General features: G+C 35.8%; 6 protein-coding genes across 6 annotated transcripts in view; all 6 read right to left on the bottom strand.

Moving 5' to 3' along the window:
- LOC117322945 overlaps positions 1–11,233 on the bottom strand; it is a 13,788-nt gene extending 2,555 nt beyond the window's left edge. The window contains exons 1-10 of the mRNA XM_033877912.1: positions 10,749–11,233; positions 5,942–6,079; positions 5,145–5,167; positions 4,286–4,317; positions 3,936–3,993; positions 3,058–3,154; positions 2,066–2,177; positions 1,378–1,420; positions 735–805; positions 316–418 (exon numbers count right to left, since the gene is read on the bottom strand). Of these exons, the coding sequence (XP_033733803.1) occupies positions 316–418; positions 735–805; positions 1,378–1,420; positions 2,066–2,177; positions 3,058–3,154; positions 3,936–3,993; positions 4,286–4,317; positions 5,145–5,167; positions 5,942–6,079; positions 10,749–11,052 (981 nt within the window). The 5' untranslated portion in view covers positions 11,053–11,233. The remainder of the gene's footprint in view (positions 1–315; positions 419–734; positions 806–1,377; positions 1,421–2,065; positions 2,178–3,057; positions 3,155–3,935; positions 3,994–4,285; positions 4,318–5,144; positions 5,168–5,941; positions 6,080–10,748) is intronic.
- A 5,123-nt stretch (positions 11,234–16,356) lies between these two features.
- Positions 16,357–19,587, bottom strand: LOC117322944. Its single transcript, XM_033877911.1, has 2 exons — positions 19,037–19,587; positions 16,357–17,491 (listed from the first exon to the last, which is right to left on the bottom strand). Exons 1-2 carry the CDS (start codon positions 19,199–19,201, stop codon positions 17,168–17,170), a joined length of 489 nt encoding a protein of 162 aa, XP_033733802.1. The 5' UTR covers positions 19,202–19,587; the 3' UTR covers positions 16,357–17,167.
- A 5,036-nt stretch (positions 19,588–24,623) lies between these two features.
- LOC117322943 (transmembrane protein 179-like) lies at positions 24,624–28,687 on the bottom strand. Its single transcript, XM_033877910.1, has 5 exons — positions 28,515–28,687; positions 27,046–27,248; positions 26,334–26,468; positions 25,435–25,525; positions 24,624–24,875 (listed from the first exon to the last, which is right to left on the bottom strand). Exons 1-5 carry the CDS (start codon positions 28,611–28,613, stop codon positions 24,720–24,722), a joined length of 684 nt encoding a protein of 227 aa, XP_033733801.1. The 5' UTR covers positions 28,614–28,687; the 3' UTR covers positions 24,624–24,719.
- A 20,150-nt stretch (positions 28,688–48,837) lies between these two features.
- LOC117324564 lies at positions 48,838–50,893 on the bottom strand. Its single transcript, XM_033880482.1, has 2 exons — positions 50,822–50,893; positions 48,838–49,649 (listed from the first exon to the last, which is right to left on the bottom strand). The coding sequence occupies exon 2, from the start codon at positions 49,645–49,647 to the stop codon at positions 48,838–48,840; it is 810 nt and encodes a 269-aa protein (XP_033736373.1). The 5' UTR covers positions 49,648–49,649; positions 50,822–50,893.
- A 5,434-nt stretch (positions 50,894–56,327) lies between these two features.
- Positions 56,328–58,593, bottom strand: LOC117322942. Its single transcript, XM_033877909.1, has 2 exons — positions 58,545–58,593; positions 56,328–57,317 (listed from the first exon to the last, which is right to left on the bottom strand). Exon 2 carries the CDS (start codon positions 57,313–57,315, stop codon positions 56,476–56,478), a length of 840 nt encoding a protein of 279 aa, XP_033733800.1. The 5' UTR covers positions 57,316–57,317; positions 58,545–58,593; the 3' UTR covers positions 56,328–56,475.
- Positions 58,594–65,861: 7,268 nt separating this feature from the next.
- LOC117322941 lies at positions 65,862–67,945 on the bottom strand. Its single transcript, XM_033877907.1, has 2 exons — positions 67,898–67,945; positions 65,862–66,730 (listed from the first exon to the last, which is right to left on the bottom strand). Exon 2 carries the CDS (start codon positions 66,726–66,728, stop codon positions 65,985–65,987), a length of 744 nt encoding a protein of 247 aa, XP_033733798.1. The 5' UTR covers positions 66,729–66,730; positions 67,898–67,945; the 3' UTR covers positions 65,862–65,984.
- Between the last annotated feature and the right edge of the window lie 4,144 nt (positions 67,946–72,089).

Below are 72,089 nucleotides of genomic sequence, written 5' to 3'. Positions count from 1 at the left end.
CATTTTATACAACATTGTATCTCCTTCATTCAATAATTCTCTATACAAAATTTGATCAAGATTTATTTGGTCGTTCAGGATAAGTAGCGATTTCAAGAAAATGTTGTCGGACGATGGACAGACGCGGTACTAGGTTCCTAGCTTGGACCAGGTGAGCTAAAACCGATCATTCTCTATTAATTACTTCATGTACTTGCCAAGTCATATAACTACCTTATGTAATAAATACTTAACATAGCTAAGAATTTATTGGACGGGTATAAACATTAAGTAAAAGACTTATACAAAAAGATTAAATAAACACATTATGTTTACCTGTAATGCATCAAAAATGGCGAACAGCGTTTTATAGATGTGCCATCTTGGAAAAGAAAACACTTTGTTTTTCATGTCTCTTGAAAACATCACAAGGCCCCATCTGAAACCGGAATAAAAATCAGAACTTTGGCATAGAAAAAAATAGAAAAGAATATTCAAACTGAATCATCAAATGCGCAAACAGTCATTTGAGGTGAACATTACCACATATAGTTAGTTAATTAATTGAATTCGTTTTGACAGATTGTTAATCGACTTGGTTAATGGTTGACAGGGTATTTTGCGACTTGTTAGATGAAGGTTGAGGGTATTGTTATCGACTTGATTCATGGTTGACGGGATATTTTCCGACTTGTTAAATGGAGGTTGGGGTTATTGCCATCCTCTTGGTTCATGAAGGTTGACGGTGTGCTTACCGACTTGGCACATGGAGGTTGATGGCCCCCATAGGTTCCCATGTCCACCAATCTGTTTCAGCAGGATTCTCCTGTAGATTATTTAAAATACAATAAATACGAAGTGAAATGCTACGATCATCACATCTCTTAAAACACAAAACACCACTGGCCTTTAGAAGGATCAGAGATGGCACGATTGAGGTCTTCTAACTTTCGTACAATTTATAATGTTTGTGATGGTAAGGCAGCGTATTTTGAAACTGTGGAGCAATGTTCAACGTCCAAAATCAAGGGACAAGGGGCCACTCAAAAACAAACAAACAAACAAAAAACTAGTTACAGTGAACATCCGGAAAATAACTTCTTTTGTTTGCCCTGCGGGTAGTCAAAATATGGAGCAATTCTGCTAGGGGAAGTAATATCGGAACCAACAGCTATTTCGTTCAAAAATAGATTAGACAGACATAAGGGGGATCAAGAGCGTTTTTATAATTATAAAAAAGAAGAAAAAAAAAGAATATATGTAGAAATGAAACTGTTGCCGCAATTAATTTATTCAATTATCTACATGTATGTTGTATATATGATTTCGATGTAGAGTATCTCAATTGATCCCGACGGTAATAAACTCAAACGTCAATATAAAAGCAAATCACCTTACCAGTTCGTAAGTTCGGCGTATGACTTTCAAATGCTGATTCATCCTGAAAGAAGACAGGGAGGTTTTTTTTGTATTAGGCAGGCAAGAAATTGATATTGATTAAATAATACCTGGTTTATACTTAAACTAAGCAGTCCTATTGGAATTTCTTCAGTCACATCAGAGACTGAGAGTAACACATCCCATTCATTAGTGCTACTGACAACAGGATACGTTTGTGGGGTTCTCTACACAATGTTATAAAAAATATATTAATATTGATTCTTGATTCAGTAATTTTTTTCCATTCGTCATTTCAGGAAAAACGCAAATAAACACAATCAGCTCGAACGATATTTCATTTTGGAATGGTTGTCCAATACTATGTCTATCTGTTAAAAAATAAGATACATTTTTTTCTTTTGCTTGTTTAACAAGACATTTGAAAGAGTAAAGCTTATTAAAATCTTTTGAAATATTTATTATTCCGAAATGTATTTTAGACTGAACTATTTTGTAAAACTTCCCCCATGCACGGCTGTTACCTGTTGTCAGTGTAAGAGTTATTCCCCTTACCCAACAAAGACAGACCAAATTTGTCATCAATACTCTGCAACAAGATGCGTTCCTAAAATATATCTATTGTTTGAAAAATAAGTCACGTGTCAGTGTAATGTGACCTAAATAGCGTAGGTATATATCGCCTTACCTGGCAAACTGCAGGAATAATACTTCATTATCGAATGGCATAGACTGGTTTCTTGTAGACCGTTCTGCAAGGGATCTGAACGGTAACGCCCATTCTGTTGTCCAGAAACTACCTACAATTAATACAACGAGAATTTTAGAATTATTATACGTAATGTTTCACAAACGAAAGTCAAATTATATAGGTCATCAGCATAATGGTAGATTATGGTAGTTAACGCATAACGAGAAAAAAAACCTTTAAACAGGACCTTAACTACTGGTTCATTATAACCAGTGAAAATTAAATAAATAAATAAATAAATAAAAAAAAAAAAAAAAAAAAACAAGGATGAGCTTTATTTTTCAATAGCATATTCTAACCAAATGATCAACATAGCGAACTTTAATTTTCAAATTACAACTTTGTATTAAAGTAATTATTGTTATTGCGGCCGCATACTTTTGTAGTAGAGATGATGGTGTATTGTGGCTCCATACTTTTGTAGTAGAAGTAATGGTGTATTGTGGCTCCATACTTTTGTAGTAGAAGTAATGGTGTATTGTGGCCCCATACTTTTGTAGTAGAAGTAATGGTGTATTGCGGCCCCATACTTTTGTAGTAGTAGTGATGGTGTATTGCGGCCCCATACTTTTGTAGTATAGTAATGGTGTATTGTGGCCCCATACTTTTGTAGTAGAAGTAATGGTGTATTGCGGCCCCATACTTTTGTAGTAGAAGTGATGGTGTATTGCGGCCCCATACTTTTGTAGTAGAAGTAATGGTGTATTGTGGCTCCATACTTTTGTAGTAGAAGTAATGGTGTATTGTGGCTCCATACTTTTGTAGTAGAAGTGGTGGTGTATTGCGGCCCCATACTTTTGTAGTAGAGGTGGTGGTGTATTGCGGCCCCATGCTTTTGTAGTAAAGTAATTGTGTTTTGCGATCGTTTACCATTGTTTTTAACTGATCATTGTTCTATTGTGTCGTGCAGCCCTTTATTTACAACCTACCCGGATCTTCGGGGTCGTTGATCGTCCCATCATGCGTGACCCCTTTTTCCTCGTTACTATCCCACGCTTCATTAGCTATGCCCCCATCCATGTACGCCTGGTAGAGTCACAACGAGAAATAATTAATAATCATACTCATTTAAAATTCTTATATACCGACATGTCACAGCAATATGGCAGCCTTAGAGTGTTTCATAATTTATTATCCGTAGTTATTGGTCCTTTTGTAACTTGTCAATGTCTTCATTAACTCCCTGGGGAGCATGCAGCCGGAACTGCCATATTCGGCGATGACAGCTCACACACGACATTTCTTGCACTGCCCTATCACGTACTTATTTTCAGTGGAGTCGCCAGTAATCTTGTTGTGTAATCTTGGGAAATATCTGTTAGCGGCAAATAAGTGCCGATCACAAGCATGAGACATATATATATATATTGCAATAATAATATTGATTGATGTTACTATTATATTATATTATTGCTTTGTTCATTCTCCTGTGGCCAATTTAACATTTTGTATATATGTAAATATCCTGTATATCATATGTTTACACTGATGAGTCGTAAGACTCAAAGTAATAAATGAACTTGAACTTGAACTTGTTCAAGGATACATCGCAGAAGTAGCAACCCTTCAGTCACGTTAACATGCGTCCTACAACTAGACTGCCGAAATTCCCAAACAATAAGAAATGAAATGAAATATAACTTATTTAACTATCTCAAGCTGAACGGCAAGCAAATGGTGGCAATTTAAATCTTCAAAATCGCATCCCTTGCTTGGGGAGATGTTTAACATAAAAGCTATATATTAAGAAGCATTTGACGAGAAGTGCTTTTGGGCACGTGAAAGAGTGAGAGAAAAATATCATTACCTTTGAGAGGCTGATATCGAAGGTGGCATTTCGTACGTTTCCTTCAATTTGTTTATAACTGAAAAAAAAACAGTGTTGGAATCGATCATTGTACAGAGATACATATTCTCTGATTGGAATTTTATCTTGAAAGGTGATACATTTTAACATCTCGAATAGAGAAATTATGACGAAAAGATTTAGACTTTTGGTGATTGTGTACAATATTAAACACAATATCACAATACGCAAGCAGAAACAGCATATATGGTCAGAGTGAATTCCTGGCCAGATTTGAGTGTGTAAGCTATCAGAAAATGATAGATTCAAGTTATGTACAGATGAAAATATACGTAAATGCAAATACTTACTTGTGTAATGTTTCGTCAGGAGCGAAGAATAACTGCAACATAAATATTGTCAATATTTTATTACATGGTGAAATATCGAAAATTATTCATATTATAAAAATGATATTTTTCAATAGTGAAAATATATATTTTTCTAAATATCACCTTTTTTTAGTTGACCAATCAAAACACTGCTTACTAAAGACAATTGCTCAAATTAAAAGCTAACCCGATATATTTTGCAATAAAAATGTAATCAACGGCATATCTCAGTCTCTTCAGTAATACTAAATGTATTTCACTCGTATTTTCGTATATTTGGTAATACTAAATGTATTTCACTCGTATTTTCGTATATTTGGTATTACTAAATGTATTTCACTCGTATTTTCGTATATTTGGTAATATTAAATGTATTTCACTCGTATTTTCGTATATTTGGTAATACTAAATGTATTTCACTCGTATTTTCGTATATTTGGTAATACTAAATGTATTTCACTCGTATTTTCGTATATTTGGTAATACTAAATTTATTTCACTCGTATTTTCGTATATTTGGTAATACTAAATTTATTTCACTCGTATTTTCGTATATTTGGTAATATTAAATGTATTTCACTCGTATTTTCGTATATTTGGTAATACTAAATTTATTTCACTCGTATTTTCGTATATTTGGTAATACTAAATTTATTTCACTCGTATTTTCGTATATTTGGTAATATTAAATGTATTTCACTCGTATTTTCGTATATTTGGTAATACTAAATTTATTTCACTCGTATTTTCGTATATCTGGTAATACTTAATGAAGACGGAGGAGTAATCTGAGAACACACTGCCCTTCACTGAATGTGACTTTAGATATCATACTTACATCTATTGCATTTTCTCTGAATACTGAAAACAGAACCATGGAACATTGTTTATGTGATATATGTTATTATGGTAGATAGAACTGGCTATGTATCAATAAACCGAGTTGTGGTATTGAAAATTACTTACAAGAGGTCCAAAGGGCCTGTATCGCTCACCTTGATATGTCAATATCCTTTGATCTCCCAAAAATGCCTTAGAACAATTTTTATCAAAATCCATTCAATCGTTGAGGACTAGTATGGATTTTAAGGATTTACCCCCAATGTCTCCCACTTGGGCTTCACCACTCCAGCCCCCCAGATGACCCACATCCTTCTTTTATACGATTGAACCCCCTTTGGCCAATAATGCTCCAGACCAAATTTCATCAAAATCCATTCTATCGTCCAGGACAAGTAGCATTTTTAAGGACTTGCATAAATTTCCCATATTTGACCCCTTCCCTCATTTCATCGAGTCGTTTATTGAAAACTGGTCCCCCTTCCCCTATATATATTACAGACCATATTTGGTCAAGATCAATTAATTCATAACTCGTAGCGATTTTTAGGAAAAGTTGACAAACGAGACGGACGGACGAACGGACGCCGGGCCATGTCCGCTAACAGCAAGAATGATAAGTTATTAAGTTCTGAAAATATCGTACTTTATTATGTTTATTTATGATAAATCATACATTTAAAAGGATGGCTTCATTTAAAAAATTGAAAAGTAAAAGAATGTGTTTGAATATCATCACATCATCAAATGAACTTTAATCCATGTACATCCTTTCATCTAATTATGAGTACGTACGATGGGATTCGTCGTCTGTCATCGTTGCCCACATGTTATTTGCCTTCATGTGAAGAGCAACATACAGGTTGTTGTCATCCCATCTCAGCTTGAACCTTGTGTTGAGTCTGGGCTTTGGAAAGCTAGTACCACGGATATCTGAGATACAACAGAATAAAAAAAAACTGAGAAAGGGTTGAGTATTAAAAGGTTAATAACAGGGTTCCTCCAATATGGTTAGTTAAACCACACACAATCGGTATTCATCAAAAACGCATCAACATTTACCAAAAATATTTCTCACAAATTATATAAGGAACTTTTGCGGACTTCGTGTGTTTTGTTACATTACATTTAATACGACCTAGGACGAAATTAGGGTTCAGTGAGGTGTCTATAGATATAAATCACATTTTCTATACACTGAAACTGGTCGATATCAAAATACTGCCAGAAATGAGCGTTTGTATAAAGTTTGCCACTCTGGTGACATAGAAGATGAATATCACTTCCTCTTAACTTGTGCAAACTTTCAAGCCTTAAGATCAAGATGCATTAAGACATTACTGAAAAAAAATAAGTATTTAAGATGATCCAATTAATTAGTACAACAAACTTTAAAGATTTAACAATGTTCTGTAAATAAGTATATGATACCACACTATTAAGGAAAAAACTTGATATAAGGTTTAATTTTTCACAGATTTGTCCATTCTCTATAGATATTGTTACGTCGCTGCAATATTGCTGTAACGGCCAATTTATTGTATTGTATATATGTTATATGTACTGATGAGCTGTAAAGCTTAAAGTCAATAAAATGAATTGAATTTTCTGTGCCTGTACGAACATGTCTCATTCTGACACATATTCATGATATCCCTGTTAATTGTCATCATTAATTAATACGGAATCGTAAATCACAAAACCAGACTATATTTGCCACGTGTCCTAACATAAGCGGGCCTCCCAAACACGATCTCTGGCATCGCGAATCGCTTAACCATCATTGCTATTTCATCACAATACTTCAACAAATGGTTGAAATGATATCCTTTTAGATATTTCACAAATCGAATTAGGTCACGAGATTTTACATCTATTTGCATATTAACACATTTAAGGTATTCTTTGTTTTTTGTTTTTGTTTTTTTTTTCGGGATCGCCTCATCTGCAATGTTACGGAAACTACAGTTTGTTTACATAAAGTTTCATACGATGTATGTGTCAGGCGTGGAAAGTTGCAGATGAATTTATTTTCAGGAAAACTGAAATTATACTTCTATAGTAACATTCTTTTTGGTTTTAAAAATATGTGCATAAAATATTATTATTAAGGATTATTGATATTTTGACATAAAATGTGCCTTTTTTGTGTTTTGATGGTTGTTCATCTTTAAGGTCAAAAACACTTCTGGACAGTGTCGATCCAGAATTTTATTGATATTATAAATATTTCTTTTTTTCCCTTACTCAATTTTCTCAGTGTCTGTTTACATTGTAGTATTTAAGGAAGGTGTATGCTACCCACTGCTTGAAGTAACTATAATATCAAAATTACCTGTAATATTTTGATATTGCACAAATGAAATTAACTTCATCGGATTACAATAATACTGTTTTATAAAAAAAAGTTTATGGCAGATTTTAATAACTGGGATTCACATCAAGCAAAACCGTAAGATTTGTCAACCGAGATAAGTTCATTATGAATGCATGTATATATTTAATATTATGCCCTCAAGCGAGCATCATTTACACGCTTGAGAAAGTTTTGAAGTATTTAACATTTATAATCAATTAGTGTCCTGTGTCAGATTCAAGTATAAAAACACTAAACCATCATGTTTAGGGTTTGGCGTATCTCATAAATAACCAACACACACAAATGACAAAGAAAGACAATTTTGACTTGAGTCTTTTACGGGCCTCCAGCATTCGATCTGCTGTATCAGACAGTCAAGCCGAGAACTATGTAAAGTTATATCTACTTCAGATCAACCTCCTCCCCAAAATAATGGTTGGATGTCGTAAAACTTTATGATGACAGGATCATAGACACAAACTAAAATTAGTTCCAGTACGGACAACACACAAAATAAATTTGTTTTCCGTCTTCTGAGTTCCGGACTTCTTATCCAAATTATAAACATACACTTAAATGATTCTAAGATTCGAGATATAAACTACCCGTCATAAGTGTTATATATATACATATATGTATATGAATTATGTATTATATTTATAAACATATATAACCGGTAAGACATAATTTATATACATTTTATTCACGTATATTACATTTAATTACGATTAATTTGGTTTTAATTGCAATGTATATACATTCACAAAATCCTACCACCCACAATATTAAATAAAACCACTGTATTTATTGTGACATGTTTGTTTATCACAAAACAACTGGATTTGTTGTGGTATGTTTGTTTACTAAGTATTCCAAATAGCATTGTCGCTAAAAAAAATTGATTTATTGTGGCATTTTTTGTAGATCACTAACAACTGGATTAATATTATTTAAACATATGCTTATAAAATGTGGAGTTATTTTGAGTGTTAAAAAGGGTTGAGGGTTTTAACGAAAGTATAGGGCGGAAAAAATGAAAGAAAACAGTTTATGTTTCCTTTGCCACATCAATTTGGCATCTTAAATAGCGAAAAATAAAACCTGCTGAAAGTCTATTTCAGTATGATAAGACTCTATGTCATAACAACGTGGGAGTAGTCTGCTATATCTGTGGTAACTATGTGGGGTAGTCCCCTATATCTGTGGTAACTATGTGGGGTAGTCCCCTATATCTGTGGTAACTATGTTGGGTAGTCTCCTATATCTGTGATAACTATGTGGGATAGTCCCCTATATCTGTGGTAACTATAGTGGGTAGTTCCCTATATCTGTGGTAACTATGTGGGATAGTCCCCTATATCTGTGGTAACTATGTGGGATAGTCCCCTATATCTGTGATAACTATGTGGGATAGTCCCCTATATCTGTGGTAACTATGTGGGATAGTCCCCCATATCTGTGGTAACTATGTGGGATAGTCCCCTATATCTGTGGTAACTATGTGGGGTAGTCCCCTATATCTGTGGTAACTATGTGGGATAGTCCCCTATATCTGTGGTAACTATGTGGGGTAGTCTCCTATATCTGTGGTAACTATGTGGGGTAGTCTCCTGTATCTGTGGTAACTATGTGGGGGTAGTCTCCTATATCTGTGGTAACTATGTGGGGTAGTCCCCTATATCTGTGGTAACTATGTGGGGGTAGTCCCCTATATCTGTGGTAACTATGTGTGGTAGTCCCCTATATCTGTGGTAACTATGTGGGGGTAGTCCCCTATATCTGTGGTAACTATGTGGGGTAGTCCCCTATATCTGTGGTAACTATGTGGTGTAGTCCCCTATATCTGTGGTAACTGTGGGGCAGTCCCCTATATCTGTGGTAACTATGTGGGTTGGTCTCCTATATCTGTGGTAACTATGTGGGGTAGTCTCCTATATCTGTGGTAACTATGTGGGGGACTCCTATATCTGTGGTAACTATGTGTGGTAGTCCCCTATATATGTGGTAACTATGTGGGGTAGTTCCCTATATCTGTGGTAACTATGTGGGGTAGTTCCCTATATCTGTGGTAACTATGTGGGGTAGTCCCCTATATCTGTGGTAACTATGTGGGATAGTCTCCTATATCTGTGGTAACTATGTGGGGTAGTCCCCTATATCTGTGGTAACTATGTGGGGTAGTCCCCTATATCTGTGGTAACTATGTGGGGTAGTCTCCTATATCTGTGGTAACTATGTGGGGGTAGTCCCCTATATCTGTGGTAACTATGTGGGGTAGTCCCCTATATCTGTGGTAACTATGTGGGGTAGTCTCCTATATCTGTGGTAACTATGTGGGGTAGTCCCCTATATCTGTGGTAACTATGTGGGATAGTCTCCTATATCTGTGGTAACTATGTGGGATAGTCCCCTAATTGTGGTAACTATGTGGGGTAGTCCCCTATATCTGTGGTAACTATGTGGGGTAGTCCCCTATATCTGTGGTAACTATGTGTGGTAGTCCCCTTTATCTTTGGTAACTATGTGGAGTAGTCTTCGATATCTGTGGTAACTATGTGGGGTAGTCCCCTATATCTGTGGTAACTATGTGGGGTAGTCCCCTATATCTGTGGTAACTATGTGGGATAGTCCCCTATATATGTGGTAACTATGTGGGGTAGTCTCCTATATCTGTGGTAACTATGTGGGGTAGTCTCCTAGCTATATCTGTGGTAACTATGTGGGATAGTCCCCTATATCTGTGGTAACTATGTGGGGTAGTCTCCTATATATGTGATAACTATGTGTGGTAGTCCCTTATATCTGTGGTAACTATGTGTGGTAGTCTCCTATATCTGTGGTAACTATGTGGGGTAGTCTCCTATATCTGTGGTAACTATGTGGGGTAGTCCCCTTTATCTTTGGTAACTATGTGGGGTAGTCTTCGATATCTGTGGTAACTATATAGAAAATCTCCTTCAATTTGTCGCTTTGAATAACGTGTAATAGAATCCGCTTAATGATCCTACACCTTTTAGATGGTACTCTCCTATATGATGGAACTATAGGCGTGTATATCACAAAAACATTGTTACTTACTTACATTCATTAGATATAATCAAAATGATGTATTATCAAATCAAGGAGAACCTTCCTCAAATCATATTGTTTCAACAATAAATTGTTTTGTGTATTTGTCGTATTACTGACATTTCCGTACATTGATTAGCGATATTGATGTAGTTATTGTTGTTTAAAACTTACCATCAAATGTAGCAGACCAGGGCACTTCCTCCCAAGCAGGGTCATCAAGTTTCCCATCAATCGTGATGGTCTTCCCGTGTAGATACTGGGCTATATAGTTTTTAGGTAGAGGTATGCTACAGCCCCCGTCCGACACACACCCGTTAGGATAACATGAGTCGAGATAAATTGAACAATAACACAACCGACTGTACGATCTAGAATGATAGTACCAGCTAACCAAGTCATTTCCATAAACAGTCTGTAAAAATAATATGCTACCTAATGCAATAATGAAAATCCGGCTAAATTTCAAATCTTCCATTTTTTTTCTCTCGTTTTAACACAATGAATCCTCTTTCAAAGAAACAAAACAATCAGAATAATATCCCTCACTCAGTATAAGGAGCCACGCTTTGTTTGAATGCAAATTTTACCTGACAATGATATCCTCGGTTCAGTGAATACGAGCATATCATTAACGCAACTGACCGCTGTTGAGAATTTGTTAACAGGTCAAAGGTTAAGTATTACGTCACTGTGGTACGTGGTTAGATTTATGTTCACATTAGAGTTGATTTTTCATCAGAATCCTCTGAATACTCTAACACGACATTTACAGGTTTACAGTTCCAGTCCCATGAAGCCGACTACTGCTTAAAATCACGATCTGCTACAAGACAATTTGTCTTCTTTATTAGATTGTATAAAATTAAAGGAAAAAAACCGCTTCTCATAAAATTTGTACTTCTTTTGCAGGTGCCGTTTGGGAAATACATAATTAATCTATCTCGATGTGATTTTTTTTATAATTCTTAGGCAGCTGGTTCATGTGTTGTATTTGATCAGTGTGTCATTTGAGGTTGAATCATACGTTTTTTTTTTATCTAATTAAGGAAGTCTGACACCTCTACTTCAATTGATAATCATACTGAAAATTGACAGTGATCGTATTAATATGTTTATCATCGCATAAACTTCACAAGGTTGAATATTCCAAAGCAAATTTTAATATAGGCCAAGATGGTATCATAGGAATTGCGTCCTCTGTTTTATTTGATCAATACCAGCCCAACATATGTGGTCTATAGTATATTAATATGTATTATTTACTATTGAAAAAGCAGCATGGGAGATTAATTTTCTAAAACTAGGACTTTATTTTAATACAGAACGAAAGTGTTATCTAGATGGTCTAGTACTATTTATCCTAAATGGGCTAAACACATGAGTTTTATCGGTGATTTTTACGTAAAATGTATGCTTTAAGTCTTCTAAGGATGATTGAATACTTCCCGATTGCAGTTATTGTCAGGAAAATCGACAGTAGAGCCTCACAACTCGACAGTGTTAATAGTAGATGTCATATCAGATGTGAAAACCAACTATTTCCAAATAAGACAAAGACTATGATTTCCATAGAATCAAATACACAACATGCAATAAGCATAGAATGTTTTTTTCTGTCTACATTTTTGTTGATGACGTCATCAAAAGCGTCTTCCTAAACGCATCGTCATATGAATTTTGTAATAAACCTTCTAGTCAGCGTGATCTCAACGACCTCATGGACTATTTGCAAGTTCCAGAAGGACTAGAAAAAAAATATACACAATTCTATCTTTCTTGATATATGTTTATGTACATTTACAAATGAAAACAATATAAACAAATAAGAGACAAGATACAATATACATAAAAACATAAACAAAGAGTTTTGATGGCGAGGCTGAAACACCCAGAAAAGATGATAGGATTTAGAAGGGAAGTCGACACACCTAGACAATTTTGAATCATAGTAACCAAATTAAAATAAAGTGAGATCAAAGCTTTTTTCATAAAATATAATTTTTTGTAAATACGCCAGGACTATCTAAATCAACAACAGTACAGTCGCAAACACTCAATACCACAGTGACGTCAGCAAAACCGGGAACTCTACCACAAAATACGTCACAGGCTTCAACAAATAAGTTTTGGTAAATTCTGACTAATGCTAACACATTAAATGTTATTAATAACATATGGTATATTATAGAAATAAAATATATCGATAATCAAATTCTGACACCGACAAAATTGGTAATTTAACGATTATTTATCCTATTATGTATTACAATATGTATTATCGATATTCCAAATGTTATATAAGTATGCTTATATAGAATTAAATTGTAGATCAGGACTCGAGATGTCAACATACCTTTTTTTCTAATGAATGTTACATAGAATATATACCGACGACCATGATGTTAATTGAAATACTTGTGCGAAGAATGTGTAATTATATTTATTCATGAAATATGTATGACAATATACCGCGGAGAAATGTAATCTACAGCTTATATATATGGCCCTTGTGTCGTCGACACATAAACATGTTATAATTCTATGTATTATTAACATGACAATTTTACCTTAAACGTTTACAGACAAAACTTGTATTTTCACAAACTGCGCGTTGAGACACATTTACAGGTTGTTGACAAAAATGAACGATCAACAGTTTCAGGGAAATAAAAAAAGAAAAAAGAAATGATGTGTCAAACCACGGGAGTGTTGTCCAACTTTTTCAACGTAACTACCACACAAGAGAAAAGTTTACGTGTTTGTTTCTTGAGTAATAAGCAGGCGTACAAAGAAAAATTATAATGCATATTAAGCAAAGCATTAAAACAATAATTTAAAAAAAAAAATGGCATACCAGGGACTATTCAAACTCAATACACAATATTCGAAACTAACATAATTACTTTAAAATATATGCTAGACAATGCATTAAAGGCGCATTCTTTCGTTTGAATAGTTTTAGGTCGTCAGTATTAAACTCACTGGAATATACAAAATGTATGTATTTTTCCAAGTAGTAAAAGTTATAATTTTTACATTGATACGGCAGTTTTACTCAAAATAAACCAAAGTTCTTGGAGTATCAAGTCCTGAAAATTCTTAATTCGACCCGAAGTATCATCAATTCCTACAAGGACCCCAAACGGAGTTCGGGATGGGACATATTCCCTATTTGCAAAGTCTTTGTAAGTTTGGACAGTTCTCTATTTGTAAATTCTACGTGAGCTTGGACGTATCCCTATCTGTAAAGTCTTGGGAATTTGGACCTATCCTTGCTTGGGAAGTCTGTATTTGTTCATATCCCTATTTGTAAAGGGTGCAAGGTCTATGTGAGTTTGGTCACATCCCTATATCTAAAGGCGATTATTGAGCTTTAAAGTGGGTTGATCAACAATCGTTTAAAATGACATTCCAACGACCTATAATGATACAATATTATCTGCCCGACTGGCTTTTACGAATGTTCAAAGGGCAGTAACACATTCTTGGCCAATGTACTCGCTATGCCAGTATAATATACATTGTATTTCCTATTCGAGAAATTTAACGAACGTCTGTTTACAAATTCTTATTATTATATATGCGTTTTTCCTGAAATTGATCTCGGTGAAGTTAACGGACATCATGTCCTCCAAGCTAAATCCACGCAGTTGATTATGCAGAAGTAGTCATAAACAAAGGCCTTCACCAAAACATTATAGTTAATGACGCGCAAATTACCTTTCTATTATCTAAGGTTATTAAGTGCCCAATGTTTTAAGTATTTATATATGCATAATGAACCAGCTAAATAGGAGATAAAGATTCCAGTGTTTGATGTGGCAAGTTTTGATGTACAATGTACCTTGTTTTCTCTTTATTTTTGTAGCCGTTCGCCATTGCTTTACTTTTTATGAAGTTACAAGGTGTCTTTGACCATTAATGTCCCTGTTTTATTTCATCGACCAATAAAAACGACAAACTACAAATTATGAAGGTTGCCACAAAGGTAGTGTATTATGTTTCGATCGTAAAACATACCATTAAAACTACAAGAATGTCTGAAACCAATGATACAGTATTTTAAATTCATAGCACGGTAACTATTATAACATTGGTGATAAACAAAGACTCACTGATATGTCAGGATGTCACACATTGATATGTCAGGATGTCATACATTGATATGTCAGGATGTCACACATTGATATGTCAGGATGTCACACATTGATATGTCAGGATGTCATACATTGATATGTCAGGATGTCATACATTGATATGTCAGGATGTCACACATTGATATGTCAGGATGTCACATTAATGTCAGGATGTCACACATTGACATTGCAGAATGTCATAATCACACATTGATGTCAGGATGTCACACATTGATATGTCAAGATGCCATCTTCTCCTTGATAGGTATACGGGTATCATTCTGCATTGTTTTTTACATTTCTTTCATTCACTTCAACACCTGTTCCAATGACGTCCTACTCGACATTTACTTCCGTACAACACCTGTTCCAATGACGTAACACACGACATTCACTTCTGCATCTGATCCAATGACGTATCACACAACATAAACTTCTGTACAGCACCTGTTCCACTGACGTACTACACATCATTCACTTCCGTACAACCCATGTTCCACTGATTCACCACACGACATTGACTTGACCTTTAGTGTCACATTTCTTTTGAAATAACGTCATTTTACTTCTACAACGTATCTTGTACAGTTTCAATCTTGATAGCTGCTCAGGTAATGGAATCTATCAGAAGTATCAATGAAGCAATGACCCATTCATCAAGTTACAAGAAATGTGATATACGACCTTAGTATTTAACCATACTTTCCTATATAAAACATTTATTTCTTGGTCCCAGGATTGATTTAAACCAAATTTGTTTTTAATGACGCTCTAATGGTCAAGAGCGTATAGGAATGTTAATGTGTTTTTGCGTGAATCCACTGAAAATGATAAATGTGGCTTTTAACGTTGTCTGTTGCAGCATTTATCTTTCAATGTACATGTAAATGCTGTCTCAACTCTAAGTATAGGTGATTGTTAAATGTTTTACGGGCTTAGTCATATTTTATCATTTGAAGCTTAAGGTAGCTGCCATTAATCTCCTCGTGATTAGTAAAATAGTGAAATAAAGTCAATGACATAAGCAAAATCTATAATAAATCGGACACAAAGAAATAACGTAGTTAATTGATCGCGGGTCCCACTAGTATTGGCCGGAAACAAATATAAATATTTAATATACGTGTTTAAATATATATAAAACGTATTAACACAAACGAAGAAGGAATTAAACTTTATGACTCGTGCCCTGGCCGGGCCTCGGGTCAGAGCCCTCGGATCAGGGCCTCGAACTCGCGATCTTAATCGCCTAGCCAGAAATACCCGCAGCCTATACCACTGCGCCACATCGGCATTCTTAAAAAGAACGTTTCAATGCCGCAGTGATGGTCGGCCCGATATTCTGACACGATCATAGTGACAAGTCGTCTATTAGATTATATGAATACCTGGATCACATGTGTATTTACATACATGGATGCAAATTGTACACATATAAATATTCATCACAGTACAACTACGACAGGAAATTCAAATCTATATCTTCGGATCACCAACACATAGTGCATATGATACAATGTGCTAATTATTTGATATATGACACATTGTAGTTACACAAATGACGAAGGAAGACAACTTTATGGCTCGTGCCCTGACCGGGCCTCGAACTATCTAATATATGCGTGGAAGGAGACACACTGATCAACTACTAAAATATCTTTATTAAAGATTCACTGTCGAAGAGATAAGCTGGGACTGATTTAAGATCATTGTCTTGTTCGTTAAAGATCGTTTCATCAAAAACAGATTAATGTATATTATCTAATTTCATAATATACATGTATGTGTGTGTTGATCAACAAACAGGTAGTTTTGATATCCTACCCAGTCACACCGCTAAGTTATAGATATTTATTGTAAAATTTCAAGCTAAGACTGAAGGGATCGCTCGTGTATGTGTGTTGGTACTGTAGTTAATGTATAACAAGACAAAGCGTAGAAGTCATTTTAACAACAATGTGCCCAAATACATGTATTATATAATAATAACTTATTTCGACAACGACAAACCACATCAGCGATATTGTTCTGAATTCGAAACACAATATGAAATGATGAGAAATCCAAACAAAAGGAAAATTATAGGCTCTCCTGGCTGTTAAGCCTATATTTGTAAGGAACATTTCATGCTGTCGTTCTGATCTTTGACACGTGCTCATGGAATTGATGTCCGCTGCAACAGTTATATAATAGAATATATATAATGTTTTCTCTCTGAACTTCACACATTTCACAAGTTTGACAGGTTAGTGATATTTCACGATCGAGTGCACAGTATTTCCATCACATTGATGATTTTTCACCGGAAAAATCGAAAATATCTTCTCAGGCAATCATACATGTTGAAGAGTCAATATGGTAAAACAATTCAATTATCTAGTCCTGAGAATAGATGTTTACATATTAAATCTGCTCATGAAATAATTTTTTTTATAATATTTACTTGAACGTACATCAGAATAGGGTAAGCAGGAATACCAGTGTCAATACTGCTACAGGCATAAAAATTCCGGTATATATTATAGATGTAGCAAAAATTTCCCGGCGTTCCCTGCACCTCTGCGTTTGTTTGTGTCTATCCTTTCGTTCCTGTATCATGTCTAAACAGTCTTCGTACATAAACATGAGCATTTTCCATCTTTCGTGTAAACTTTCAAGTGCATTTTTAACACCTGGACTGGCCATAATCTCCTTTCGAAGGCGACTGTACTCCTTCGTCTGTTTCCCATAGGAAGTGACGTCATTCACCCCATCCCCAGTCTCTGTAGACAGGCGCCGCTTGAAGTGAAAATAAACTATTAATAACAGCATGAAAATTTAAGTTTCAAATAGAAAACACTGCCTGTTTTTGTTTTTTGTTTGTTTGGTTGTTGTTGTTTTTTTTTTTGTTTTTTTTTTTGTTTTTTTTTGTTTTTCTTTTGTTTTTGTGTTTTTTAATGTTATTTTTATGCTAGATTAAGAGAAGTAGACAAAAACAGAATGTTATGAAAAATCAGCATTGAAATACATAACAAAGTAACACATGAAAACGGGATAGACAAATCAATGTTGTACGTTTGTACTAGGAGGAATTCGGACCAAACAGCATTAAAATGGTAAAATTTGAGATGATGTAGTTTCAATTGTTGTATACATCAAACAATTAATCTATGTAGTAGAAATATTTATATAATTTAACAACAAAATGCACCAATAATATTAATATCGATTTTTGCATGGCTACCTCATTCGTTCAAAAAATGGCACTGACCTTCTTTCAAGGTCACCATAGTCAAATGTATTTATGGATATTTTGTAACTATTTATATCAGTACTGACAGTACTTTGATACATGTATTATAAAAAAAAATGAGAACTATTCTTTTTTCTTATTCGTAACTGTTTCGACCCATTAGGTTTTTGAATGTCTGTGTCAAATATTTTTCACAAATTCTAACTTTTGAAAATATAAATTATTTATGTCATTCGTGGAATGTACGTAAATAAAACATCAAATTTTCAGCCAACACGTCTAGTTGTGATTTATTCCCGTTGTCTACAGGTTGTGGTAAATGTTTCAAGATTCCGTCTTTAGATTACAGCTTAATTCAATACACAATATCTATACGAGCTATAAAGAAACATATCCACAATATTCTAAATTTAGACCTTGCTAATTAAAACTATGCTCACAGATTTATAAAGAAGTGGCCTGTACGCTGTACGACTATCGTAGATAACGAGGCAGAATTATAACAAAGCTCACCCGAAGGAGACCTTCATATCTTGAAGACTGCAGACCATTAACTACGACACGCATAAATGTATACTTAATAACTTTTAGGCTTAATAGAGCAGATCGTTTCCAACACGACAAACGTGCCTGGTTTAAACCCACGTATATATACGTGTATATAAGTAAAGCATATATATGCCTTTGAACTGCTAGGTATAAATTGTATATGTGTGTGCGAGGCACGTGTGTTTACAAGATGATGGGATGCAGGTGGCGAGAGTGTAGGCGGATGCGCGTACCTATATCTATTTACTTATGTGATATTTTGTAAATTACCTTGTGTCTTGATAAAGGTTCGACAACTTACTTGTCTGTACTGTCATTATAACTACATGACCAATTGTATATGTATATTATATACATATATATATGTGTGTATAGATCTATAAGTTGGTAGATATCCGTTTCATGGCACATACTACTATCCCCAATATGTGTGTACATGTATATCACTTGATTTGATATAAACAATTACAGTTATCAAACTGACAAAGCGTTGGTCAATAGTTGACCCGAGGTAAACAATGAACCCAAGCATGTTAACCTACCCTGATAGAAGTTTTTCTTATCAGTACGCCAGATTCCACGGCCCCCGTCGGTTTCCTGGGGGAGGAGGGTTTTCCTGTAGGGTCAATCAATTCGGACCCTTTCCCTGACGGTATGGAGATGGCATTGGACCCTGCTGACGATTTTTCTGTACCGTGGCGATCCATATCTAAGCTTACTTTGGACGAAATAAAACTGTTGTCATAATTCTAGAAGTCTCGTGGAGAAAAAAACATCTTAACGCCTATGTAAGGCCTCTTCAGCATCTGCTCAGAATGCACGGACTCTCCTCGTTTAGTGAGTCACGTGCCAAATGGTATCGCTTATAATCATCTACAAACTAATTCCATTTGCATACCAGCATCTTTTCCAGCATGTTTCGCCTTTCCTTGTGTACATGTTGTTCGATCACTAACCAGCCGGGCCAAAGCACCTGTACACGAACACGTCCGATGTGCAAAGCAACCTATCATGAACTACGACTACATATTTTTTTATCTGGTTCCGGGTACCAGACTGTGACGTCATAATCTCTAGGATCCTGTCAATTTTACCTTAGAGTATTTTGGTACCAGACTGCGTGACGTCATCTGTAGAATCATGTCAATTTCACATAGTGTTTAATATTGAACCCTATTACATGGTGATTTCGTATTTCTGATATGTACATGTAATGTACATTTCACATTCGCTAACAGCTGCTTCAATCGCATTAGATGTCTAGCCGACAGCCTTGTTAGCTTTTTAAACTCAACCAAAATTAAATGTACGATATCTTCAAACAATCAAATAAAAGGGAAATAACTAAATCAGAAATGAATGAATTTATTATATGCAAACAAGAAAAAACATTTAGTGAAATGTGAGGGTAATTCTTTACGGAAGTGTAATATCTATAGTCAATTATGCTTGTATACTTTGAAAAATATATCAAAATCGAAATGCCACCGACTCGTAACGGCGTTTCGCTAATTGGTTTTAACACTGTGTAAGATTGTGAAAATACCATCTAAAGGTGTACATTAATATTTCATTGGAGTTTGAGAAAAATCGAAGGGAAACTATTATTAAGTTAGGGCAGGAAAAATTGGATTTAGAACGATCAGAAGGAATTCGCGTATGCCGTCTTAAGAATCCATCAAATATCTGGAGTTGTGGGCAGGTATTCGGTAAACATTTTCTGTAAACAAATCTTATCATTAAATGGAAAGTAATTATATTCGACAATATTCAGATACGTGAATAAAGGTACTACAAACATTCATCGATATATCAAACGCATAAGTGACCCTTTGATGGATAAGTTAACGATATATAGTCGTAAACGAATCGCCTTTCTCTCGTGTATAACGACATATCGTGTTCAATATACAATATACATGTATATAGACATACACGTGTAACATGTCCGTGTACACATTATGTGCTGGGTTACTATGACTACAGACCCTAACTACGTATATATGTAGGTCTTGATTTACTTACAATGGGAGCTCTATACGTAGATGTAGTTCTGTTCTACGCTGTACATTTATTTTCGTATCTTTAGACTGCATTGTTAGCTTGACTTGCGGATAGTTACAAAATTAGAATATTTTATGTATTAGAATCCCTTATTCATGTATATATTTCTGCACCAACAAACTAATTAAATTCAACGTCAATCTAGATAGTATTGACAGGTCCTTATATGTGTATACATTATGTAGGTCTCTTAACTTATTGTCAATGTTCTTTATTTACTCATTATCTGTCATACTGTATTTGTATGTGAAAAATATCAACTTTAAAGACTTGTCAGTTATTCAAATAACTAATATTAAGATTTTAAATAACCAATATTAAGATTTTAAATAACCAATATTAAGATTTCAAATAACCAGTATTAAGATTTCAAATAACAAATAATAATATTTCAAATAACAAATATTAAGATTTCAAATAATCAATATTAAGATTTCAAATAACCAATGATAAGATAATGGTCAGATCAGTTAAGCTATACTAAACAATTACATACTAGTAACGATGAATGAATCAGAAATAAAACATAATTTTAATTCCGCTTCAAATTTAAAAAGAAAAAGAAAAAAAAAAGGTTTCTATATATCTTTAAATACAGAAAACTGTGGCTTTGCCGCTATGAAGTGATTATATGTATAAGAGGTATTAGTATATGAAAACAGGAACATCTCAGTTTGGGCAGTGTGACATTTTTCTAAAGTTTCTCCGACATGGAGCTAGTCATTCTCTCTAGATATGACAACATTGCTGGCCTTTAGTTAAGAAGATCCGGGAAAAAACCCCGAAGTTTATACATGTATCGTATAATTATTTCGCTGTTATAAGTCGTTGTATTCTCGTGTAAGTATATATTTCGCTGTAATAGGTCGGTGTATTCTCGTGTAAGTATATATTTCGCTATAATAAGACGGTGTATGCCCGTATAAGTATATATCTCGCTGTAATAAGTCGGTGTATGCTCGTGTAAGTATATATTTCGCTGTAATAAGTCGGTGTATGCTCGTGTAAGTATATATTTCGCTGTAATAAGTCGGTGTATGCCCGTATAAGTATATATCTCGCTGTAATAAGTCGGTGTATGCCCGTATAAGTATATATTTCGCTGTAATAAGTCGGTGTATGCCCGTATAAGTATATATTTCGCTGTAATAAGTCGGTGTATGCCCGTATAAGTATATATTTCGCTGTAATAAGTCGGTGTATGCCCGTGTAAGTATATATTTCGCTGTAATAAGACGGTGTATGCCCGTATAAGTATATATTTCGCTGTAATAAGTCGGTGTATTCTCGTGTAAGTATATATCTCGCTGTAATAAGTCGGTGTATTCTCGTGTAAGTATATATTTCGCTGTAATAAGTCGGTGTATTCTCGTGTAAGTATATATTTCGCTGTAATAAGTCGGTGTATACTCGTATAAGTATATATTTCGCTGTAATAAGACGGTGTATGCCCGTATAAGTATATATTTCGCTGTAATAAGTCGGTGTATTCTCGTGTAAGTATATATTTCGCTGTAATAAGTCGGTGTATTCTCGTGTAAGTATATATTTCGCTGTGATAAGTCGGTGTATTCTTGTGTCAGTATATATTTCGCTGTAATAAGTCGATGTATGCCCGTATAAGTATATATTTCGCTGTAATAAGTCGGTGTATTCTCGTGTCAGTATATATTTCGCTGTAATAAGTCGGTGTATGCCCGTGTCAGTATATATTTCGCTGTAATAAGACGGTGTATGCCCGTATAAGTATATATTTCGCTGTAATAAGTCGGTGTATTCTCGTGTCAGTATATATTTCGCTGTAATAAGTCGGTGTATTCTCGTGTCAGTATATATTTCGCTGTAATAAGTCGATGTATCCGCCTGTATATAATCCTTCAACGACTAGCCCGATAAGTCAGGACGAGTTATGGTCCCTTGTAACACACACGCATATGTCACAGCGCTTTAGCTATTAAATCAATTCAATCATTGATAATTATATGTTTTTTGCAGATTTGTTTCCGTTTGTTTATTCTAAAAATCTTCCGTCAATATCTTACCATTGTACAATGTAGTTATTGTCGCGTCACTTACGATGTTACTGTAAATTGTTAAAGAGACTGACATTGAACATTTTCCCTAGCGAATTTAAGACGGCAAAATGAATATGAAACCCAGTCCACGTGTAGTCACCGACAAACTCATTAAGAAACGCAGTCCCGGTGTCACTTCTTGTGTATTTATAAATGAAAATGTAACCATTTATGAATATAATTCATTGTAATATGTCACACTGCTCTGGGATAATAATTATATATATTTCTTTATCACAGCAATTAACATAGTAGTCTCAAAGCAGTTCATAAATTATTATCTGTGATCATTGGATGTGTTAAATATCATATAATTAATTCAGTAATATTTATAGACTTATCTTCTTAATCGTTTTAATATCAATAAACTACTCTTACTTGATTTCCAACAATTATTTTATAATTAGTCATTGAAATCCATTCCAAGAAAATTAACAAAGTATTCCTACATCTCGATTCAATGACGTCAGTGTGATGTGTCATCACAATATACTTCAATATTGTGATGTTACCTTAATCAAAGTTAATTCACCAGTTGTATTCATTATTGTTTGTGTAAGTGTAGTATCCGTCAAAACAGGTAACGACTAGATAACGAATAACTATCTAACTTTACTTCGATATTATCGGTTTTTTTAGCGAGTGCCTAATTTTCGCTAATTTAGCGACCACACTCCGTCGCGAATTATAAAACAGCGCTAAAATTGGTATGGTTTAACAGCAGGTGTTATCTCCCTTGATTTTCTGCCAATCAATGTATACGTACGTGTGTAAATATAAGTACAGGTATGCTCAATTGACCGTGACTCGATTGAATTGTTATAATCAATAAAAAAATGTGTTCACAGCTGACCATACCAATATCATTGCTTAGTATTTGTTGCTTGTGTTGTATATGAAACTTACTAGCTGTGTTAACGCTAAAAATAAAACATGGTAATTTGTAGAGAAAACGCGAAAATTGGCACACGCTAAAAAATAAAATAAAAAAAAAATAAAAAAAAATACGGTATTATATTTGTGTGTTTAAGATTTTAATAATTATCTTCATTCATAAATCAATGTTTGATAATCTAAGCTGTAATTTTCTTAATTTTATCAAAGATATTCATTTTCCAGGTAGCATGGTATGTTACTACTAAGGAAATGAAAGTTAGCGACCTCTGAATGCTAGGGGTTGGTACCGATTGGACCAGCGTCATTGATTCTGATTTTTGTTTCTATTGCCTTTTCAAGAATCATTCGGAGTTCACAATAAAATAAGGACACTTATTTTCGAGTGAATTGATTATTTAATGTACAGATATTTTTTTTTTGATAATATCCAATAAATAATATTAGTTTGAATGACAATGAATTGTACAGAAATGGTTGGTCAGCAAAGTATCATGAAAGACGCTTTTTACATGTTAAAATCGTACTGAGAACGTAGCAATATAAATTCATAAACAAATGAAATGAAAACAGCAACACAGGTGTTAACACAGCTATATATAAACAATCCATTTGTTTGACTACATCAACGAGTTGTGACACAGGGAATTTGGAGTTATCTCCCTTTAACTATCGAATTATATTTTTGCACAATTTTGTGTATAAAATGGATGTTAACTATAAAATGTGTATGATGTTTGTTACTAATCAGGAAAAGACTTAAATAGACCCAGTCTGACGCCAGATCATATTGTCATGTTTAAAGTCAATTTAACTTGTTGAAACTGAAAACAAAAATCCAAATTCGTGTAGTTTGACTTGTTCACTTGATTCTCATTACCACGATGTGAAATTTTGACTCTGCATCTTTTTCAGCGTCAGTATCTACATCGGGTGCACGTGGTCTTCACACACCATATGGCCCGAGTCCGAGTGAGTTCCTGTAGAGGTTATGAAATTGTGACGTCACGACCACAAATCCGATTATGGCACTAATGCATGTGATGAGTTTTTTCGTTCAAAAGTAACAACGCTGATATTTTTACATGACTGGTGCACGTGACGTTGAACCAGATGAATATAGCTATATGCGTCATCGCCAAAACTGCAACTCTACGTGATTTTGGAAACCTCATGTCAGTAAAAGCTTGGTTCAATACTTTGATTGCTTGGTGTTCTTCGTGATGGCAGCTTTGTCGTGGTTTTCATCCTTGTGGAGATCTGACCGCATTCGTCGGTTCCTAAAGATTCGCATCACCCCCAATCCCACTTGGACTAGCCATATACACAGACAGACCCAACAGGCTACCTGGGGAGGAAAACGAAATCATTTCATCACCATTGATCGACAATATTGGTTTATCAGCAACAATGTGTTTTTAAACAAATATTAAATGTTCAATCTGACTTTGAGAAGCAAGACGGGTCTAATAGGCGGTATTGAGATCTTATTCCCACTGATCGATAACACTAATGCATCCAATCTCATTACAGGCCAGCTTCTTTCGGCATAGCCGTATATCATTTTGGCCCGGATATGACGCGACAGGTGGCGTTACTGGTCAAGATGATTTATGTGATTGGTCAATGTAGCGGTAAATACAAAATGCAGCTATGCAGTGTAAAACGAAACAAAGTTAAGATTAAATGCAAACTGAATAAGTGGATGTATCTTTCCAAATGATATATTGATAAAATTACATTCCTGATTCAAATACGGTCTTATTATCACCCAAAATGATACAAACTGATATAATTTTCTTATCCGTGCTGAAACGCATTAGTTCGTTGATTTATAACCAGCATCACAACTATGCCGTTTATCTTTTTTTAAAGATATTTCTTGTTTTAGTTTTCAGTTTTCTTACCTCGGACACTTCTAGAAGGTTATAAAAATATCCGGTGCTGTAATTATCGCCATTATCATCCGTCCATTCCTGGTCCTGGGCGTCTGAGCATCTTTATGTTTAAAATATAAATACAGTTTTGATTATAATAAAACCAAGCCTTCCTTCATTATAACACATTTTAACAATTCACAAAGCCATGTATATAACAATTTAATCTTAATCTAAATTTTAAGTTTTTCCTACTGTTCTGCTTAATTTAAACACAATTTTTCGTAAATAATTTAGACTCTGACATGACTGTGATTTTTGCCGTTCTCTGATTGGTCGAGACCTCTCCGAAAGGAATATAAAAATTCACTTTTATTGCATATTTCATGGTTTCCAAAGACGCCTAGATTATGAGGGTCGCTTCGTTGACATTTGTAACGGCGAAGATTGTTGAACACTTATGTCAGTGAAGAGGAAACGGCATTGACTAGACAAAATCATTTTATTTACCACAATACCAGTAGGCTTATACTGCTAAGTGACTGATAAATTTCCCTTTTCTACAAGCCTTTTGTTAAATTGTTAAGATTGTTATAAGTTTTGTTTTCAAGACAGCGAAGCATTTAACTAATTATTGAAAAAAGCTAGATATTTAGAATTTGTGTTTATCATGGATTAATACATTAGAAATGATAAAACAGTTATAGACTTTGGCTGAGGATGATACCTGGATTTATCAAACCAAGAAAAGATAATATTAACCTCGGATGATTACCTTTTTGGGGTTGATAAATCATGGTATTGGCCTTGCCAATTTGCTATAATTCTGTAATATTGACATAGTGGGGAAAATAATTGACCTCAAGTTTTGGCCTCAAGGGGAAAATTCCGATAATGTTGAAATAACAACATTAATATATGATACATACCCTTTGTATATTTTGCCCTTGCGAAGTTCAGAACATATAGTAGATATACCGACACTGAGCATACTGGCACAGACCAGCACTAGGAAGGCCACTATGGAATTTACCAGAACAAACGGCCACACCCACATCTGGAACCTGTGTAAAGATTGAACACGTGACTAATGATTAACCAATATTAGCTCACTGAACCATACAGACATCAAGAACAATAACAACGAAATCACAAATACATCGAATTCTCAATGCAGAGGCAGACTAATAGAACAAAGTCATCAAACTCACAACACCAAAACAAAAACAAAAAACAAAAACAAAAAAACAAGGTTCTGACGAAACAGATCATTTTGAATGTCTAAATAGACTTACAGTCCAGATTCTGGTAAGTGCATCTTAGGACCGGGAACACGATGAGACACTACCCCACAAAACAGACGACAAACACATAATCTTTGGACACTAACTGTGTGTGTAGATTGAACATGAATAAATGCAAACCTGATTATAATGAGGAGTTTAACACAATGGTTAAAGAGACCTTGTAAAATTGACGATGCTTTATCTTTAACTACCAAACACTTTATTGACCATAACAGGCCGAAACATTCAATACCTATACCATGCATCACGCTTTATGATACAGGATTATTGTGTCTGATAGTTCTTTGAATATAAAGCACATTGGCTTATCTAATTAAAAAAATATATAACTTACGGGATGGACTTGTCGTCACGTGATTTGTACGTTGCGTAAGCGTTGTAAAATCCAACCCCGAGAGCATAAAATATACAGCCAAACACAGATAGATATATAGGGAAATCACAGTTGGATGACGGGGAATATTTTGTCGTGAACTGGTCTCCTTTTAAGTTCCAATCCAGCGACGCGTATATCAGACAGTTCCCACTGAATATAGCCTGCAACAGAACATCGCTGTATCACTTACGTGGAGAGGTTCCTCTCACTAACAACCAACTGTTATCCTAGGACGAACAGTAATGAAATCAAAATAATAGAAATAAATATTGTTTGTTTGTTTTTGTTTAACGTTCTATTAAGTTATTAACAGCCAGGGTCATTTAAGGACGTGTCAGGTTTTGGAGGTGGAGTACCCGGAGAAAAACCACCGGCCTACGGTCAGTACCTGGCAACTGCCCCACGTAGGTTTCGAACTCGCAACCCAGAGGTGGTGGCCTAGTGATTAAGTGTCGGGACACCTTAACCACTCGGCCACCGCGGCCCAGAAATAAATACGAAAAAATGTCGGAATAAGTATTCTACAAACAACACACTTTTAGATACAATAACGTCATAAACAATAAAATGCTATGTCCCTCTAGGGGTCGTTAGTGTCGCTAGGGACCAGAAATATGTACCCAGAGGGTTGATAGGAAAATAAACAAACATTCAAAACGAAGTCAAATAACATTATCATATTCATAAATTGATTATTTAAAGTTAGAATTCAACACGCGAGTTCTGACATGTAGACCTTTATCAAATAAAAAAATATGATATAAACCAAATATCGATTTGCACATATACCCTTGAAAATTCAGTTGGAGTAAAACCAGCTGTACTGGAGAAGTAGGTGTACGTCTTCATCGACATAACCTGTCATTTAAATACGCAAGGGTTATAAAAATGTTTAATACTAATTTTATTTCCGATAAGATAAACTCCAAATGGAAAGTGTGTAATGGTGTCAAATAGTAGGCCTTACCACTACCACTACAATTCGTGTATGATAATCGCTTATTAAATCGAAGAATTTATTAGCATTTGTTTAGATTTGTACATGTAACACACGTGTGTACCTTCTTTTATCCACTGAGTGTGTGATTTAACATTCTATAACGGGTACACGGGCGATTTCTTCTGTCTCTCACATGTACATTAGCTAAACAATAAACATGTCAACACTGAGGTGTCCCGACACTTCATCAATAGCCCTCCACATCTAGGTTTCGAGTTCGAAACCTACTTGGGGCAGTTGCCAGGTACATACAGTGTACATGTACTGACTGTAGGCCGGTGGTTTTTTCTCCGGGTACTCCGGCTTTCCTCCACCCCCAAAACCTGGCACGTCCTTAAATGACCCTGGCTGTTAATAGGACGTTAAACAAAAACAAACAAACAAACAAACAAACAAACAATGTACACACTGATTAAAACGTTCTTACCCGTGACACTCCGAAGGACACACACACAACTAGTCCGATAAGACATGTAGCAAAGTACAGAATCGTCTGTAGCAGTAGATGTGGATCAACCATACCCATCGTTGTAGTTTGTAAAACGGGTGTTAATGACAGAGTTTTAAAATGTCTTCCCTATCACAGAGGTATGTACTGTATGTCCTTGGTACGGTATTAAAAGGCTTAGTCCACGCTTGATCAGTTCTTAAAACCATGTACAGTGTTAATTTAATACAAGCATGTCCCAGCTTGACGGGAACTTAAGCTGAAGTTTAAGAGTGGAACAAGTAAATAAATTATTTCAGCAATGCTTTTAGATATTACTTACTGATGTATGTTTCGACAAGATACGAGATGTTTTCGTCGATAAAGCATACTTTTCGCTAATTATCGTTTGTTTTAATCATCAGACTATTATTGTAGGTTGACGGTGGTGTTATTCTTGATTGATCGTTACTGTAATTTCTGTAATACCACTGCGCCTATTGTGGTGTGTGTGTATATGTGTGTGTACTACAGTTTTGTATATAACATACCTTGGCACATATCCATAATCAATTATATGTTAAATCATAACGGACACTATTTCACAAATCAATGGGAGCCTTACCGATTCTAACACTAAAAATAAGTACATCTCATGTCACGTCTGGACATTACGTGTTAACGGAAATTACGTGAGTAATGACGTCATATAGGTAGAGTTTTATAGGTTAGGATTCAAGGATGGTTCACGTACCATAAACAATGCCACTACTAGTATTATTACACGAGATGATGGTCACTAACGCTTATTCTCATATGTAATCAGCAACAAAGAAAAAGGTGTAGCAAAGCGTTACGTCATCACTGTAGGGGAACGAAACCGGATATTGGTACTAGTTGAAGCGGAAACGTGAAAAACATATGAAGACAGGAGGAAAGATTTCCAATATTTTTCATGTTTAACGTTTTTGTATACAGTCTATATCTTGCAAGTGTCTTCATGAAAAATTAAGCTGTTGACCAGTAGTCAAAATCATTTCATTTGCAGGATTGTCAGTGATCGAGTCATATAAACGTGCCAGCTGGTACTGCCAATAACGAACGCAAGAACAGATAAACGCAACACTTTACTGGTTTTAAAATTTGGTTTGGTTCATCAATTTATATAAGTTTTAGGACGGCGAAATTGAATGATTGTGAATTAATATGTAGAACTTATTTTCCGTGTGTGTTGCCATACGGCATATATATTTCTCGCACCTCGGACAGGGAAATCTCACGTGATACCCAGTGCTAGATTTTTCTATCTCGTCCGACCTGTCTGGTAACTTTACGTGAGTTTTGGCGGAATTTTAACCCATTCATGTATTCATCCGCGCAAGTTAACCAATATTATTAGAAATATGTGGATTCAAACTGTTTTTGTCATGTATTTAATTACTATGCATTGTTTGGTTGGTTGTTGTTTATTATTAAAATAATATGTACCGATTGATCATTGTTTTTCTTCTTTGATATAACCGAACTATATTTTTACGCGAAAGGACTGAATTCGAAGCGCAGATGAAGTGGTTAATCGGCTTTGAACCGGGAGGCCCCAGACGGGATACTCTTACACTCTAAACGCATATATAGATGGGTTGTTATTATACAACTAGATATATGTAAGAGGTGCGAGAAAAAAAATCTACTACCTGTAAGTGATCGAGATCAGGTTATCTCAGTCTCGGGCTAAGATTCTGTAACATCCTCGGCTAACGCCTCGGTTGGGATCATGTTACAGAATCTTAGCCCTCGACTGAGATAACCCGATCTCGATCACTTACAGGTAATAGATTTTATTAATCTTGTTACGTAAATATTTGAATATACGGCTTACTTACATTGACGTATACGGCCTACATTGCCTCTTCCGAAACATTACATCAACGCATGTAAACTCTTTACCCACATGTATCCGTGTCAGCTGGTGTCTTTCACCAAAGCTTCCGTGTTCAGTTCGATCCTGGGCGTTTTAAATTATCACCTAATAGACGTTTGTCGTCACTTTCGCGACCACATAGGTTTTCCATGTAGTACATATTCTATAGTTATACGTAATGTTTGTTATGAATATAATATTGAAGTTATTTAGTGTACGAATCGATGGTTTTCTTCAAAAGTTTCTATTTAAAACAGATTTATTTACCTGCGTGTTGACATTTTTTGTCGCCATTGGGGGTGTTTTAACAATTTCTTCCATCATACTACTGCCCGCTTTTGTTTTGTCAGTCTCAAGTAATCTTATGGTAGTGAATAATAAAGGTTATTCTTCAGAATTCTACAAATAAGTTATCCCAGACGTCCTCAAAGACGTGATCATGGAATTCTGTAATCCAGTTTCCAAAAAAGATTCCATCCTAGTAGTAGAATCTGGTTAAACAGGTAAACAACATTCAACATCTACAAAAATACGACATTGTCTAAAGGTAATTTGCCGTCAATAACAAGTCTGTTTATTGACAGAAAATCCTCGAATTTTTCATTTTGCTTCAGTTTGTTTACCAATTATACATGTACTTTGCAGTATAGCTACTACCAATGCCGCCAGTCTTTGTGTTTTATATGACGTTGCACTATATTTGATATTATTTTCAGGTGATGTAGAGCCTAATCCCGGTCCGGTGTCGTTATCATCATCAGGTGATGTAGAGCCTAACCCCAGTCCAGTGTCGTTATCATCATCAGGTGATATAGAGCCTAACCCCAGTCCAGTGTCGTTATCATCATCAGGTGATATAGAGCCTAACCCCAGTCCAGTGTCGTTATCATCATCAGGTGATATAGAGCCTAATCCCGGTCCAGTGTCGTTATCATCATCAGGTGATATATAGCCTAATCCCGGTCCGGTGTCGTTATCATCATCAGGTGATATAGAGCCTAACCCCAGTCCAGTGTCGTTATCATCATCAGGTGATATAGAGCCTAATCCCGGTCCAGTGTCGTTATCATCATCAGGTGATATATAGCCTAATCCCAGTCCAGTGTCGTTATCATCATCAGGTGATATAGAGCCTAATCCCGGTCCAGTGTCGTTATCATCATCAGGTGGTATAGAGCCTAATCCCGGTCCGGTGTCGTTATCATCATCAGGTGATGTAGAGCCTAATCCCGGTCCGGTGTCGTTATCATCATCAGGTGATATAGAGCCTTATACCGGTCCGGTGTCGTTATCATCATCAGGTGATATAGAGCCTAATCCCGGTCCGGTGTCGTTATCATCATCAGGTGATATAGAGCCTGATCCCGGTCCGGTGTCGTTATCATCATCAGGTGATATAGAGCCTAATCCCGGTCCGGTGTCGTTATCATCATCAGGTGATATAGAGCCTAATCCCAGTCCACTGTCGTTATCATCATCAGGTGATGTAGAGCCTAATCCCGGTCCGGTGTCGTTATCATCATCAGGTGATGTAGAGCCTAATCCCGGTCCGGTGTCGTTATCATCATCAGGTGATGTAGAGCCTAATCCCGGTCCGGTGTCGTTATCATCATCAGGTGATGTAGAGCCTAATCCCGGTCCAGTGTCGTTATCATCATCAGGTGATATAGAGCCTAATCCCAGTCCGGTGTCGTTATCATCATCAGGTGATATAGAGCCTGATCCCGGTCCGGTGTCGTTATCATCATCAGGTGATATATAGCCTGATCCCGGTCCGGTGTCGTTATCATCATCAGGTGATATAGAGCCTGATCCCGGTCCGGTGTCGTTATCATCATCAGGTGATATATAGCCTAATCCCGGTCCGGTGTCGTTATCATCATCAGGTGATATAGAGCCTAATCCCAGTCCATTGTCGTTATCATCATCAGGTGATATATAGCATAATCCCGGTCCAGTGTCGTTATCATCATCGGGTGATATAGAGCCTAAACCCGGTCCAGTGTCGTTATCATCATCAGGTGATATAGAGCCTAATCCCAGTCCAGTGTCGTTATCATCATCAGGTGATATATAGCCTAAACCCGGTCCAGTGTCGTTATCATATCTGTCCACTAACGACTCCAGCATCCCCTCGTCTGCTTACTCTACTGACGAAATTTCCTTGCTTGCTAAGTCATATTTTTCCTTCGTAAAATTTGATATCCAAAGTCTCTTACCAAACATTGAGACTCTTCAGTTCGTCACTCTGTTCTTGTCTTTACCGAAACTTGGCTAAAGGACATTGATCCTACACAAGAGCTTAGCTTTCCAGGCTTTCACACTCCATTTCATCAATGTAGACCAGATAGACTTGGAGGTGGAGTCTCTGTTTAGGTAAGGGACGACGTCCATGTTAATCGTAGACAAGATCTCGAGGTCCCTTGAATCAGTATGGGTCGAATTGCATGTCTCTGGTACGATTTTGTTACTTTGAGCCTGTTACAGACCTCCTAACTCTCCAATATCACTCTGGCAAAACTTGAACACTCGATAGATGTTGCTTTTAACATGAACTGTAATGATATTATTATCACAGGTGACTTCAATGTCGACAACTCTAAACAAAATCCCTGTACGCGCTACTTGGCCAATATTATAACATATTATAACCTTATGCAGATGGTCACAGAACCAACTCATTATACCAGTACATCTAATTCATTAATAGATCTGGTTCTAGTTAATAATGTAAATATCATAAAGGAGGTTATAGTAGGTGAACATTTCCTAGACCAACCTCTCAGATACCACTGCCCTGCTTATTGTTTCTTGTATTTTTTTCCAAATCACACACTCCTTCATTCAAACGTCATATATGACTCTTCGAACGTGGTGATTATGATAACTATCGCGATATATTAAGGAATGTCTGTTGGGTGTCAACTCTAAACAAACCAAACTTAGGGTGGATCACTTGATGCATTTAATGATGATATATTCACTATTGCTCGTGAATGCATTCCTAATAGATATGTAACTATTAGGCAAAGTGACCCCCTTGGATGTGTAATACTGTTCGAAAACTCACTCGTAAACGTGATTGCATAGGAAGGCTAAAAACCTAAACACAGTCACTGCTTGGAACAATTTCAAGTATATCCGTAATAAATGTGTCAATTGTGTGCGTCAGGCAAAGTCGAGGTTTTGCAGTAAGCTTTCAACTAAACTTTATAATGCTCACATCAAAGGAATTGGTGGAAAATAGTCCAATTCTCTTTTGTATGCTAATTCCACTAAGTCCTCTATTCCTAGTATCAACCATGAAGGGCGTCAGTATCTTGACGATATGCCAGCAAGGCGGATGCCTTCGATTCTTATTTTCCTTCTCAGTATGTAGTGAACGACTCAGGAATTCCTACTCCAGTCCTTCACAGTCTACCCGACAACACTTTAGACGATCTTTTTATACCTAAAGACGATATCAAAGATGCGATATCTTGCTTTGACATCTCCAAGGCGGTTGGCCCTGATCTCAAAGAAGCTTCACATATCCTTTGTTATCCCCTGTCAATATTATTTAACAAAATCTTTGTCTACTAACCCTTTTGTGGAATTGTGGAAATAACGAATATTACTCCTACTCACAAAAAAAAATCCGATCGTAGTAACATTAAGAGTTACCGCCTTATATCATAATTAAGTACAATTGGAATATTGATGGAAAGATGTGTTTCTTTATACATGTACTAATTATATCATTACAAACCACCAATCTGGTTTGGAGGGATTGGAAAAAATGGGAAAAGCCTGTAGCTTTGTAATTCTCCATGTTCTGATTGATATGATGACGATGACTGTTAAGCCTTTTTGCATTTGAATTGTAAAGATGATGGTGTAAATTGTCACGACTATGTGTGGAAGGAAGGATGTTGGTGAGGATGACGATTATATATAATGTTTCAATGATGAAATTTTGATGAATGATTACAAAGATGACAATAACGATGATAATTTTCATAAGATTAATGATAATGAAAAATCTTGATGATGATGAATGTCAGATGCTGATGGTGATATGGTGATGATGATTATGAACAATTCTTATGATGATGCCTTTTCAACATGTGTGAAAGTGAGAGTGTGTGTTTGACATTTTCTTTTTTTACATGTAATGAAAAAATTTTGAAAAATACAAAAAAATACAAAAAAAAAAAAAATCTGGTTTGGTAGCAGATGACTCTCCTGTAAATCAATTGTTATGTATATATATCATGACATGGGTAAAGCCATTGACAACGGTAAAGAAGTACGAGCAGTTTGTTTATGATGCAAGCAAGGCAATTGAGAGTGTGTGGCATCGCGGTCTTGTACATGTATGTAAACTTTCTTCAGTGGGAATTCGTGGGAATCTATTAGTTTGGTTTGAAAACTATCTTTCCAATAGGAAACAGAGAGTGGTCTTAAGGTTCATGACCAGACTTCCAGTAAATACTATTTGCTATTGAAATAGTTTGTACAAATACCAGGGTGTTTGCGAGATTAGTTATGGTTTTACCTGTGTTTCTTTTGAAAATGGAACACTCTTGTATTCACAAATGCCTACCAACTCTTCCTAATAAACCAAATTGTTGGTTCGTTTATTGCGAGAATAAGTAGAAACTTCAAAAAAATATATCTCAAAATAGGTAACAGGAACGAAATTATACTTTTCTATGGATAGCCATATGGCAAAGGTACTCCTATGCTTGAATTCTAAAAATACATCTTAGATTTTGAGTTTCAGTGTTGCAAACTTACCTACCCTAATTATCAATAGACCACTTCAGAAGGGGTAGGTACATGTGTCAGTGATTTTTTGGTATTTATAATCAATACTCGGGTAAAATATTGATAGCAGTACCTTTCAGACGAATTGATAAACAACTTGTTTTATTTTTATAATGATGCTAGTTCCAGAAATGGCTCTGGATTTTTTTTGAAAGGAAATAAATTTTGCCATTGGATTTTCTAAAATTGGGCAATGTGTAGGTGGAATACACAGATATTATGTCCTTGGATTGTAAAAGTGCAAGGTAACCTGGGGTCCATTGCGGGTACAGTATACATTTTCAATGGAATCTTACGTAACAAGGTAAATAATAATAATAATAATAATAATAATATCTTTTATTTAACCAGGGTAACATATTTAGACAATGTCTAGTTTACAACATGGCCCTGCATCAAATATATTTACACAAGCATGGCATAATTTAAAATAACGATATAATATAACAATGTAATAAATATATAATTATCATCACAGCTTAAATATGATTTATAAATGAACGCTTGTATATCACACAAGTGTTGCTGAAGGACATTATTAAAGCACAAGGAGTCGAATATACATACAATGCTAATATAGCAAAAGGTAAACATTGACAGAATATACACTAATATAGTGTGAATTAAAATGGTACAATGAAGTAGGTGATCTAAAATTAAATTTAGAAGATTGAATATTACTATACTAAAATATCAGTGTAAGGGATGTTCAGTTTCGTTGAAATACACAATGCAGTACCTCACCAGCAAAACCTGTTTGGAAACCAGTGTGGTGTCTGCGGTCAAGCATGACGGTGTTACAAAAGGCTTCACTGAGAGTGTTGTCTCAATAGCCCTGGACATATACGGCCAGGTGTGATTACCGTCGTCGCTTCGTAAGAAGCCCTGGGTTTACAGGTAAAATAAACTGAACGGAGATTTTATGTCAGAAGTGTGGACATGCACCTTAAATGAAAGTTCTTCTAGTTCGCTTAATATAAATGCAGGCGTTCCTCAAGGATCCATTCTTGGGCCTCTTCTTTCCCTAATATTCAAGCAACAATAAAGTTATTTGCTAGCGAACCTACTTTATATCTTACCTCTTAATGCTTCTCGCATTTTGAAAAACGATCTATTGTTGGTACAAGAATGGTCTTCTAAATGGTTGGTAGATTTTGACCTAATAAAACGGAGAGTCTCGTAGCAAGTAAAAAAGTTAAGAAATCTCCTCATCCGGTTCTCCATTCAAATAACATCCCTATTTCTAAAATTAATTCTCACCAACACCTAGGTGATACTATCTCAAACAACGCTGATTGGAAAAAGGATATTGACAATATTATTGTTAAAGTATCATATCGAATTTAGTGTCGACAGACGAAGTCTGCAACAAATGTACTTGTCTTTTATTCGTCTCTAGTTGGAATACGCCGATGCCGTATTGGACAACCTCACAATAGAATAAGTTAAAAAAAAAAAGAGTGTTTCCAACTCGAAGCTATTAGAATAGCATGTGGTGCCTCTAAACTAGCGAGTCATGATTCCCTTTTACACTTTTTTTTGTACCTGGAAACTGGAATAGAGCCATTGTCGGAAAGAATACGCAAACATAAAATTATCCAGCTTCATAAAATCATTGATGGACTGCCACACAGCTATTTAACAGAAATACTATTTAATCGAATGAATGAAATATATTGTCATAATACACGCCAATCTCAAAATGTTGCTGACCTACAGACCAGAACCATCTTTTATAATAACTCTTTCTTTCCTCTTACTATTTAATTTGCCTCCTAATATAACAGTTAATACTTCTATTTTATTTCTGAAACTTCATCTCAACTCTGGAAAATTGAAAATTCCCTCGTACTATTCTACTGGAAAACGATTGGGTCAAATCTATCATGCTATACTTCGTTTAAAATGTAGCTCTCCTCGGGATAACTTATTTCGCCAAAAAAAATAATATTGAAAATCCTTTCTGTACTTGCGGTCAAATTGAAACCGTATAGCACTATCTCTTAGAATACAATATGTATAACATGCTATACCTACAATATATTAATCCTATCATCAACTTGTCTTAAGACCTCCCCCTTCACGGAGATTCGTTGCGTACGGAGGCAGAACACGTTAATATGTTTAAGGCTGTTCAATCATTCATTGTTAATAGTAAACGCTTCGATTCTGTATGCTTCTTATCATATCAAAATTTATGTCATGTAATCCATTTCTACTTTACGAGGGTTTACTTACGAGTGTGTGTTGTACTCACCTCATGCAAAAAGTTTATTCCATCCCCACCCCTCCCCCCAACACACACACACACACACCTTACCTTCTACCCCCTTTTCCCCAATGTTTTCTATCCTCTTCAACTACATTATTGTTATGAGTTAATGATGTTAATATTTTACTTATTAATACTACTATTGTTACGGTTTTCACTATTATCACGACAGTATTACCTTTTCTCTGCTGATTTTACAACACTTACTGTACCTATGGGCCTGGAGTCATGTTGAGCCATATATGCCTTTGGCTCACCATGACATCTTTTTTTATCATGCCTGTCACTAAATAGAAGACGGAGTAATATAAGTACGTAAATACTTCTTTCCGAATTCTATCATTCGCTGTTTATGTATCGTCTTATTATCATTTTGAACAAATAAATACTGTTTAAACCAAAATAAAGAAATGCATGCAAACAAAGAGCGAAAACTAATTATTTCTGGTTCATAGATTGATTAATCATTAACGAATTCCGATGTAATCGCACCGTGTCAATGATTTTTTTCTTTTTATTTATTTGTTTATTTTTCCCCCCCCCCGATATATTCTAAAATGTTGGAAGTTTTAATACTGGCCTGTATGTCCCCATCCACGCCCAAAAAGAGCATGGTTATATTATCATTTTACCTCCTCTGTCAAGGCGTATTAGTCAGAAGTACACATGTCGACACGATAATAAGTATGACGTAAGCCAGGACAAAGTGGTTATCACCCAAAACAAATTGTTGAAACTGTGATATTACTCACAAGCTGCCCGAAACTGTTCAGACGTGCTTATTAAAAAAAATGAAATAAGAGTTAATATGCGCACGTCAACGTTGTGTTAATGTACTTTAGATAATCAGTCAATATAACTCAATAACACCAACTTAGTATTGGCCTGATATATGGACAAAGTTTCCTTAAAAAAAAGTTGAATGTTTGTTTTTTTACTTAAGCGTTGATGTCATGTTTTTTTTAGTTCCATTGGGTTGGGGTATGAAAAAAAAATTGTTTGCAAACTGTATGAATCCGAGTTGCGGATTATTACAGAAGTCTGCAAACAATTTTTTTGACGGAACTAGCAAACCATTAAGAAGGACGTTTTTTTAGTGCCAATAGTTAAATATCTCATATGCTGCGGATTGATTCCTCATTAAGAGTATCGACTGTATAAAACAGTGTTAAACATGAAAAATATAAGATTAACATACCTCCTGTGTGTGGTTCAGATCATTTCAAGGAGTACCAATATCCGGTGTCGCTCCTATAGTGGTTATCACCCAAGCAAACTGTTGAAAGCGTGACATTACTCGCAAGGTGCTGAAAAGAGTTCACATGTACTTTTTACAAAAAATGGAAGAATTGATACGTGCACGTCATCAGTGTGCTAATTTTATGTAGATAATATGTCTCCCACGTTTGATTAGTATTGACCTGTTGTTGCCAAAGCATCCGAAAAAACAAATCTTTAAATATAATTTAATTACACCAATTATAGATTGGCCTGATATATGGACAAAGTTTTCTAAAGAAAAGAGAAGTGGTTTTTTTTTACTTTTAGATATACATAATGTATCCCTGAAATCTTCGAAACAGTGAATTAAGTACAAAATGTATGTTTGCTGTTTTTACTACAAGGTAGATCAGAAGAATTTCTTAAATATCCTTCAAAATGCTTCGTACCTTTCTTGAGTGTCCGTTTACATAGGAACATATCAGTATGTAAAAGGAAGGAATTCCCCCTACTCTGACTGACAACTGAAATGATGCAGTCCAAATTTAAAAAAATAAGTATTTTCCATTAATTTGTGTCCAGGGTAATGGTGATCATTAAAAGGAACAATTAGGATACTAGTCTGCTATGTATAATAAACAACAGGTCAGCTGACTAGCAGTCGAGGTCAAAGGTCATGACCAGGGTAAAATGTTTTATCATTTCACCAAAGAACATTCTATGATATGGAGCAAAGGGTCAAATGTTGTATCTTTTCACTGATGAACATTTAATGACACTATGAAGCAAAGTTGATCGGAACGAAAGAAAGGTTTGAAAATTAACACAGTATATTTTTGAAGAGGTAACTGGACAAAATATATAGGGACCATGTTTGCTTGTAATTTAGACACCAAGAAATAAATATACAATGTATCCTTCGAGGATACTAACAACACTGTACTATATTGTTACTAAATACTAACAATACTATACTATATTGTTACTATATACTGACAATACTATACTATATTGTTACTATATACTAACAATACTATACTATATTGTTACTATATACTGACAATACTTTACTATATTGTTACCATATACTGACAATACTATACTATATTGTTACTATATACTGACAATACTATACTATATTGCTACTATATACTGACAATACTATACTATATTGTTATTATATACTGACAATACTATACTATATTGTTACTATATACTGACAATACTATACTATGTTGTTACTATATACTGACAATACTATACTATATTGTTACTATATACTGACAATACTATACTATATCGTTACTATATACTGACAATACTGTACTATATTGTTACTATATACTGACAATACTATACTATATTGTTACTATATACTGACAATACTGTACTATGTTGTTACTATATACTGACAATACTATACTATATTGTTACTATATACTGACAATACTATACTATATTGTTACTATATACTAACAATACTATACTATATCGTTACTATATACTGACAATACTGTACTATATTGTTACTATATACTGACAATACTATACTATGTTGTTACTATATACTGACAATACTGTACTATAGTGTTACTATATACTGACAATACCACACTATATTGTTACTCTGTACTAACAATACTATACTTTATTGTTAATATATACTGACAATACTATGCTATATTGTTACTATATTCTGACAATACTGTACTATATTGTTACTATATACTGACAATACTGTACTATATTGTTACTCTTTACTAACAATACTAACAATACTTTACTATATTGTTACTACATACTAACCATATTATACTATACTGTTACTATATACTGACAACACTATACTATATTGTTACTATAGGCTGATAATACTGTACTATATTGTTACTATATACTGACAATACTGTACTATATTGTTACTATATACTAACAATACTATACTATATTGTTACTATATACTGACAATACTATACTATATTGTTACTATATACTGACAATACTGTACTATATTGTTACTATATACTGACAATACTGTACTATATTGTTACTAAATACTAACAATACTATACTATATCGTTACTATATACTGACAATACTGTACTATATTGTTACTATATACTAACAATACTATACTATATTGTTACTATATACTGACAATACTGTACTATCTTTGTACTATATACTAACAATACTACACTATATTGTTACTATATACTGACAATACTATACTATATTGTTACTATATACTGACAATACTGTACTATATTGTTACTATATACTGACAATACTGTACTATATTGTTACTATATACTGACAATACTGTACTATGTTGTTACTATATACTGGCAATACTTTACTATATTGTTACTATATACTGACAATACTACACTATATTGTTACTATATACTAACAATACTATACTATGTTGTTACTATATGCTAACAATACTGTACTATATTGTTACTATATACTAACAGTACTATACTATGTTGCTACTATATGCTAACAATACTGTACTATATTGTTACTATATACTGACAATACTGTACTATATTGTTACTATATACTGACAATACTGTACTATAGTGTTACTATATACTGACAATACTGTACTATAGTGTTACTATATACTGACAATACTGTACTATATTGTTACTATATACTGACAATACTGTACTATATTGTTACTATATACTGACAATACTATACTATGTTGTTACTATATACTGACAATACTGTACTATATTGTTACTATATACTGACAATACTGTACTATATTGTTACTATATACTGACAATACTGTACTATATTGTTACTACATACTGACAATACTGTACTATATTGTTACTATATACTAACAATACTATATTGTTACTATATACTGACAATACTGTAATATATTGTTACTCTTTACTAACAATACTGTACTATATTGTTACTATATACTAACAATACTATACTATATTGTTACTATATACTGACAATACTTTACTATAGTGTTACTATATACTGACAATACTATACTATATTGTCACTATATACAAACAATACTATACTATATTGATTTTGGCAAACAATGGACTAGGTTTAAATAATGTTTACATACATATTTACATACATATTTACCTACATGTTTACATACATATTTACATACATATTTACATACATAATTACATACATATTTACATAGATGCTAATACATACAGTTTTACATGTTATTTACATACATGTTTACAATCATATGTACATACATGTTAACATACATGTTTACAAACATGTTTATATGTTTGTTTTAGATTACGTTTTACTGATAGATCTTAACAGCCCTTGAATATCTTAGATAATTGACGTTTAATGGTATCTGTGATAGATGGTATTAACACGGTCGAATTTCGCATGTGATTTTATTCCTTTGTTAAAATATTAGTGCCCTGTTAAGCAAAATACGCAAGGAATGATAAATGGGAGAAAGCATTTGAAGAAATTTCAATTTTAAGTCACCAAAATGTTGCCCAGAACACGTGACCTTCTTCTAATCGCAATGGTTCAATGGCCCCAATGTTAAACGATGTTTTGTTCGTAAATCATCCTCGTTTTTTATGTGTTTCAAGTTAGCATTTTTAGAGTTTCATTTTTAGAGTTTCATTTTTGAATGTCGATATTTTCTGGTGATTTGTTAACTATACAATGTACGCATTATACAAAGTTTTGCCTTTTCAACTGAACAACAGGGTGAATTACCCGACAAACAGATAATTATCGCGTATTGATAGATGTATGGTGAAGATTTGAGTTCGAAATGGTAGCAATGTGATAATGGTGTTTGGATAAGTTCACGCAGAATAAAACGTTCCGTAAACAACACGTGCACTGTTTCTTGTCCTTTTACAAGGACATTGTTTTCTGGAAATTCAGAATATGTCACCTTTACCAGCCCTGGAGACCCTCAAATGTATACTAATTGTTAAAGAACAAAGATTATCAACAACCGCAATAGTTTTTCAGAAATAATACATTAACATTTAACGATGAACACTTTTTAGAAATAGAATGAACAGCAACTGGTAGCATGATGACACAAACGGGCGAAACCCTTACTTTGGACACCTAGAGACACCCCTTCAAAAGAATTTCCCGAGGGGGGAGGGGGGGGGGGGGGGCACAAAATTTAGGAAGTGAATCGTTAAAGACTATTGAGATGACTGTCTCATTTAATGGGTTAATGACACAGAAACATCTGTATAACCTAGAGCTGATTATTAAATCTATTACTGAAAATCAATTCCAAGAATTCTTCTATCTAAAAACAGAAAAATTGTTACTAAGCGAAGTGGACATCTGAAAAAAAATTGTCTCGTAGAGTTTGATCATAAAACAAGATGAACTTATCTCAAGTCTTAACATAACCAAGCAGGAATAATAGAGGACGGACAAAAAACGTCAAAGGTAAACGGCAATCAAAAATTAAGATGGTTACCATGCAAGTCGAATTCGGGGAGAAAACAAAGATCCACGACGACACGTGTGTCCATCTACAAGAACGGACACACAAGTTTGATGAAACGGAGTTACGTCAGTCACATGAATAAAACAAACTTCATTTTTGCCATAAAATGCTAGAGATATAATGAATACTACATTGGAGAAAGAATATGTTAATGTACCAGGATACAGAAAAGTTAGATTAAGTTAACATTTTGATATTTCGAGATGAAAATCTTTAAAGATATTCCCTTCTTATAAACTTTTTTGTTCAGAAAACCTTATCGAAAGGAAGGAGAAAGATAGACCTTTAATAATGACATTAAAACCAAATTTGATAGAATGTAATACATAATGTGTCTAGTTATCTCATATTTCGATGACGTCTGTTTTGTTTGTTTTTGTTTAACGTCCTACTAACAGCCAGGGCCATTTAAGGACGTGCCAGGTTTTGGTGGTGGAGGAAAGCCGGAGTACCCGGAGAAAAACCACCAGCCTACGGTCAGTATCAGGCAACTGCCCCACGTAGGTTTCGAACTCGCAACCCAGAGGTGGATGGCTAGTGATTAGGAGTCAGAACACCTTAACCACTCGGCCACCGCAGCCCCTTTCGATGACGTCATAACAGACACCTTAAGTAGGCTATCACTGATGACGTCATATTGTGTTATGATGAAGGCAGCCATGTTGGCCTCCTTAGGTAGCAAATTAATTGTGAAAGTACTTTTGCTTTAATCAATGGAGTATTTCCAATATGGATGCGAATGGTACACATATTACATATATTTAACAAAGAACAACTACATGTACGACAGGAAATGGTATCGGCGATTAGAATTGGTTAAAAGAACTGAAGAATTATAATAACTACATGTTGTTTTAAGTAGAGCTACAAATCCTGGAGTTAACCCATATTCACCTGTTTTTTTACCAGTGTTTTACAATATGATTTTATTTCTATCAAAATATTTTTAAAATTTTAGATTTTAAGACATATTTTCTGCTGCCACTAGCTGAAAACAAACTCATTTATTAAATTTACGTATGCACAAAATTTGTTTGAAACAATACCTTTGGTTATCCATTATTTACCTTGAACGTATTATTGTTTTTGTCAGTAAACATGTCCTACTTTCATACCGTTAAAACGCCTGCTAATGGTCCTCATTATCTATTGTGTAATTATTAATCACTGGCTGTTATCATGGGTTTGTGTCTCGATGTTAACAACGGGTATATCAAGCTATAATTGACATGTTGACAAAGAAGACGGACATTGACAAAACTAGATATGACCGGAGTACATCTATAGCTATTTTGTTGTCGCCCCAACTCACTTATTCTAAGTACAGAATTATATCCTGTAAAAGAAACAACATATTAACAATCATAAATATCATTATTACATAAAAATAATAATGTTTTAATCCAAGAAAAGGAAAAATAGAAGTGTATTTATCTGCAGAATGCCTGTTTTTTTTTTTTTTTTTCATACTCATGATATGAGCTGATGTAAATCTTACTAAGCCTTAGTTTAAATTGTATTTTATTTGTGATTCGATACAACATGTAGTACAGCAACATAAATGAAAATGATCGGATTCAGAAACAAGTACAGTGTACTTATATTAATCTGTCTCCATAAGTTGTAACATATTGGCAAAATGACGGTACTGACAAAGTGGACTACATTATTTAATACAGGTAGTGAGGGGGTGCGGGGAGGGGAGGAAAGCGTGTGGGGTTGAGAAGAGGAAACTGTTACATGGATTTACCGATAGGATTAATTTGTCAATATATATATATGTATATAAATATATTTGCACATGTGTCAACCGAAATAATTGAATTACAACCTTACAACCTTATATCGGTAACCAGGTCTGCGGTATGGAATCGTATGGTGTTTTCGGTACGTATAGATATTGCGCATATAAAAAGCACACATTATAAGAATGTGATGTTAGACGTGTACCAGTGACTCTAGAATCTTTTAGAATGCATAATAAATGTTTGAACAATATCAAAGATATTTTCGTTATACTGGTCTGGCATATCAGGGTTACCATATAATAAAATGTTAACATTGTAGTCGGGAGGTAAGTTTCTAAAACATTGAATTCTGATGTGCTGGTAGTTTGGACAGTGAAGAAGGAAGTGCTCTGTAGTTTCGTCAGATAAGTTGCATGAACACAGGGGACTGTTAACTAGATTGCGTATATATAAATGACTGTTCAGAGAACTACAATGCATCCTGAGTCGTGCGTGGTGAATCTGACTGTGTCTAGTTTTACAACAATAGTAATATAGGGGTACGGTTTCAGTGCCAGCATTGAGGAATTTTTTAAGATTAATAATAGAGGGGTTAGTTTTTATGACCTCAGGTAGTGCGTTCCACAGAACAACAGAAGAGGGAAGGAAAGAGTCTTTGAAGAGATTAGTTCCGCAGGGAATTAATTTGAAGGAGTCGGCTCTTCTTGTGTTGTAGGAGTGGATATTGGAGTGGCGAGCTGGAAGCAAGTTTGTTAAGTAGGTAGGACATTGGTCATGAACCATCTGATGAAATTAAATAATTTTATGTTTTCTTCTTCTGTTAACAAGAGTATCTAAACCAGACTCTAAATATAGGCGGTCGAGACTTGTAAGTTTTGTAGCCCCGGTAATGATCCTAGCAGCTTCAAGTTGTATACTTTCCAATAATTTACTTTGGCCTAATGTTATATTGTCCCAGACAATGTCTCCATATTCAAGTAAAGGTCTAATAAATGAACAGTATAAAGTTTGAAGGGATTTCCGATCAATGCTAAATTTGAGATTTCTAAGGACAGCTAGTTTTTTAGAGGCTTTACTTATAATGTGCTGTAAATGATCAGTCCAGTTTCCGTTAGCTGAGAGTGTGATACCTAGATGTGTGTGTGAGGTGACTTCCGTAAGTATGGTATTATTCATGAATAGGGAGGGGTGGATCGGTTTGTTAGTTTTTTTGCTTACGGTCATTGTTAGAGTTTTAGAAGGGTTAAAGTTAACAAGCCATGTTTTAGACCATTCGTTAATTTTACTAAGGTTATCATTTAACAGGTTAGCGCTAAGATGTGGAGATTCTACGATGACATACAGAGATGTGTCATCAGCAAACAAGCCTTGAAATGGTGTTAGGTGCTACTGTCGATATGAGTACAATTTAGGTAACAAGTAAATGGAGTGATATAAGGTAGATGTTATAATATATATTTACATTCTGAGTGTTGATTCTTTATATGAACATACTAAGTGAAAACGACAAACATTTGACCATGAAAACACTATGAATACAGTATAAAAACATCGTCTCCCGTACAGATTTTCCACACAAAACAATACGCCTGAAAAATAGTCCCCCGTTTTATTTCCGTAAAAACTTGGTGCCATTTATTCACATAATTCTAATTTAACACGAACTATGGTATTTGATGTTATCTAAAAAAAATTTTTTTAAATAAAATGTAAAAAAAACAAAACAAAACAAAACAAACAAAAAAACAAAAACAAACTGGAATTTGCGGAGCGGAAGGACACGGTAAACGATGGCGGATCACCGACTGATCCATTCATTGAGCATCATTTCCTATAAAGTAATCAAAAGTTTAAAATTAAAAAATGACCTTGTTCTTTATGTTTTGATTCAAATTCCTTGGTGACTATGAATATGTAGATAGCTACTGACATTCATATCCGCCATCAAAATGGTTGGGGGGGGGGGGGGGGGGGGGGGGGGGGGGGGGGGATCAATTTAATCCCTATATATCTTTCACCCAAATACAATTTAAGCAACTACAAGTTAGTTAGCGAACAAAGGTGTACATAGTTAGCGAACAAGTCAGCGACTACAAGGTGAATCGGTGGTATGGTAAGCGACTATATGGTAATCCGCGGTCAGGTTAGGTCAGCGACGACAAGGTAAGTCGGCGGTCAGGTCAGCGACTTCAAGGAAGTCGGCGGTCAGGTCAGCGACAACAAGGTAAGTCGGCGGTCAGGTCAGCAATTTCAAGGAAGTCGGCGGTGTCAGAAATAAACCGGCACCTAGCAATAGTTATGAGTGAGTCAGCATAGGCCTAAGACTGTCGAATTTTTTTTATATATAAGCTATATTAAAGGGAACAGTATCAATCACCATTTATGGCCAGGAATCAACAGACCAATGTATACATATGGAAATTATGATTATATAACTATTGTATTTGTTGTGGTATGTTCCGATCTATGTAAAACGCTACCAAATTATAGCCATCTTTTTGTAATTATTTGCATCTGTACGCTAGTCATTAACCCAATCGAATCCAAATAAGACTTGTAATTTCTGTTCCTCTACAATACTCTACGATACACTTCAATACCAGATCTAACGATTCCCCACAGGAGGTCATCTCAGCATGACCTTTGAGCTTCAAATATATGCCAATGAAAACTGGTCAATGACGTCATTAATCAACCAATGACAAATAGTCTTACACGCGCCTTCGGTTGCGTATCCTTAGTATTTACGACTCAATTCAGCGCTTGATTTGAAATACAAGTACGCCAAATATCAAAAACATAACTGCATTATGTTAATGGCCACGATAATAAAAATATTGCTAATCCTCTGGACGTTACATTGAAAGAATAAAAGAAAACGATAAAGCAATATATCGTCGACGGGACGGATTGTGTTGCCAACTGGATTTTTTTTTCTCGACGCTGTCTATCTCTCATACGATAAAGGAAAAACCAAACGGACAGCACACGTTTGTTGAATTATGAATTCGTTGAGGTTTCTTTGTTAGCTGAAGTGGCCGAAGCCATGTTGCCATCGGAATACCTCGGGAACTTTGTGTATTTATACTTTCCGAAGAATGAAATCACACCGACAATTTTATATGCGTCGCGTTGATTGGCTGAGTTAAAGGTCATGCTGAGATGACCTCTTACGGGAATCGTTAGATTTTGTATTACAGTGTATCGTAGAGTATCGTAGAGGAGTGGAAATTACAAGTCTAATTTTAATCAGATTCACTAACCAGGATCTTATAGAACAAGTGACGAACCCTTTTGTAAACGTCCCTACATTAGTAGTTAGAGTTCCGGACCTTTAACAATTGGAACAATAGATATGATCATGTATTTTGTTGGCGGGTTATAAATCACTTGATTGTTATTTAAAGTCTATTTTTAAAAAGTGGCATACAATGTTCAAACAACGCCAAAAATAAGACTCTTTTCGGAATATGAAATATTTGGAGGTTAATATATTTTTTCGAATGTCCAGCAAAACACGACAAAATGACAATAGGGTATTGTCTAGCACCAAGATTGTTGAGTGGCATTTCCCTACCAAAGCTATAACATTCCATGCATATAGAGATAAAAAGTATGTGTGGATGAGCATTTAGTTTGATTATAGCAGTACATTGAAACAGTTTGGATATCTCGTGTACATACCACAACAGATAACAATTCATGAACATTTGTCTTTCGTGGATTTTTCAAAACCATGATATAAACGAACTAATTTCACCAGCGAATTTCATATTTTCAAATGCTTTCTTTGAAAAAAAAGGGCAACACAATATTGATCTTACATGTTTTTATTAATGTATTCAATAGACACCGACATCATCTAATGACAGGTTAAGTGTTTTGGGGTCCAAAGACAAATCAACATCCTGAAATCCACGATCCATGAACACTTCGCCCTCATTGTCGTCTGTTAACGTCGAGGACATAAAGTTTATATCGTGTTTCATCCTGACTATTCGTGGGCCACTGTTACTCGAGTCGTAAATTGCATATTCTGTTTCACTTAGCTTCCTATTTTGTTCACACTCATCCACAGACGACTCATTTGTAACAGGTTCGGTTCTTTCGTTTGACTTCCTACGTTCAAAAAGGTGTGTCTTAAATCCCGAAGAATCTTTTGCATTCTTTTCTGGCGTAAAGTCATTTTTCCCTTCAATGTTCATAATATTGCTGTGCCTATCCGTTAAATATTTTTCTTCAAAAATCAAACAGTCTGAGGTATCTGCTTTTGTCATAATGTTAGTCTCACTCTTGGACCGTTTCACGTGCTTTTGACCTCGCTGCGATGTTATTTTTATCGGGTAGCAAAAAGACGGAAGAAATGGGGATGATTGTATTGTTTGAGATTGGAAACTATTTTTGTCGTAAGCGGAATACCACAAACGTCGAGGTCGCTTTGTTCCAATTTCAGGGTTGGAATTGTTTACAGATCCGTGCAACCCCATCTTCTTGCAGGATTCACAAGTTGAACCACTCTTTAATCTATACAGTTTCCCATTCTTCCTGTAGTTTTCTGGACTGTCAATATCAATTGGATTGAGCATTGTCTCCTTATTATTCTCCTTGTTCAGATCAACGACGTGTATAAATGGCCGGTTTCTTCTCGTCATGACTGAAGAAGAAGAAAACGCAATGAAAATATAATTTAATAGACATATACTGCAAGTTGAAGTTTCCATACTGTTATAGTCGAATCATTTACATAAATATGTTATGTATTCATAGGCAATTGTATCTCCATTAGTTAATCTGAAATACATCATGTGATCAAGTTGAGGTTCCGCAATATGACGTAAGATCATTATTGAAAAGATATTAACAACATATTAAACAGGCCCTTGTAATTTACTTTATACGTTTTTGTTTGTTTGTTTGTTTTTGTTGTTCTTTGCGAGAGTATGGGTTGGGGTAGGGGGTTAATTGTACAATGTAAAGCATGATACTTTGTTAGTAGATAACGTACAAAACTATGGTTATTTTCAATGGATTCACTTTTCAGCTGTTTTCAAAGATAGAAACACCGAGATATGATAAAATCATTTAAAAATTAGTTACATTTTTGTACATTGATATTGAAATCTTTTGATAGTAGGCTTCCTTTGACAATTTTAACGAAAATTCCAAAAGTGTGAAAATTGGAACAATCGGAAAAACACCCAGTTACAAGTATAGCAACCATCACGCAAAACATAAAAATAAAACAGGAAATGACATGATGCCCTCACAGAACCGTTAATCAATAAAATCAAGAAACAGCATGGTACCATTAGTCTAGAACTTGTCAGCACGTGACCGTTATTATACACGCTAAATATATTATATAAAGAAACGTTTGATATACCTATTCAGAATAAAAACGTTTTGGAAAAATCTCGTTCTTTTCTGAAAGAAAACTTCACGACATGTTATGTTGTTTTTTTTTGTTTTTTTTTTAAGGGAATTGCTTTTGTTAAGATGTTAATAAGGAATTTTAGTAATTTAAAGCGAATCATTTTACAAAGAAATAAAGATTTGTAAATCATTTTATATTTCATTACTTTTGTAAAAAAAAAATAAAAAATAGGGAATTTTAGTCATTTGAGGTGAATTATTTTACACAAAAAAGTTATCAGTTATTTGATGTGAATTACTTTTGTAAGATCAAATCAGGAATCTCAGTCATTTACCGTAAAGTATCTTACACAATAATAAAGAGCTATAATTCATTTGATGTTAATTACTGGTTTCTTCTTATTAAATATCATAATATATATATATATATAGCAAGGCATTACAAGTACATACCTGTAAACGGTCAGGAATCTTATCTCTCTTTGTCAGTCTCTGCTGGCGGCACTCAATGGCCCTGTGGTTTTGTTTACCTGAACTAAAGTGATAGCTATTCACCATGGTGATACATACGTACTAGGTGTACTTAACATCATTATCACCGTAATGACGTACAAGCATGACATTTTACCTGGAATTCCAATTACATATTAGCCTCAATTAATTTGCGCTGTTACAGGTACATACATCCTTACTTCGTATCCAGCAAATTAAGGATTCTGCGTTATGTCGATATTATGTTAAGTAACATTTCTTCTACTACCACAAGCTTCTAAGATGATTTGCCCCACCTCCGTTGTCGACGTTGAAGGTGGAAAAAGCAAGAAAGGTCATCAGTTCTGGTCCTAACCGAATTCACGTTCAACTTTAATGGCAACTGTAGGAGTAGTTGTCTCATTTTCAGCGGAATGTGACTGCGAACATGAACTCTACTCGTGTCAATGTTAAAGATGGGTTCCAGCGTTTTTACACTCAATGTCTCTTTCCTTGAAAATATCTGATAATTTCTATCTTTCCTGGAATGCCTTTTGAGTTATGAAATTTGCATTAATATTATGTAAAATAACTAAAGTGATATTAAAGTAACTCGTTAGTAATATAGACACGTGCACCGTCACGAGGTTATGTTTCAGACGGACGATATTTTGTAAATCTGCCTCCGAAAAAAATTTGCGCCATTACAGGTACATGCGTCCTTGTTTCGTAACCAGCACATTGAGGATTCTACATCATGTCGATTTTATGTTAAATCATATTTCCTCTACTACCCCCTGCTTCTAAGGTGTTTTGCCCCACCTCCATTGTGGGCGTTGAAGGTGGAAAAAGCAAAAAATGTCATAAGTTCTGGTCTTAACCGAATTCACGCTTAATTTTAATTGGAACTGTAGGGGATCGCCATGTGAGTAATGAACTTTGCGTTGATGCTATGTTAAGTAATCCTTAAGTAATATAGACATGTGCACCGTCACGAGGTAATATTAGATTCCTTTATGATGGTTCGGACGAACAAGTTTTTATAAATCTGCCTTCAAAGGACATAATATAGACTGGCCACCAGCCCCTAAGTTTTTCAATAAAATTCAAAACCTAGATTCTTTCCCCCTAGTTTGAAACTTAGGGTATCTTGAATCAGACATATTTCTAAAAATAGCAGCAATTTCCTTGACCTTGATATTGCCCGACAACCCCTTCTATTCGAACGTGTTATACTCATTATGGTACATTGTATTTGTGTGAAATTTTATCAAAATCCCCCAAGCTGTTTGCAAAGGATTTTCAAAACAGTGACCTTGACCCGACAACCCTGAAATTCAATCTTGTCAAAGGTAAAAAGTTTCTTTATATTAAGGTGAAGTTTTATCAAAACCCTCCAAGGCATACAGCCGCTAGAGGAATGGCAAACGATTTTCTTTAAATTATTAACAGTGACCCTGATCCGACAACCCTGAAGTTAAATTTGTCCAAGATATAATAGTCCTTTATATATGTGTGAAGTTTTATCAAAATCTTTCAAGGAATGAAGCTAATAAAGCAATGACAATGATTTTCTAAAAAAAAAAATAGTTTAACTTGTCCGATATATTATGGCCCTTTCTTTTTGTGTGAAGTTTGATCGAAATCCCTCAAAGAATGAAGCTACTAGAGCGTAGAGCGCTGACAATGATTTTCTTTAAAAAAGGTAACGGTGAAGATAATTTTATATCATTACTTCGTCGCAAAAATTGTTATTTATATAGACAACACACGATTCACGTTCTCTAATGTTCTGAAGTGATGTGGAATAATCATAACGCCAAAAATAATCGAGAACAAAATATATATGTATATATTCAACCAATGAAATAATGACACAGAATTTCAAAAAATCAACATTAAAAACGGTCTGTTTCGCTGGAATTTGTATGTCTTACTATTCCCTGTCCCAGCATTCATCGTGGTTTGCAGAATATCACATTTTTCGATTTTGTTTGCAAAAAGTATGGAGACCTGCAAAAACATCATTCGGGCTATCAGTTAATCTCGTACATTTCCCGCACGCTTGGTTAAGTAAGTTACCTATGCATGCCAAACGTTTGAATGAGTCAGGTGGTCAAACTTGGAGGGTATTAAAGCCGGTTGAGACGAACGACAGTCAGTCCGACTTCAACCCACAAGACTGGTGACAAGAAAATGTTGTTAGGTAGAGAGATAGATGTGATTATGGTCTTCTTGATCCTATTACAGTAAAACACGTTTAGTACGAACACGCTTATAGCGATTTTATGGATATTGCGAACTGATTCCGATTCCCCAGCTTTTCTCCCTCTTACTTCTATGTAATTCTATAATTATATTGCGAATTTCACATAGCGAAATATTGTCTTTAACGAACCAATTTAGCGGTCCCGTCGGCTGAAATTCCATGTTATTTTAACACTATAGTACGAACCCATCTCCGAAGTCGGAGTCATGCCCTGGTGATCACGACGGTGTTTTCGATAGGCACCCAAGGGCACGTTTCAGGGTATATATTTGTTCGGCTATTGAATCGGCGAGTTATGTTTTCGATGACCTCTGAATTAAGTGAGTTGTTTTGTCGATGTTTATGTCAAGTTGTTAATTCACTCTTAGATGTCTTATTAGTGTGTGCACAGTACATGTATGTTTCGCAATGGCAATTATCATCAAGCGATTGAGAGCTAGTGAAAACGAGACTTCCGGGGTAAAGGTCACCGCGACCGATTTCGTCAGTATTGATGCAGATGTTGTAAAAGACGTTATGAAGGTTTTGGACAGTGAAGACGAGGAGAAAATAGAGACAAAGGAGGAACATTCCGTAATCAGTGGTGCTACGGTGATTGAATATTTACACGAGATAAGCCATTTTTTGGAGTCCCAAAATGATATGTCAGATGTTATTAGTGCTTTGTACACACTTGCCTCACACGAAAAGTTTCGGCAGAAAATTATAACTGACTTAAAATAATTGAATCGCTTTTAATTTGTACATGCTTGTAATTTTATTTTCATACAGCGAAGTTTTTAGGAAAAAACAATAAAATTCGTAATTCACGTAATACGAACTATCAATATAACGAACTGATTCAGTTGGTCCCCTGGAATTCGTTATAACCGTGTTTTACTGTTCTATCGCAAAGAGTGTTTGGCAGAGACTGATAAAAGTTCAGCGACGTCAATGTAGTCAGCGGTCACCTCAACGACAATGTAGTCGGCGGTCAGGTCAGACACTACAATGTCGTCGGCGGTCAGGTCAATGACTACAAAGTGGTCGGCGGTCAGGTCAATGACTACAAAGTGATCGGCGGTCAGGTCAGCGAAGACGAGGTAGTCGGCTGTCAGGTCAATGACTACAATGTAGCGGCCATCAGTTCAGCGACTACAGTGTAGTTGGCAGTAAGGTCAGCGATAATAATTTAGTCGGCGGTCTGGTTAGCGACAATAATGTAGTCGGCGGTCAGGTTTATGACTAGAATGTTGTCGGCCATCAGTTCAGCGACTACAATGTAGTCGGCGGTCAGGTTTATGACTAGAATGTAGTCGGCCATCAGTTCAGCGACTACAATGTAGTCGGCGGTCAGGTTTATGACTAGAATGTAGTCGGCGGTCAGGTCAGCGACTTTAAGGTAGATGGCGGTGTCACAAATAGACAGGCACCTAGCCATAATTATGAGTCAGTCATCATAGGCCTAGGACTGTCGTATTTTTATATATAAGCTATATGAAAGGATCAGTACCAATCAATATTTGGAGCAACAACTGACAGATAGATCTATGTATACATTTGGAGGTTTTTATTATATAACTATTAAATGTGTTGCTGTAGGTTCCAATCTATGTTAAACGCTACCAAATCAAAGCCATTTTGTTGTAAATATTTGCATCTGTAAGTTAGTCACTAACCAGGATGTTATAGAATATGTGTTACGGACCCATTTGTAAACGTCCCTATAATGACCAGTTAAAGATCCGGTACATTAACCATTCGAACACCAGGCATGGAGAATCTTCTCGGAATATGAATTATTTGGAGGTTAATATACAGTGGAACTTCGTTAACTCGAACTCGGATAACTCGAATACCCCGCTTAACTCGAAGTACCTCGCCGGTCCCGGCCGAATTCTCTCTTTATCTTAGTAAAAAAACTCGGAAAATTCGAATTCGGATAACTCGAAAAACTCGGATAATACGAAGTAAAAATTTGGTCCCAACAATAAAAATCCTACTTGAAATGTTCGAATAACTCGAAGTATAATTTTCGTCGATCGGTGGCAAACGCCGACATTTTTTAAGAGCTAAATTCCGTTTGTAATACTGAACATATCGGCACTACTAACCTACATGCTATTATAAGTGTTTCATAAATTCATAAAAGAAATTGTCGGTTGAATCTTATAACAACAAGTCTTGGTGATAAAAAGTACTGCTTTACTTACATCAGGTAATTTCCCAAGGCGGTCGCCGATATCAGTACACACGATAGTCAACAACTCATCTACCCGTTCGCTCAAGCGGAACTAATCTCTGACACACCGGTAGATCTACCCGGCTGATGTTTTTACAGGTGTAGAAATGACACAGTCCCCGGCGCCTATTAAATCTTTAAACTGCTGAAACAATAGCGTAATTACTGCCGAGGTGTTCAGAGTACAACTGTAACGGTCAGTGCTGTCTATTAAATCGGATAAAACGCCAACTCAGTTACAGTAACATTTTATACGCACATGCGCAGCCCAACTTCCGGTGCTAATACACATGGAAATGGCGTGGTTATCAATAAAAAGTAAGTAGGCCGATCAAACAGTATTTTATATATGTCCAATAAAAGGTAATGGTTCTGTTACGTTTTGTATGCAATCTGTGTTAAACTTAAACGGTTATTTGTTTTGACATTAATAACTTGTTATTTTGTCGTGTTCCGTTTTATCGTTTACCTTTTGCAAACATGACTTGCACATCAGATCGTTATTGAAGTGACTAAGTGAAAGAAACTTTATCGTGACTGTATATCGGCAAAACTACACCAAATTACAAGTGACATAACGAAACATTACATATATATTTACATGTATTGACCAGTCTTCACACTAAACTACTGAGCGACAGAGCGAAGTTATAATGATTATATAATGTTGACAAATATTGAACAAACTTTTCACCAAAAACGATAACTCGCTTAATTCGAACACTCGGATAACTCGAAGTTTTTTCGTGGTCCCGTCGACTTCGAGTTAACGAAGTTCCACTGTATATATTTTTCAATGCCCAGGAAAACAGGTCAAAAGGACAATAGGGTATTGTCTAGTACCTAGATTGATGGGTGCCATTTCCCTACAAGAGCTCTAACATTTCATGCATATAGAGATAAAAGAGAACTTGTGGTTGAGCATTTACTTTGATTATAGCAGTAAATTAAAATAGTCTGGATATCTCGTGTACATACCACAACAGATAAAATTCATCAATATTTTGTCGGGGTTTTATTTCGTTAATTTTTTAAAACCATGTTATAAACCAAATATTATCACCAGTAAATTACATAGTTTTAAATGCTTACTATGAGAAAAGGGGAAACAACATATTGATCTTACATATGTTTTTATTTATGTATTCAATAAACACCAACATCATCTAAAGACAGGTTTAGTGTTCTTGGGTCCAAAGACAAATCAACATCCTGAAATCCACGATCCATGAACACTTCGCCCTCATTGTCGTCTGTTAACTTCGAGGACGTAAAGTTTATATCGTGTTTCATCCTGACAATTCGTGGGCCACTGTTACTCGAGTCGTAAATTGCATATTCTGTTTCACTTATTTTCCTATTTTGTTGTTCAAACTCATCCACAGACGATTCAGTGTTAACAGATTCGGTTCTTTCATTTGACTTCCTACGTTCAAAAAGGTGTGTCTTCAATCCCGAGGAATCTTTTGCATTCTTTTCTGTCATAAAGTCATTTTTCCCTTCAATGTTCATAATATTGATGTGCTTATTCGTTAAATATTTTTCTTCAAAAATCAAAAGGTCGGAGGTATCTGCTTTTGTCATGATGTTGGTCTCACTCTTTGACCGTTTCACGTGCTTTTGACTTCGCTGCGATGTTATCTTTATCGGGTAACAAAAAGACGGAAGAAATGGGGATGATTGTGTTGTTGGAGATTGGAAATTATTTTTATATTGAGCGGAGAACCACAAACGCTCTTTGTCAGTCATTGAAGTCAAGGGTCGAGGTCGCTTTGTTCCAATTTCAGTACTGGAATTTTTTACAGATCCGTGCAACCCCATCTTCTTGCAGGGTTCACGAGTTGAATTCCCCTTTAATCTATACAGTTTCCCATTCTTCCTGTAGATTTCTGGACTGCCAATATCAATTGGATTGAGCATTGTCTCCTGAATGTTCTCCTTGTTTAGATCAACGACGTGTATAAATGGCCGGTTTCTTCTCGTCATGACTGAAGAAGAAAAACACAATGAAAATCTAATCTAAAATAGACATATACTGCAAGTTGAAGTTTCCATACTGTTATAGTCGAATCATTTACATAAATATGTTATGTATTCATAGGCAATTGTATCTCCATTAGTTAATCTGAAATACATCATGTGATCAAGTTGAGGTTCCGCAATATGACGTAAGATCATTATTGAAAAGATATTAACAACATATTAAACAGGCCATTATGATTTACTTTCTCCGTTATTGTTTATTTGTTTTTGTTTTGTTGTTGTTGCGAGAGTATGGGTTGGGGTAGGGGGTTCATTTTACTATGTAAAAAATGATACTTCGTTAGCAGATAATGCACAAAACTATGGCATTTTCAATGGATTCACTTTTCAGCTGTTTTCAAAGATGGAAACACCGAGATATGATATAATCATTTAAAAATTAGTTACATTTTTGTACATTGATATTGAATCTTTTGATAGTAGGCTTCCTTTGACAGTTTTAACGATAATTCCAAAAGTGTGAAAATTGGAACAATCGGAAAAAACACCCAGTTACAGGTAAAGGAATCACCGAGCAAAACATAGAAAACACAGGAAATGATATGACGCCTTGACAGAACCGTTAATCAATGAATAAATAAACAGCATGCATGGTACCATTAGTCTAGGACGCGTTAGCACGTGACCGTTAATATACAAGCTAGATACATTATATAAAGAAACGTTTAACACACCTTTTCAGAATATAAACATTATGGAAAACCTCACTCTTAACTGAAAGAAAACTTAACGGCATGTTTAAAAATTTAAGTTTTTATATAAAAGTATAGAATTTTAGTCATTTCTTTCGAATAACTTTTTCAATATAAGACATTTATTTTTTTATTTTTTTTAAGGGAATTGCTTTTGTTAAGATGTTAATAAGGAATTTTAGCAATTTAAAGTGAATCATTTTACAGAGAAATAAAGATTTGTAAATCATTTTATATTTCATTACTTTTGTAAAACAAAATAAGAATAGGGAATTTTAGTCATTTGAGGTGAAATACTTTACACAAAAAAGTTATTTTATGTGAATTACTTTTGCTTAGATCAAATCCGGAATCTCAGTCATTTACCGTAAAGTATCTTACACAATAATAAAGAGCTATAATTCATTTGATGCTAATCACTGGTTTCTTCTTATTAAATATCATAATATATATATATAGCAAGGCATTACAAGTACATACCTGTAAACGGTCAGGAATCTTATCTCTCTTTGTCAGTCTCTGCTGGCGGTACTCAATGGCCTGCAGTTTTGTTTACATGAAATGAATTGATAGCTGTTCACCATGGTGATACATACGTACTAGGTGTATACTTAACATCATTATCACTGTGATGACGTACAAGCATGACATTTAACCAGGTATACCAATCAAATGGTAGCCTCAATTAATTTGCGCTGTTACATATACATTCATCCTTACTACGTATCTAGCAAATTAAGGATTCTACGTCATGCCGATGTAATGTATAGTAACATTTCTCTTCTACCACTTGCTTCTAAGATGATTTACTCCACCTCATATGTAGGCGTTGAAAGTGGGAAAAGCAAGAAAGGTCATAAGTTCTGTTCGTAACCGAATCCAATTTTAATTTTAATTGGAACTGTAAGGGGGAAGTTGTATCATTGTCAGCGTAATGTGACTGGGCACAAGAACTACTCGTGTCCATGTTAAAGATGGTTTCCAGCGTTTTTACACTCAATGTTTCTTTCCTTGAAAATATCTGATAATTTCTATCTTTCCTGGAATGCCTTTTGCGTTATGAACTTTGCTTTAATATTATGTAAAATAACTAACGTGATACCAAAGTAACTCGTTAGTAATATAGCCACATGCACAGTCACGAGGTAATTATGGATTCCTTTATGATGTTTCGGACTGAAGATATTAAGAATTTTGCGCCGTTACAGGTTAACGCGTCCTTAATTCGTATCCAGCACATTAATGATTCTACATCAGGTCGATGCAATGTTAAATGATATTTCCTCTACTTTTACCTGCTTCTAAGGTGTTTTGTCCCACCTCCATTTTGGACGTTGAAGGTGAAAAAACCAAGAAAGTTCTGGTCCTAACCGAATTCACGTTCAATCTTAATTGGAACGGAAGGGCGTACTTGAACTGTTGTCAAAACAATGTGACTAGGCAGGTGCATTCTACTCGTGTTCATGTTTTAAGATGGGTTCCAGCGTTTCTACGTTTAATTTTTCTACCCGTGATAATATCTGATAATTGGAACGGAAGGGCGTACTTGAACTGTTGTCAAAACAATGTGACTAGGCAGGTGCATTCTACTCGTGTTCATGTTTTAAGATGGGTTCCAGCGTTTCTACGTTTAATTTTTCTTCCCGTGATAATATCTGATAATTTCTCAGATCTTCCCTGGATTACCTTTTGAGCTATGAAATTTGTGCTAATACTTTGTAATCTCTTGCGCAATTTAGACACTTACACCGTCAAGGACGAACGAGATTTTATAAATCTGCCTTCAAAGGACTTTGTATAGGCTGGTCACCAGGCCCTAAGTCTTTCGTTAAACCGTGCATCACAAAATTCCAAAATTAGATTATCTCCCTTAGTTTGAAACATTTCTGAAATAATAATAATGTCCTTTAACTAGATATTGACCCGAGAACGCTTCCATTCGAACTTCCACTCATTATGGTTCATTGTATTTGTGTGAAGTTTGATGCAATGTTATGTTAAATCATATCTCCTCTACTGCCACCTGCTTCTAAGGTGTTTTGACCCAACTCCATTGAAGGCGTTGAATGTGATCAGTTCTGGTCCTAACCGAATTCGTTACTCGTAAGTAATATAGGCACGTACACTGTCAAGAGGTAATTGTGGATTTCTTCATGATGTTTCGGGCGGATAAGTTTTTAGAAATCTGTCTCCAAAGGACATTATATAGACTGGCCACCAGCCCTTAAATGTTTTGATAAACCTGCTCAAAACAAATATTTCCCTTGTTTGAAACTTAAGGTATCTAGCATCAGACATATTTCTAGAAATAATTACAATGTCCTTGACCTTGATATGGACCCGACAACCCCTCTATTCGAAATTGTCCGACTCATTATGGTTCATTTTATTTGTGTGAAATTTAGGATTTTCTAAACATAGTAAAAGTGTCTCTTACCAAACAACCTTGAAACTCAAATTTGTCAAAGGTATAAAGTTCCTTTATGTTTAAGTGAAGTTTGATCACAACCTCCCAAGGAATAAAGCCGCTAGAGGGATTACAAATGAATTTCTTTAAATTAGTTACAGTGACCTTGACCTGGCAACCCTGAAATAAAACTTGTCTAAGATATAATGGTCATTTATATTTGTGTGAAGTTTGATTAAAATCTTTCAAGAAATGAAGCGAATAGAACACTGGGAATGGTAACGGTGACCTTCACCCTGACCCTTACCAGGAAACCCTGAAACTATAACTTGTCCGAGATATTGTGTTCTTTTCTATTTTTGTAAATTGAACTTCCTCAAAGAATGAAGCTACTAAAGCACTGACAATGATTTTCTTTAAAAAAGGGGTAACGGTGAAGATAAATTTATCACATTACTTCGTCACAAAAATTGTTATTTATATAGACAACAAACGATTCACGTTCTCTAATGTTCAGAGTTGATGTGGAATAATCATAACGCCAAAAATAATCGAGAACAAAATACATATGTATATATTCAGCCAAAAAAAATGACACAGAATTTCAAAAAATAAACATTACAAACGGTAAATTTCGCTGGAAATTGTATTTCCTACCATTCTCTGTCCCAGTATTCATCGTGGTTTGCAGGATATCACATTGTTTCGATATTGTTTGCAAAAATTATGGAGACCTGCAAAACGATCATTCGGGCTATCAGTTAATCTCGTTCATTTCCCGAACGCTTGGTTAAGTAAGTTAACTATGCATGCCAAACGTTTGATTGAGTCAGGTGGTCAAACTTGGAGGGTAATGGAGCCGGTTGAGACGAACGACAGTCAGTCCGACTTCAACCTACAAGACTGGTGACAAGAAAATGTTGTTAGGTAGAGAAATAGATGTGATTACGGTCGTCTTGATCCTTTTACAACGTTCTATCGCAAAGAGTGCTTAGCAGAGACTGATAAAAGATCAGCGACGTCAATGTAGTCAGCGGTCAGGTCAGACACTACAATGTAGTCAGCGGTCAGGTCAGACACTACAATGTAGTCAGCGGTCAGGTCAGACACTACAATGTAGTCAGTGGTCAGGTCAGAAACTACAATGTAGTCAGTGGTCAGGTCAGACACTACAATGTAGTCAGTGGTCAGGTCAGACACTACAATGTAGTCAGTGGTCAGGTCAGACACTACAATGTAGTCAGTGGTCAGGTCAGACACTACAATGTAGTCAGCGGTCAGGTCAGACAGTACAATGTAGTCAGTGGTCAGGTCAGACACTACAATGTAGTCAGCGGTCAGGTCAGACACTACAATGTAGTCAGTGGTCAGGTCAGATACTACAATGTAGTCAGTGGTCAGGTCAGACACTACAATGTAGTCAGCGGTCAGGTCAGACACTACAATGTAGTCAGCGGTCAGGTCAGACACTACAATGTAGTCAGTGGTCAGGTCAGACACTACAATGTAGTCAGTGGTCAGGTCAGACACTACAATGTAGTCAGCGGTCAGGTCAGACACTACAATGTAGTCAGTGGTCAGGTCAGACACTACAATGTAGTCAGTGGTCAGGTCAGACACTACAATGTAGTCAGTGGTCAGGTCAGATACTACAATGTAGTCAGTGGTCAGGTCAGACACTACAATGTAGTCAGTGGTCAGGTCAGACACTACAATGTAGTCAGTGGTCAGGTCAGACACTACAAGGTAGTCAGTGGTCAGGTCAGACACTACAATGTAGTCAGTGGTCAGGTCAGACACTACAAGGTAGTCAGCGGTCAGGTCAGACACTACAATGTAGTCAGTGGTCAGGTCAGACACTACAATGTAGTCAGTGGTCAGGTCAGACACAACAATATAGTGAGCGGTCAGGTCAGACACTACAACGTAGTGAGCGGTCAGGTCAGACACTACAATGTAGTCAGTGGTCAGGTCAGACACTACAATGTAGTCAGCGGTCAGGTCAGACATTACAATGTAGTCAGTGGTCAGGTCAGACACTACAATGTAGTCAGTGGTCAGGTCAGACACAACAATGTAGTGAGCGGTCAGGTCAGACACTACAACGTAGTGAGCGGTCAGGTCAGACACTACAATGTAGTCAGTGGTCAGGTCAGACATTACAATGTAGTCAGTGGTCAGGTCAGACACTACAATGTAGTCAGTGGTCAGGTCAGACACTACAATGTAGTCAGTGGTCAGGTCAGACACTACAATGTAGTCAGTGGTCAGGTCAGACACTACAATGTAGTCAGTGGTCAGGTCAGACACTACAATGTAGTCAGTGGTCAGGTCAGACACTACAATGTAGTCAGTGGTCAGGTCAGACACTACAATGTAGTCAGTGGTCAGGTCAGACACTACAATGTAGTCAGTGGTCAGGTCAGACACTACAATGTAGTCAGTGGTCAGGTCAGACACTACAATGTAGTCAGCGGTCAGGTCAGACACTACAATGTAGTCAGTGGTCAGGTCAGACACTACAATGTAGTCAGTGGTCAGGTCAGACACTACAATGTAGTCAGTGGTCAGGTCAGACACTACAATGTAGTCAGCGGTCAGGTCAGACACTACAATGTAGTCAGCGGTCAGGTCAGACACTACAATGTAGTCAGTGGTCAGGTCAGACACTACAATGTAGTCAGCGGTCAGGTCAGACACTACAATGTAGTCAGCGGTCAGGTCAGACACTACAATGTAGTCAGTGGTCAGGTCAGACACTACAAGGTAGTCAGCGGTCAGGTCAGACACTACAATGTAGTCAGTGGTCAGGTCAGACACTACAATGTAGTCAGCGGTCAGGTCAGACACTACAATGTAGTCAGCTGGTCAGGTCAGACACTACAATGTAGTCAGTGGTCAGGTCAGACACTACAATGTAGTCAGTGGTCAGGTCAGACACTACAATGTAGTCAGTGGTCAGGTCAGACACTACAATGTAGTCAGTGGTCAGGTCAGACACTACAATGTAGTCAGTGGTCAGGTCAGACACTACAATGTAGTCAGCTGGTCAGGTCAGACACTACAATGTAGTCAGTGGTCAGGTCAGACACTACAATGTAGTCAGTGGTCAGGTCAGACACTACAATGTAGTCAGTGGTCAGGTCAGACACTACAATGTAGTCAGCGGTCAGGTCAGACACTACAATGTAGTCAGTGGTCAGGTCAGACACTACAATGTAGTCAGTGGTCAGGTCAGACACTACAATGTAGTCAGTGGTCAGGTCAGACACTACAATGTAGTCAGTGGTCAGGTCAGACACTACAAGGTAGTCAGCGGTCAGGTCAGACACTACAATGTAGTCAGTGGTCAGGTCAGACACTACAATGTAGTCAGTGGTCAGGTCAGACACTACAATGTAGTCAGCGGTCAGGTCAGACACTACAATGTAGTCAGCGGTCAGGTCAGACACTACAATGTAGTCAGCGGTCAGGTCAGACACTACAATGTAGTCAGCGGTCAGGTCAGACACTACAATGTAGTCAGTGGTCAGGTCAGACACTACAATGTAGTCAGTGGTCAGGTCAGACACTACAATGTAGTCAGCGGTCAGGTCAGACACTACAATGTAGTCAGTGGTCAGGTCAGACACTACAATGTAGTCAGCGGTCAGGTCAGACACTACAATGTAGTCAGCGGTCAGGTCAGACACCAACGAGTCGTGGTCAGGGCAGGGGCATACAAAAAGTCAGCGGTCAGGTCAGACACCAAGTATGAGCGGTCGGTCCCAAATACAATGTAGTCACGGAAAGGGCAGGAAAAACAATGACAGTGGTCAGGTCAAAAAAAACAATTAGCAGCGGTCAGGGCAGAAATAAATTTAGTAGCGGTAGGCAGACACTACAACGTAGTCGGCGGTTAGGCAGAACTAAGGTGTCACGGTCAGGGCAGACACTACAAAGAGTCGGGGTTTGGGCAACATACAAAGAGTAGGGGCGGTCAACATACAATATGTCAGTGGGCAGGTCCCGACCCAGGTATCTGGTCAGGGCAAAACTACAAGTAGTCGCGGTCAGGTCAAATTACAATGTAGTCAGCGGTCAGGTCAGACACTACAATATAGACAGTGGTCAGGTCAGACACTACAATGTAGTCAGCGGTCAGGTCAGACACTACAATGTAGTCAGTGGTCAGGTCAGACACTACAAGGTAGTCAGCGGTCAGGTCAGACACTACAATGTAGTCAGCGGTAAGGTCAGACACTACAATGTAGTCAGCGGTCAGGTCAAACACTACAACGTAGTCAGCGGTCAGGTCAGACACTACAATGTAGTCAGCGGTAAGGTCAGACACTACAATGTAGTCAGCGGTCAGGTCAGACACTACAATGTAGTCAGTGGTCAGGTCAGACACAACAATGTAGTCAGTGGTCAGGTCAGACATTACAATGTAGTCAGCTGTCAGGTCAAACACTACAACGTAGTCAGTGGTCAGGTCAGACACTACAATGTAGTCAGTGGTCCGGTCAGACACTACAATGTAGTCAGTGGTCAGGTCAGACACTACAATGTAGTCAGTGGTCAGGTCAGACACTACAATGTAGTCAGTGGTCAGGTCAGATACTACAACGTAGTCAGCGGTCATGTCAGCGACTTCAAGGTAGTTGGCGGTGTAACAAAAGTCCGGCACCTAGCCATGATTATGAGTCAGCCATCATAGGTCTAGGACTGTCGTATATTTATATATAAGCTATATGAAAGATAGCAGCACTTATCAATATTTAAGGCCACAACTGTCAGATATATCTATGTTAAACGCTACCAAATCAAAGCCATTTTTTGTAAATATTTGTATCTGTAAGTTAGTCACTAACCAGGGTCTTATAGAATATGTGACGGACCCACTTGTAAACGTCTCTATAATTACCAGTTAAAAGTCTAGACCCTTAACAATCCGAACAGCAGACATGATCATGCATTTGGTATTTTGATACTTGATTGTGGTTTTCAGGTCTATTTGAAAAAGGTAATATACCGTGTTCAAACGACGCCAAAAACAAGAATATTATCGGATTGTGAATTATTTGGAGATTAATATATTTTATGAGATGTCGATAAAACACTTCGAAACGACGATAGGTTGTTGTCTCTTATAAAGTTTGCTGGGTGGCATTTCCCTACCAAAGCTAAAACATTCTATGTATATAGAAATAAAGTATATGTGTGGATGAGCATTAAGTTTGATTATAGCAATACATTAAAATAGTTTGGATATCTCGTTTACATACCACAACAGATAAAGAATCATAAATATTTTGTCGGGATTTTTCAAAACCATGTAATAAACGAAATTATATCACCAGCGAATTTCATAGTTATAAATGCTAACCATAAAAATGGGGAAAACAATATTGATCTTACATATGTTTTTATTTATGCATAACCATCAACATCATCTAAAGACAGGTTAAGTGTTTTTGGGTCCAAAGACAGATCAACATCCTGAAATCCACGATCCATGAACACTTCGCTCCTCATTGTCGTCTGTTAACGTCGATGGACGTAAAGTTTATATCGTGTTTCATCCTGACAATTCGTGGACCACTGGTGCTTGAGTCGTAAATTGCATATTCTGTTTCACTTATTTTCCTATTTTGTTGTTCAAACTCATGCAAGGACGATCCGTTGTTAACAGATTCGGTTCTTTCGTTTGACTTCCTACGTTCAAAAAGGTGTGTCGTCAATCCCGAAGAATCTTTTTCAACCTTTTCTTGCGTAAAGTCATTTTTCTCTTCAATGTTCAAAATATTGCTGTGCTTATCTGTTAAATATTTTTCTTCAAAAATCAAAAGGTCGGAGGTATCTGCTTTTGTCATGATGTTGGTCTCACTCTTTGACCGTTTCACGTGCTTTTGACTTCGCTGCGATGTTATCTTTATCGGGTAACAAAAAGACGGAAGAAATGGGGATGATTGTGTTGTTGGAGATTGGAAATTATTTTTATATTGAGCGGAGAACCACAAACGCTCTTTGTCAGTCATTGAAGTCATGGGTCGAGGTCGCTTTGTTCCAATTTCAGTACTGGAATTTTTTACAGATCCGTGCAACCCCATCTTCTTGCAGGGTTCACGAGTTGAATCTCCCTTTAATCTATACAGTTTCCCATTCTTCCTGTAGATTTCTGGACTGCCAATATCAATTGGACTGAGCATTGTCTCCTGATTGTTCTCCTTGTTCAGATCAACGACGTGTATAAGTGGCTGGTTTCTTCCCGTCATGACTGAAGAAGAAAAAACACAATGAAAATATATTCTAAAATATACATACACTACAGATTTCGGTTTTCAAACAGTTATCTCTAGTTAATATATTGAAAATATTCGCGTCATTTACATATAATGTATCCATGGGCAATTATATCTCCATTATTTAATCTGAAATACACCATATGGCCCATTTGGGGTTCCGTCAACTGGACTTGTCACATATAGATTATGATCCCTGTATGACGTACGATTATTATTGAAAAGATATTAACTGCAGGTTAATCAGGCCATTGTGATTAACCTTTATCCGTGTTTTTTTGGTGGGTTTTTTTTTTTGGGGGGGGGGGGGGGGATGGTAATTTAACTGTAATAAAAACTATGGTTATTTTCAATAGATTCCCTTTTTAGCTGTTTTCAAGGATAGAAAACCAGAGATATGATAAAATCATTTTAAAAATTGTTACAGTTTTGTACCTTGAGAATGAAATTTATTGATAGTAGGCTTCATTGTACAGTTTCAACGAAAATTGCAAAATTATGAAAATTTAAACAATCCGAAAAACACCCAGTTAAAGGTATAGGAACCATCACGCAAAACATAAAAATAAAACAGGAAATGACATGATGCCCTAACAGAACCGTTAATCAATAAAGATCAAGAAACAGCATGGTACCATTAGTCTAGAACTCGTCAGCACGTGACCGTTATTATACACGCTAGATATATTATATAAAGAAACGTTTGATACACCTATTTAGAATAAAAACGTTTTGGAAAAATCTCGTTCTTTTCTGAAAGATTTTATGTTGTTTTTTTGGGGTTTTTTTAAGGGAATCGCTTTTGTTAAGATGTTAATAAGGAATTTTAGCAATTTAAAGTGAATCATTTTACAGAGAAATAAAGATTTGTTAATCATTTTATATTTCATTACTTTTGTAAAACAAAACAAAAAAATAGGGAATTTTAGTCATTTGAGGTGAATTATTTTACACAAAAAAGTTATCAGTTATTTGATGTGAATTACTTTTGTAAGATCAAATCAGGAATCTCAGTCATTTACCGTAAAGTATCTTACACAATAATAAAGAGCTATAATTCATTTGATGTTAATTACTGGTTTCTTCTTATTAAATATCATAATATATATATATATATATAGCAAGGCATTACAAGTACATACCTGTAAACGGTCAGGAATCTTATCTTTCTTTGTCAGTCTCTGCTGGCGCCACTCAATGGCCCTGTGGTTTTGTTTACCTGAACTAAAGTGATAGCTATTCACCATGGTGATACATACGTACTAGGTGTACTTAACATCATTATCACCGTAATGACGTACAAGCATGACATTTAACCAGGTATACCAATTACATATTAGCATCAATTAATTTGCGCTGTTACAGGTACATACATCCTTACTTCGTATCCAGCAAATTAAGGATTCTGCGTTATGTCGATATTATGTTAAGTAACATTTCTTCTACTACCACAAGCTTCTAAGATGATTTGCCCCATCTCCGTTGTAGGCGTTGAAGGTGGGAAAAGCAAGAAAGGTAATCAGTTCTGGTCCTAACCGAATTCACGTTCAACTTTAATGGCAACTGTAGGAGTAGTTGTCTCATTTTCAGCGGAATGTGACTGCGAACATGAACTCTACTCGTGTCAATGTTAAAGATGGGTTCCAGCGTTTTTACACTCAATGTTTCTTTCCTTGAAAATATCTGATAATTTCTATCTTTCCTGGAATGCCTTTTGAGTTATGAAATTTGCATTAATATTATGTAAAATAACTAAAGTGATATTAAAGTAACTCGTTAGTAATATAGACACGTGCACCGTCACGAGGTAATGTTTCAGACGGACGATATTTTGTAAATCTGCCTCCGAAAAAAATTTGCGCCATTACAGGTACATGCGTCCTTGTTTCGTAACCAGCACATTGAGGATTCTACATCATGTCGATTTTATGTTAAATCATATTTCCTCTACTACCCCCTGCTTCTAAGGTGTTTTGCCCCACCTCCATTGTGGGCGTTGAAGGTGGAAAAAGCAAAAAATGTCATAAGTTCTGGTCTTAACCGAATTCACGCTTAATTTTAATTGGAACTGTAGGGGATCGCCATTTGAGTAATGAACTTTGCGTTGATGCTATGTTAAGTAATCCTTAAGTAATATAGACATGTGCACCGTCACGAGGTAATATTAGATTCCTTTATGATGGTTCGGACGAACAAGTTTTTATCAATCTGCCTTCAAAGGACATAATATAGACTGGCCACCAGCCCCTAAGTTTTTCAATAAAATTCAAAACCTAGATTCTTTCCTCCTAGTTTGAAACTTAGGGTATCTTGAATCAGACATATTTCTAAAAATAGCAACAATGTCCTTGACCTTGATATTGCCCGACAACCCTTCTATTCGAACGTGTTATACTCATTATGGTACATTGTATTTGTGTGAAATTTTATCAAAATCCCCCAAGCTGTTTGCAAAGGATTTTCAAAACAGTGACCTTGACCCGACAATCCATGAAATTCAATCTTGTCAAAGGTATAAAGTTTCTTTATATTAAGGTGAAGTTTTATCAAAACCCTCCAAGGCATACAGCCGCTAGAGGAATGGCAAAAGATTTTCTTTAAATTAGTAACAGTGACCTTGATCCGACAACCCTGAAATTAATTGTCCAAGATATAATAGTCCTTTATATATGTGTGAAGTTTTATCAAAATCTTTCAAGGAATGAAGCTAATAGAGCAATGACAATGATTTTCTAAAAATAAAAATAGTTAAACTTATCCGATATATTATGGCCCTTTCTATTTGTGTGAAGTTTGATCTAAATCCCTCAAAGAATGAAGCTACTAGAGCGTAGAGCGCTGACAATGATTTTCTTTAAAAAAGGTAACGGTGAAGATAATTTTATATCATTACTTCGTCGCAAAAATTGTTATTTATATAGACAACAAACGATTCACGTTCTCTAATGTTCTGAAGTGATGTGGAATAATCATAACGCCAAAAATAATCGAGAACAAAATACATATGTATATATTCAACCAATGAAATAATGACACAGAATTTCAAAAAATCAACATTAAAAACGGTCTATTTCGCTGGAATTTGTATGTCTTACCATTCCCTGTCCCAGCATTCATCGTGGTTTGCAGAATATCACATTTTTTCGATTTTGTTTGCAAAAAGTATTGAGACCTGCAAAAACATCATTCGGGCTATTAGTTAATCTCGTACATTTCCCGCATGCTTGGTTAAGTAAGTTACCTATGCATGTCAAACGTTTGAATGAGTCAGGTGGTCAAACTTGGAGGGTATTAAAGCCGGTTGCGACGGACGACAGTCAGTCCGACTTCAACCCACAAGCCTGGTGACAAGAAAATGTTGTAGGTAGAGAGATAGATGTGATTATGGTCTTCTTGATCCTATTACAACGTTCTATCGCAAAGAGTGTTTGGCAGAGACTGATAAAAGTTCAGCGACGTCAAGGTAGTCAGCGGTCACCTCAACGACAATGTAGTCGGCGGTCAGGTCAGACACTACAATGAAGTCGGCGGTCAGGTCAGACACTACAATGAAGTCGGCGTTCAGGTCAATCACTACAAAGTGGTCGGCGGTCAGGTCAATCACTACAAAGTGGTCGGCGGTCAGGTCAATGACTACACAGTGATCGGCGGTCAGGTCAGCGAAGACGAGGTAGTCGGCTGTCGGGTCAATGACTACAATGTAGCGGCCATCAGTTCAGCGACTACAGTGTAGTTGGCAGTAAGGTCAGCGATAATAATGTAGTCGGCGGTCTGGTTAGCGATAATAATGTAGTCGGCGGTCAGGTCAGAAACTACAATGTAGTCGGCGGTCATTTTTATGACTAGAATGTAGTCGGCCATCAGTTCAGGGACTACAATGTAGTCGGCGGTCAGGTTTATGACTAGAATGTAGTCGGCGGTCAGGACGGCGACTTTAAGGTAGATGGCGGTGTCACAAATAGACAGGCACCTAGCCATAATTATGAGTCAGTCATCATAGGCCTAGGACTGTCGTATTTTTATATATAAGCTATATGAAAGGATCAGTACCAATCAATATTTGGGGCAACAACTGTCAGATAGATCTATGTATACATTTGGAGGTTTTTATTATATAACTATTAAATGTGTTGCTGTAGGTTCCAATCTATGTTAAACGCTACCAAATCAAAGCCATTTTGTTGTAAATATTTGCATCTGTAAGTTAGTCAGTAACCAGGATCTTATAGAATATGTGTGACGGACCCATTTGTAAACGTCCCTATAATGACCAGTTAAAGATCCGGTACATTAACCATTCGAACACCAGGCATGGACATGTAGTTTGTTGACGGGTTTTAATTAACTTGATTGATTAAAGGTCTATTTCATGAAGTGACCTACATTTTTTAAACGACGCCAAACGCGAGAATCTTCTCGGAATATGAATTATTTGGAGGTTAATATATATATTTTTCAAATGCCCAGGAAAACATGTCAAAAGGACAATAGGGTATTGTCTAGCACCTAGATTGATGGGTGCCATTTCCCTACAAGAGCTCTAACATTTCATGCATATAGAGATAAAAGAGAACTTGTGGTTGAGCATTTACTTTGATTATAGCAGTAAATTAAAATAGTCTGGATATCTCGTGTACATACCACAACAGATAAAATTCATCAATATTTTGTCGGGGTTTTATTTCGTTAATTTTTTAAAACCATGTTATAAACCAAATATTATCACCAGTAAATTACATAGTTTTAAATGCTTACTATGAGAAAAGGGGAAACAACATATTGATCTTACATATGTTTTATGTATGTATTCAATAAACACCAACATCATCTAAAGACAGGTTTAGTGTTCTTGGGTCCAAAGACAGATCAACATCCTGAAATCCACGATCCATGAACACTTCGCCCTCATTGTCGTCTGTTAACGTCGAGGACGTAAAGTTTATATCGTGTTTCATCCTGACAATTCGTGGGCCACTGTTACTCGAGTCGTAAATTGCATATTCTGTTTCACTTATTTTCCTATTTTGTTGTTCAAACTCATCCACAGACGATTCAGTGTTAACAGATTCGGTTCTTTTGTTTGACTTCCTACGTTCAAAAAGGTGTGTCTTCAATCCCGAGGAATCGTTTGCATTCTTTTCTGGCATAAAGTCATTTTTGCCTTCAATGTTCATAATATTGATGTGCTTATTCGTTAAATATTTTTCTCCAAAAATCAAAAGGTCGGAGGTATCTGCTTTTGTCATGATGTTGGTCTCACTCTTTGACCGTTTCACGTGCTTTTGACTTCGCTGCGATGTTATCTTTATCGGGTAACAAAAAGACGGAAGAAAT

This window comes from Pecten maximus, chromosome 3, assembly GCF_902652985.1.
Source record: "Pecten maximus chromosome 3, xPecMax1.1, whole genome shotgun sequence".
NCBI lineage: Eukaryota > Metazoa > Mollusca > Bivalvia > Pectinida > Pectinidae > Pecten > Pecten maximus.
Note: the sequence above shows the minus strand (reverse complement) of the source record. Positions and strands in the feature narration are given on the sequence as shown.

Coding starts and splice junctions, on each gene's coding strand:
- LOC117322944 (XM_033877911.1), bottom strand. CDS start 19,201: ATGGATCGCCACGGTACAGAAAAATCGTCAGCAGGGTCCAATGCCATC. Junction 17,492..19,036: donor TAAGAAAAACTTCTATCAGG/GTAGGTTAACAT, acceptor TTTCACTTCAAG/CGGCGCCTGTCTACAGAGAC.
- LOC117322943 (XM_033877910.1), bottom strand. CDS start 28,613: ATGGGTATGGTTGATCCACATCTACTGCTACAGACGATTCTGTACTTT. Junction 27,249..28,514: donor TGTCCTTCGGAGTGTCACGG/GTAAGAACGTTT, acceptor GTTCTGTTGCAG/GCTATATTCAGTGGGAACTG. Junction 24,876..25,434: donor ACCTTCTAGAAGTGTCCGAG/GTAAGAAAACTG, acceptor TTTCCTCCCCAG/GTAGCCTGTTGGGTCTGTCT.
- LOC117324564 (XM_033880482.1), bottom strand. CDS start 49,647: ATGACGAGAAGAAACCGGCCATTTATACACGTCGTTGATCTGAACAAG.
- LOC117322942 (XM_033877909.1), bottom strand. CDS start 57,315: ATGACGAGAAGAAACCGGCCATTTATACACGTCGTTGATCTAAACAAG.
- LOC117322941 (XM_033877907.1), bottom strand. CDS start 66,728: ATGACGGGAAGAAACCAGCCACTTATACACGTCGTTGATCTGAACAAG.